Here is a 72,089-nt window from a genome sequence, read left to right on the forward strand (position 1 = left end):
TTCTCTTGGGAAGAATGCATTGATGCAAGAAGGCCAAGAAACAACACTGACCACTAAAAGCATTGCATCCAAAAGATACCTTCTATGGACTAAATTTATGTGCTTCTACACACCAATTAGTATGTTGAAATCTTGACTTGAAATGTTAGGATAGTATTAGGAGGTGGGACCTTTGGAAGTAATTAAGTCATGAGGGTGAAGACCTAATGAATGGGATGTATGTTTTTATAAGAGGGACTGCAAAGAGGTCTCTCACCCTCTTTCTGCCATATGAAGATACAATGAGAAGAGGGTCTGCACCAGAACCCAACCTTATCCTGAATTTCAACCTTCCAGAGCTGTGAAAGATAAATTTGTAGTTTATAAGCCACTCAGTCCGTGGTACTTTGTTATATAAGACAGAATAGATTAAGACAGTACCCATTTATATGTGTTTTGTACCAGTCTTCAAGTTTATCTGATTTGTAGGTACTCAGAGGTGACTATGACCCTGATTTCCTTTCTGCAATTTCATCTTGATTCTTTGACCTTTTCTATTATGTTCCACTCATTATTGGTATTTATTTCTGGCCCCCCAACCAGCCCTCTATTATTTTTCTCAATGATGCTGAGGTTTAAAATTCTTTTTTGGCCTCACTCAGTGTCCCATGGTAACTACCATTCACTGAGTTGTTCACTTAAAATATAGTAATTGAATTATGTGTGCTTCTAGGTAAAAGAATAAGCAAGAAAAAAAAGGCATATTTTGTGGACTCTTGACATCGAGTGTTTTTTCATCTATTATTTCTGTTAGTTTAGTCATTTTTTCTTTTTTAACTTTTTAAATTGTTACTTCTCTTACCTATTATTTCCATTCTGCTATTTCTTTTTTTTAAATTTTCTAATTTATTGGTAGCAGATACTTATTCAGCTCTAAATTTGATAAGAAAGAATTATATTCTTGTTTATACTACCAATAAGCTAGTTTATTCCTCCAGGAAGCAAACTCTTGATTTTCTAGTTTCACAGTGCAGGAACATAGAATTGACTTTTCTTTGAGGCAGATGTCAAATATGTTGTCCATCCCAACAAATCAGTCATCAGCATGGAAACTGATAGAAACTCTAATGTTTCAGTATATTTTCTTAATACACACATTTATTTAAAGAGTAGAATTTTCTTTTCAAGATGTTTTTTCTTGCCTCCCCTTAAATTAGAATGAATATCTTTGCCTTAATATTATATATGTAAATAGTTTGCCATCCTCTTCCAATTTTGCACCCCCCCCTCCATCTCCCAACAGTTCACATCCTAAAACAACCATGAATGGAGACCTGAGAAGAAGAGACTGAGGATGCAATCTAAATCCTCAGTTTGGCCTCAGAGGTCTCATTTTATCTTCCTCTTTTAAACACTCAGTGCATAAGGACACATGATGCTTTCCTGCAGTGTTGAGAAATTTTCATATGTATTCAAATTGTATGCGTCAGCTTTTAGTTAACTGTGTCGTGCTCTGTGCATGCATAGGATCAAACAGCAGAAATAAACCAATAATATATATGTTTTGAAGAATGACCATGGAAATCTCAACTGGAGGGGACCTGGAAAAGGAATCCATGGGCAAATAAGTTTTGGAAATTTGATATCCTAAAATCTTCATATTCATAATGCACATGAAAGGTATTTAAAAGCATAACTTGTTGTACAGATGTATATGGATGTGTGTGTCACTGTAAAATATTCATTAACATCCTGCTGATCTGGTGTTTTATAGAACATAGTTTAGAAAATACTGATTTCAGTGGTTTATACTAATACAAGTAAAGTGATGGCAAATTCAGAAGGAGAAAATTTTCAGAGTGTGATTAGGCATTGTTTATCAAATAAAAATGTTTTTAAATGAGGGCTACATTATTGCATGATTGCAGGATGAAATCTGTGTCTAAACTTGGAATATATAAGAAAATGTCCAAAAGAGATATCTATTTATTCAATAAATATATACTGCTCACCTACTATGTGTCTGGACTTGTTCAAGGCATTTGGTATAAATCAGAAAACAATGCTGAGAAATTCAGAGATAATGCTGGGATCAGAAATAAACTTCCTGATCTTAGGCAGTTTATTTTCTAAAAGAGAGGAGATAGACATCACTCTATAACCAACATGCAAATAGAATAGTATGTTACCAGATGACAATTATGATGGGAAGAAAAGTAAGGAATGTAAAAGATGCTGAAAAGAGGAAAGAGTTAACAGTTTTATGGTGGTCAGTATAAATTTCAGTGAAAAAGGGATATTTGAAGAAACATTAAAGGAGACAATGGAAAGGCAAATGGAACAACCCGTGGAAACATTTTACTGTAGGAAAGTACCTGGCATGTCAAAGGAAGAACAAGGAGTCCAGTGTCAGAGAGAGTAAGGAGAGCGTAGAAGAGAACATTAGAGATGTAAAGGGGCTCTGGTCATGAAACGTTTTGTAGTCCAAGGTAAAACTTTTATCTTATTGAAATAAATAAGCTATGAAAGTTTTTGAATAACACAATTTCAAAGGGTCACCCTGGCAAAGGTGCTCATACATCCTGGGTTTGTCTAGTCTGTTGTACACCTATTGTCCCAGGTAAACCATTAATTGTGTTTCCTTTAACTCTCAAAAGTGTCCTGGTTTGTTCGGATGATAAATTATATGGTCCTCTAACTTTTCCTATTGTGTCATAAATTAACTTTAAGGGGAAACAAGATTTAATGCAGATCTGCAGCATTTAAAAAGGTTATACAGAAAGAACACTCATAATTACAGTACATACTGGTCTCTCAGTGACTGACTTGGCTTTAAAACTGAATGTTCCATGTCTCAGAAATCCCTTCATTCCCTGACAAAGCAAAACAATTAGTCCTCCTAAAAATGTTGACAAAGAAAAATGTTATTAATAAAGCAAAGTAGATATGAGATCAGAAAATATAAAGTTACTTTTCTTTTTGCTTCTAAGACTTTTAGAAAGTGCTCTATTAATATTATTTCATTGCAAGGATGAATGTTTCCACCAATTAAGAAAACACTTATCAAAATGGGCAGTTAAGGTGACTTTGAAGTTCCATTACAATAATAGAATATAATGGTTTGATTTTTTTTTTTTTTTAAGACGGTCTTGTTCTGTCACCCAGGTTGGAGTGCAATGGTGCATCTCAGCTCACTGCAGCCTCCACTCTGGGTTCAGGCCATTCTCCCACCTCAGCCTCCTGAGTAGGTGGTATTACAGGCATCTGCCACCATGACTGGCTATATTTTTGTACTTATAGTAGACGCAGGGTTTCACCATGTTGGTTAGGCTAGTCTTGAACTCCTGACCTCAAGTGATCCACCCACCTCGGCCTCTCAAAGTGCTGGGATTACACCGTGCCCAGCCTTAATAGGTTGTTAAAGTTAAGATTATAGCTTTTGTTTCTTTACATGCATATCATGACTAGTAATAAATGATAATAGGTCATTTTGTATTGATAGAAAATAAAGGTATTGTGAGAATAGTACTAACTTCTAATATGGACAGAAAGACCACTTGCAAACAAGCATACTTTACCATAAAATAACATTTGCAAACAAGATTTTCAAAGAATTACCGTATTTCTAGATAACTTTTCTAATGTTTTCATGAGCAACATTTAGGATGTATAAAGGCAAATATTTAGTAAATTTCTTATCTCTCTCACTTTTTGTAGGGCAATCAACATATTAGAAGAAATATTCTTTGTCACAAAGACACCCTTAGAAAAGATTATACAACCTTAGGAAAGTCTTGTGAAAATTTACTGAGATGAATTCACTTAATTTAAGTGAAGAAGTTGTCTAATACAGTCTTGGTCTCAATATCTAAGAGACATATTCTGCAGATTTCTGACATTTTATTAAAATACATGGCAAAAAACGTAATTACTTTTGTATCCACCTAATAATTTAAAACCATTTTCAATAGAATTGTTTTAAGCCTAGATAAACTCTGGATGAGGGTTTATCCACTATTCTAATCAAATACAAATTTTACTCAGTGGTATAAGCCGTATTCCAACTACCATAAATCAATTTTAAAATGTTATTACTTAAGCGAAAATTAGAAGTTTATTGAGAAAAAAAAGCAATATTTTTCCACACTAAAGCATAACAAATACATCTTTGTTTCCTAAAATTGCATCATTTTCTCAATTGACATTTTTCTAATGGATACAGATTAAACCATGCTGCCAGGCTTTAGCCTTTGACTCACTCATAAATCTTCCTAAATGACTTTAGGATTCATTATCTTACCCCATTTCTACCATTAATTGATTTAAATGAAATATTTGCCATTTAAGGCACAGATGTCACTGTAAGCACAGGTTTCCCTGCTTCTAGGTCTCCATGCACTTTATATCACATTGAATGGTAAACCTAATCTTTCTAATGCACTTTCAGCTTATCATGTAATATCTGGCAAACTTGTTTATTATTTACTTCTTTCTTTACAAATTGGGACCCTTCCTAAACTTCATCTTCAGTCTCATTACTCTTCAACATGAGATTTCCAATCTAGTCTGATTAGTCTCCATATTCTTCTTCCTAATTCCTTTTGTTTAATTCACTCTACTGTCAAACCTTTTTAGTTTAATCCTGTCTAGAAAATATAAATATTTTAGTGTACTGCTCAAGCTCTAAGATTTTCTCCTTGTCTATGTTTACCATTATAGACTTCTCCTTTCACTTAAAATTTATAATTGGACTCAGAGACACCCAATCATTATTCTCTTTTTGTTTAATATGTGTAACTAGTCCCCCAAATAAGTATCTTTATGTCTTAAATGCAAAAAAAGCTAGGTCTTATATTTTTCTTGTCATAGTTTGCATATCTAGAACACAGCTGCACATATAATCAAGTCAGTCATATACTTACTGATTTATTGGCTAATATTCGAAATTGTTTCCAAACCATAAATAAGAGTATGAAGTTTAGAGAAAACATAACTCTTCTGTTGGACCCACTGAACTGAAGGACAAGATTTAGAGCTAAGACAAGATGCTAAATTCTCACACATATGTATCAGTCACCACTTGATAACTTTAGGATAAATTTTGTTTTTCCCTGGATTTTTATGTGTTGCATTTGTTTCTGTGACTTCAGAAAGTGTCACTCTATAGATCTGTCTTCTAAGTTTAGGAATGACAAGTAACAGTTTTTACATATAAAGCTATATTGAGTATTAGAAATCAAACAGTGAATGGATCACCTGGCATGTAATTGGAACTCCGAAATAGAAAAGAAGATAAAATTGTGTATGTAATAATTTTTAAAACTCAACAACAAATTTAAAAATAATTTAAAAATTAAAAAGTGAACTTGAAATTGAGAAAAATAACATTTATAACACATATAAAATATTTCAAATGCTCTAATCATATAATAATAGAGAATTAGTCAAAAGAAGTATATGATAAAACTAAATATACTTAGTTAATAAACATTTGAAAATGTACAAAACCCCACCTATGACTAAAACAATGAAATTATACCTTTTGTCTAAAAAGTAAAGATTTAAAAGTTTGATAATACAACTGCTATCAGAGTTTTGGGAAAGTGCTTTCTCCCACATCACTGGTAGTAGTAGTAATAGACATCACTGGTGGATTGTTCATAAGCCAATTTAGAAATAGCTTTCAAATTGTGTGTGTATATATATATATAAATAATATTTTTATAGGGGAATAATGAAATCTAATATGAAAATAAATTATGAAAACAGTATAGTATACCTATTTGTGCTGATGTGGAATTATATATCTCCATTTCTTTAAAATATATGTGTATATAAATCTGTGTTGGTGTATATGCATGCCCATGGGTATAAATAGAGGCTTTCTGAAAGAATATGTCAGACACTATTATCCTTAGTCTACTCTGGAAATTGGAACCAGATGCCTGGTATAGCAGGAAAATTAACTTTTCACCATAGAATCATTTGTAATCTTTGCAGTTTTAATCATATGAGTGTATTATTTATAATTATAAACGAACTTATTACCTTATATTTATATCATCCATTATGTTTTATATATTATATGTTAAACATGTACACATGTGTGAATATGTGTTTATATGTGTACCTATGTGTATGTGTGTAAGTATATGTATACATATGCACAGCCACTGCACAAGTATATGCTTTTTTTTTTTTTTTTTTTTTGAGACGGAGTTTCGCTCTCGTTACTCAGGCCGGAGTGCAATGGCACTATCTCGGCTCACTGCAACCTCCGCCTCCTGTGTTCAGGCAATTCTCCTGCCTCAGCCTCCTAAGTAGCTGAGATTACAGGCACGCGCCACCATGCCCAGCTAATTTTTTGTATTTTTAGTAGATACGGGTTTTCACCATGTTGAGCAGGATGGTCTCGATCTCTTGACCTCATGATCCACCCGCCTCGGCCTCCCAAAGTGCTGGGATTACAAGCGTGAGTCACTGCGCCCGGCCACAAGTATACGTTTATATGTACATTTTGTATTACGAAGATTACAAAGGACAAAATGAAGCAAATTATTCAAAAGCGGAAAAATCTAGTCTATAAAATCCCATATCTAATTCAATTTAACAAATAAAAGAGAACCAAAGAGATTTTGGTTAGTCCACGTTCACTTAGAGAATAAATTAAAACTGGTATTGAGACCAAACTGTGCAGTTCACATATTAGTCTAGGGCTATTTCCATATTTTTCTCTATTAATAAATTTATATTTTTATTTACAAGGTAAACAACCTTTCATGTTTTTAACATAAGGTAATTTTATATTTTAATTCTTATGTAACTCTTTGTTAGCTTTGCTGTTTCATCAAGGATTTTTCATTTGCTGTTTTTCTTAAATATTTCCAATTGATTGCAGTGCATTTTTAATTAAATTTAGTTTTTTTTTGTTGTTGTTCTTATCAAATTTTTATCTTTATTTTCCACAAGAATGAAGTTTTAAGACATTTTTCCTTCAGTCTTATTTTGCTTTGTTAAAGTTCTAACGTTAACAAGATAACTAACTTTGCATTGTTATTACTTTTAACATTTTTTTCCCACGTGTTTTCACTGTTTGGTTTTTATTGGCCTGAATATGAATTATGACATTGAAAATTTGCTTGGGAAACCTCAAGACTACTATTTTCTACATTCCCTCTGGAAAAATGTTAGTTGGCATACCTGATTTTATAATATCAATTTACTTAAATTGAAATTGCATGAGAAGTTTCATTGACTTAAAGTCTAAGAATTTATCAAGGGAAGCAAAAATAAGTTTTATGTAAATAAAAGAGTATATGTTATAATATTTGTAAGAACGCATTGGAATACCAGACCTAAATTGTAAACATTTTAGTACTCCTGATGTAATTGTTTTTCAGCTTTCAGGACTGTATTTACAGAGGTAACAGAATAAAATTGCTACAAATTATTTGCTTTTCCTCTCATTAAGAAGTGGGAATTCTCTTTCTTATATATCTGGAATAGCCCTAGTCACTTATCTGACAAGTAGAAGACTGTGATCTTCCAACATTTGGGGATTTCCAAGGTTAAGTCATTAGAGCCTTGCACAGTCACCCTAACTTCTTGGCATGTTTGCTTGGAGTGGGCAGCCAGGGAAAGATAGATACCAAGTAAGAAGCCTGACTAACTTGAGATCACTTGGTCTCAAGTTAGTCTATCTTGGTATGTGCATACTTTGAAGAAACTCAGGCTAGATATGTGAAGGGGCTCCATATAAACAGTATATGGCCAGCCCAGATATTCTATCCACATAGTTAGTCATCAGACACGTGACTGTGGAAACCATACTTAAGATTTCATCCCGAGAAGAAAATGGGATGTTAAGAAATAAGACAGCTGACTGTCGCTAGAACTGAGGTTTTATATAAACATCCATGAAAAAGTAATAACTACAGTTTGAATGTTTCTGCCCAGCCCCAAATTTGTGTGTTAAAATTAAATCTCAATGCAATAATATAAAAAGGCAGACCTTTAGGAGGTAATTAGGTCATGAGAGTGAAACCCTGATGAATGGGATTGGTGCCCTTATAAAAGAAGCTCAAGGGAGGTTGTTCATGTTGAAGGTAGAGTAAGAAGCATCATATATGGGGAACGGGACCATCATCAGACACCAAATTCCTTGGTGCCATAATTTTAAACTTCCCAGTATCCAGGACTGTGAGCAATACATATATTATCAGTCCAAGGTATTTTGTCCTAGCAGCACTAACAGACAAAGTCGATAGTCAATAGTCCATAGTCCAGATCAAAAACTGAATGGTTTTATTCAGAATGCATACAGAAATGTGAGAGACTCAAAGGGAATTTTCTCCACCGATACACTGGTACAAGTGACTACATGGGTAAAAATTTCACAAATGTAATTGAAAAGGAAACAGGGAAAATGAATGAATATGTAATTATTAGCTATTTAGGCTGGAAGCCAATAGTTATTCATCCTGTTGTCAAATATAATTTATATGATCTTTAAGAAGTCATTAAAATTCTGTCATTTTCTATATGTGACTTCTGGTAAGTCATCTGAGTTTTTTCTAGTATGTATTCAAAATGAGGTTTATCATTAAAAAGATTCATTTTTATTTCTAAGTAATATCACTACACTATTGAGGTGGGAGAATAGCAAAATTTAAACAGAATTTAAAGAGTAATTACTTGTTTTAAAAATTCATTCATGGCAAGAACAGGTATTATGTCCCAGATTGCTGAGAAGCTAATTAAACCAATAGTTCAGGACCAATATTCTTAGAAACAAAGCAAGAATCTGGCATTAGCAAAAATTGTCTATCCAGTATCCCTGGTAGTTATTTCATAATACTAATAGCATTTAATTTGAAAAAATAGTTTCATTTAAAATGAGATTAGAAATATTACATTTTATATCGTTGAATTAAATTACCATTAGGCAGAAGATGACTTGATTTTCCATATATGCACATATGTGATGGAGAGTATCAAACATTTTATTACTGTCTACAACACTGGAAAACAGGATACAAGAAAATGTCATTGTTTTAAGTTATCAACTTATGAGTTGTGGAATAGGTCGGCCAAGGCTCATCCAGATGAGAGTGCAGATTGGGTACTTGTGGAGTATCTTCATTTAACTTAATAAGCCTAGTATTCTTTTTAAAAATGTATTTATATTTGAATACAACTCTATACAATACCCTATTTTCTTGGAACTGATGGCAATTAATATATGTATGACTATTTGTTCAGTAGGGATTAAAGCTCTAAATTCTGAAATAACCAATTCTTAGACACTATGTCTTTTCAGTGAAGAAATATGCAGTGACTAAAGTTTAATGACTTTTAAGGGAAAAGATTGTCCTATAATTTCTGGGGGGAAAATGATTAAAAAAAATAATGAATATATGTATAATTTCATTTCATATATTTCATTTCAGATCAACTGGCACACCAGTGGATCTCACAGTCTATTTGGGATCATAAAGAGCCTGAACTTACTTTTTCAGAGCAAACTATTAAATTTTGTCTTGTTACTATTATCAAAAAGTCGAAAGATAAAAAATGCAAGAATACAGAGAAAGGGAAACGCTCATATATTGTTGGTGGGAATGCAAATTAGTACAACCACGGAAAACAGCATGGAGATTCCTCAAAAAATTAAATATAAAACTACTGTAGGATCCAGCAATCCTACTATTGGGCATATAGCCAAAAAAAAAAAAAAAATGAAATCAGTATTTATTTGGTATGTCAAAAAGATATGTGTACTTCCATGTTGATTGCAGCAGTGTTCACAATGGTCAAGATACGGAATCAACCAAAGTGTCCATTAATGGATGCATAGAGAAAGAAAACGTGGTATGTATACACAATGTAATACTATGTAGCCATAAAAAGGAATGAAATTCTATCATTTGCAGCAACATGGATAAACCAGGAGGACTTTATGTTAAGTGAAGTGAGCCAGGCATGGAAAGACAACTACCACAAGATACAACTCAGTGGAATCTAAAAAAGCTGATCTCACAGAAGTAGTGAGTAGAATAGTGGTTACCAGAGGCCGGGAAGGGAGGGGAACAAGGGGTAAGAACAGATTGTTTACAGGCACAGAGTCATAATTAGGAGGAATAAGTTCTGGGGTGCTATTGTACAGAAGAGTGATATAGTTAACAATTTTATGTGGTATATTTCAAAACAGCTAGAAGAGAGGATTTTAATGTTCTCACCATGAAGAATGAGATCTGTGATAATGGAATTGTTAATGTATTAGTCCATTTTCATGCTGCTGATAAAGACATACCCAAGACTAGACAATATGCAAAAGAAAGAGGCTTAATGAACTCACAGTTCCACGTGTCTGGGGAGGCCTCACACGCATAGTGAAAGGTGAAAAGTTCATCTCGCATGGTGGCAGACAAGAGAAGAGAACTTCTGTAGGGAAATTCCCCCGAATAAAACCATCAGATTTTGTGAGACTTATTCACTATCCTAAGAATAGCACAGAAAAAACCCACCCCCATGACTCAGTTACCTCCCTCCAGGTCCCTCCCACAACACCTGAATATTGTAGGAGCTACAGTTCAAGATGAGATTTGGGTGGGACACAGCCAAACCATATAATTCTGCCCCTGACCCCCTCTCAAATTTAATGTCCTCACATTTCAAAACCAATCAAACCTTCCCAACAGTCCCCAAAGTCTTAACTCATTTTGGCATTAACTCAGAAGTCCACAGTCTAAAGTCTCATCTGAGACAAGGCATGTCTCTTCCCACCTATGAGCCTGTAAAATCGAAAGTAACTTAATTACTTTCTAGATACAATGGGGGTAGAAGCATTGAGTAAATAGAGGCTTTCCACATGGAAGAAACGGGCAAAAACAAAGGGGCTAACGGCACCTTGCAAGTCCAAAATCCAGTGGGGAAGTCCAATCTTAAAGCTCCTAAATGATCTCCTTGGACTCCATGTCTCACATCCAGGTCACACTAATGCACTGTGGTTTTGCAGGTTATAGCCCCCTTACCAGCTGGTCTCATGGGCTGGCATTGAGTATCTGCTGCTTTTCCAGGTGCATGGTGCAAGCCGTTGGTGGATCTCCCATTCTGGGATCTGCAAGACAGTGACTTTCTTTTCACAGATCCACTAAGCAGTGCCCCAGTAGGGATTCTGTGTGGGGGCTCACACTCCTTAGTTCTCTTTATCACTGCACTAGCAGAGGTTCTCCATGGGGCCCCACCATTGCAGTAAACTTCTGCCTGCTCATCCAAGAGATTTCATGCAACCTCTGAAATCTAGGTAGAGGTTCCTCAAGCTCAGTTCTTGATTTCTATGCACCCACAGGCTCAACACCACATGGAAGTTGCCAAGGCTTGGAGCTTGCAACTTCTGAAGCCATGGACTGAGCTGTACTTTGCCTCCTTTTAGTTATGCCTGGGATGTGGAGCGCAAGTACTTAAATGGCACACAGCTGAGGGACCCTGGGCCAAGCACACAGAACCTTTTTTCCCTCATAGGCCTCTGAATCTGTGATGGGAAGGGCTGTGACAAAGGTCTCTGATATACCCTTATCAGAAAGGTATATCAAGACAAGAGACATTTTCCCCATTGTCTTGAGGATTAACATTGGGCTCCTCATTACCTATGCAAATTTCTGCAGCTGGCTTGACTTTCTCCTCAGAAAATGAGATTTCCTTTTTTATCACATTATCAGGCACAAATTTTTCATACTGTTATGCTCTGTTTCCCTTTCAAAACTGAATACCTTTAACAGCATCCAAGTCATATCTTGCATGCTTTGCTGATTGAAAATTTCTTCCACCACATACCCTTAATCATCTCTTTCAAGCTCAAAGTTCCACAAATCTCTAGGGCAATGGTAAAATGCCACCACCAGTCACTTTGCTAGAACATAAGAAGAGTCACCTTTGCTTCAGTTCCCAACAAGTTCCTCATCTCCATCTGAGACCACTTCAACCTGAATTTCATTGTCCAGATAATTATCAGCATTTTGGTCAAAGACATTCAACAAGTCTCCAGGGAGTCCCAAACGCCCATATTTTCCTGTTGTCTTCTGAGCCCAGCAAACTGTTCCAACCTCTGCCTGTTACCCCGTTCCAAAGTCAGTTCCAAATTTTCAGATATCTTTTCAGCAGTGCCCCACTCTTCTGGTACCAATTTACTATAGTAGTCTGTGTTCATGCTGCTGATAAAGACATACCTGAGACTGGGCAATATTCAAAAGAAAAAGATTTAAGGGACTCACAGTTCCACATGTCTGGGGAGTCCTCACAATCATGGCAGAAGGTGAAAGCCATGTCTCACCTGGTGGCAGACAAGAGAGCTTGAGTGGGGAATCTCCCCTTTTTAAAACCATCAGATCTTGTGAGACTTATTCACCATCACATGTGATTAATAACATGGGAAAGGCCCGTTCCCATGATTCAATCACCTCCAATGACATGTGAAAATTGACGGAGCTACAATTCAAGGTGAGATTTGAGTGGATACACAGCCAAACCACATAAATTAAAGATCCTGATTTGATCATTACATAATTTAATGATAAAAATGCTCTCACTACAACCTATAAATATTTACAATTATATAATTAAAATTTGCCTTGTTAAATATTTTAAAACATTGACTTTTAATACACTCTTTTTAAGACTGCAATCCATTTGCATATAACACCATCTTTTTGAATACATATTATAAAGTTTCTAAAAAGCAAATAAAATAGTTTTGTGATTGACATTTGTCTTATCACATAATCATTTTATTTGTTCTTCAGAAACCTTATTATACATGTTTAAAAATCACATTTAAATTACATACACACACAAAAATCCTTTCCAGCTCCAATTTGCACTTATTGTAGTGTGGCTGTCAAAGTAGTTTCTATTTTCTTCAGCAGGAAATCATTAAATCATGGTGTTACTTTTACTCTTAAAAAAAAAACTCATAATACTCAGAGCTACCAAATGTTTAGGTTGAATCACTGTGAATTAGAATTTTCCAACTTAATAGAAGAAATATAAGAAACAAACCTATTAAGTGTAGAGATTTACCTATGGTTATTTTCCATCAAGCTCAGTATAGGAATTATGATGAATTATGAAACACAATTTTAACCTGTCATTTATATGAAACTACTTTTATTATTACCATTACTAGGGACTACTATCAATTTTATTATACTTTATTACTTAACATATAAAGATTTATGCTCCTAAAGTTTGTGTTTTATATGAATGCCAAGTGCTCATTAAATGTCCAGTGGACTTCAAAATTTGGAGAAATACTCATCTGCAAGACTGATACCATTATGAATGGACCCCAGACTCAGAGTGCTTTCTAGACGATTCTCTCTAATAGCCATATTTTGCTTAAACATGAAAAGTCCACTCAAACGCCCCTTCACTCTTTATTCTTTCTTGACCACATTTACCAAAGCTTTTAAGACTGTGTAGACTGTATAGAACATTGATGTGTATACCCCTTTCAGGTTTTTAGGTCAGTTTAATAAAACAAGTGCTTATTAGGTACAAGTAATTTCCTAAAGATTCTCCTTCAATTACATCTATACACAAAAAAAGAGGGCTAGCTGGCATACCAGGGAATTGTCAAAGAGGAGGAGGATGGTTTAAAAGCTGAATCCCTAGACGCAATCTGTATTGTACTTTATATGAGAGTGTTTTTTTTGCTTCTGGAGCCTGACCCGAAGTCCACAAGGCAGTCACTTGGAAAGAAAAGATGAACGTGAAGCAGGGGAGAGGCAGAGTTAAGCAGAGCCTGTATGAGCAGGAATCTTTATTGGCCTCTCATTTTCATGATGAAGGAATTGCCTTGCAGGAGAAGCAGGGACCCTTCATTATGTTGTTAAATACACAATGGCCTAGGAGTCAGGCAAGCTGAAAAACAGGCAAGAGTTGAAAGGGCTGCTGATCTGCTGCTGCTTCATGTCAACAAGGTAGGCTATGAGGTCTTAAGACAATGTCGATGAATTTCAACGTGTTCTGACCCTACATTAAACTTTGGAGAATAAACGTGGCTTTACTTCTTCCTTCCAAAAACTTATGGAATAATCTAATGCAGCCACTCATACCCAAGAACTATGGGGAAAAGGGATTCTGGGAAACCTAGTTCCAACTTGGTTAAGTTGGTAGAGTACGAAACCACCACAGAAAGAACCACTGCAGAATCGGAGCTCGTGAAATTTTCTGAGCTACTACTGAAAGTCTCTCTGGAGAGGAACCTTGTCTGGGAAGGTGCAATTGTATCCACTTTAATTCTGGTTGGTACTTAAATACTGGATGCACTGTGGTAATTGAATAGTCAGGGACCTCTTGAGCTGTTTCACAAGATGTTTCCTTAGAACCAGGGCATGGTAAATATGATAGAACTGCATGGGACGTAATGGTTCATGAGGCAGAGGAACCTCAAAAGTCATTGGATAAGGATCTTTCATTGAAAGTTGTTTGGTTTAAAAGTTAGAGGCATATATTTAGGTGTCAGGAGGTTTCTCTTCCACATACTAGCTCTATGATCCTGGGCAAAACATTGAACCACTCACTCATTTGTTCAATATCTGGATTTATCATGTGTAAAATGGGAATAAGGATGGCTTGATAAAGTTGCTGTGAGCACAGATAAATGCTCTTTTTAAAGCACTTAGAACAGTTTTTGACACACACTAAGAATCCAATACATAGCAGGCATTTTTCATTGAGTTCCTATTAAGAGGAAACTAGTTTGCATAAAAAGGGATTAAAAAATGAGAACATGCAGAGCATGACAAATTTCAAAATTAGGTAGTATATGTTTTCTCTGGGTTTAGTACAAGGGCACCAGATCTCAGGCATGGTGGGAATGACGGAAATTTAATTGTGTTTCAGTGGTTGAATCTAAAGTTAAAAGCATGTGATTTCCTCAGTATCTTTTTTGGCTAAGTTTGCAGGATGCTAACCAGGCCAAATTCTCAATTCTACATTTTGTTTATTCGTTTCTTTGTTTGTCTGTTTTTCTTCACAACCATTAGATTAAGATGGATTATTATATTCTATACATAGTGGATATTTTTTATTGTATGGATTATTATATTTATAACTTTCAACGAGAAACAGTGACATCCCCTCTCTTGAGGTAACTACATTGGGCCTACAGTCATTCACATATTAAGAACAAAAGTCACAAATTAACTCCCCTACCCACTCCACTCCATGTATTTGTATGATAGATAAATACATCAAAAATATAATTAGATTACACAAAATGCCATTATGTCTATATACTGAGATTCACAGTTTCTGGATTTATTTTTCCACCACTTAAACTGTGGATCATTGCTATTGTGTGTGGGATTTGTTCAATTCCTCTCGCTGATGTGTCACCAAGGACTCTTTCTCTTCTAATTTCGCCTTTTGAGCCTCTAGGGAGGAAGGCTTAATGCTCAATTCTTTTCTTATCTGTTCTGTTCTGCTTAATTCTTTTCTAAGGATATCAATGGTTTCTTCCTTCCCTTCCCTTCCCTTTTGTAAAGTTTTCATCTTTTCTTCTTGTACTTTTGTTTTTTGATGTAAATTTGCTAGCTTATATTCTCTGTCTGCTAGCTATTCCGTACTTCTTTTCTCTGTTCTTCTTTCTCTATTAATTGGGCAATACTCTTTTCATTTTGTTCCTTGAGTGACTTACTCAACTTTTTCACTGTCTCTATTTGTTTGTTCAGAGAATCATATGTGATCTGTAAGTCTTTATTCTTCTTTTCAGTACTTTCATTTCTCTGAAGAAGTTCCATGTAGGATTTTGTCAGTATTTCATGCTCTTCAGCCACAGACTCTAACTTCCTATTATGATGCTCTTTCTGATTCAAATGGTTGCGCCTTCAACAACACACTAAGCTCTTCATTTTTTCTCTCAGCTTCTCTCAACATACTAGCAAGTGCCTGTGCCTCTGTTTCAGCTTGAGTTAAAGGAACAGTAATAATGTCTGAATATGAGTTTTATACAACCTGAATTCTATAGGCAGAGGACTACTAAAAAAATATGCCAGCTAATTAAGTAGTACGTTTTCCATGTATCTAGCCTATGTGGTGTGTAACTTTTATGCATAACTTTTATAATAAAATTTTAAATATGAAACAAATTGTTAATGCTATTTAAATATAGATGAGAATTTAGTTTAATGAATAATTATGCAAATAACACAAGGACAGGAAGCATCATAAAAATTTTAGGACTAAATGAACCTGATTTTCTCAATTTGGGTTTCAGTTCTTTTCAGTCTTATTTTTCTTATCTATAAAATGGGTATAATAATGTGTGATTCTTTGTATTGTTTAAGAAACTAGACAACAAAATACATCTTTATCCCAGCTCAGATATTTCTCTATTTGTGGCTATAGATCATGAAATAATACTTTGATATGACAAACACTCAAGTTCAATTTTTAAAATAGTTTCTCCTACTTGAATGCAGGAAGTTGACTTAAATGGCTTATGGATCATATGATTTTACTTTAAAATATTTTGTAAAATAGTTACGTTACCATGTATGACACCCGTTTTATTTTCTTAACACTTTTGGGCCCCAGGATATCTCCAAAGACTATTTTTCAAATACAATGATAATTCAAGGAAATATTAGCAAAATTATAAAGTTGTTTTTCTATATTTGAAAGAGTAAGAAGAAATAATAGCCTTTCAACATTTTTTTTTAATTCTAGAATTTTAGTCTTATGAAAATGGCTCTCCAGAAATTGTGCTATCACCTAAAGAGTAAAATTTATTTCTGTAGTCTGTCTATAGAAAAGAAAATTAACATCTAATAGATTTATTTAGAATAATAACCACGCATTTCTCAAGCTATAACTGTGAACAAGGAACCATGCTTGTTTCTACTAGGATAGAGAATGAAACGGAAATATTCTCTGTATTACAAATGGTCATCTAAGTGTCTACATTTGTATTAAAAAAAGATTTTTCAAATCCATCAACTAATGGGTTCAAACTCATCAATTTACTTCATGTTACAGTAATAAATTTGAGTATTCAGTAATTGATAAATCATTTAAGTGTCTAAAATATAGGGAATCTAATTATTTGTAAAGACACATCGATTGAAATCTTAATTTTCTTCACTTGAATTTATTAAAATATGTATTTACTGAAGGCACAATTGGCTTTCTCCTGTTAATAATTGTTAATAAACTGATAAATGGCTGATTTTATATGTATCTTCAAAAGGCAATTGTCTTAGCTTAAAGTGGCACAATAATTACTTTAAAAATTATGACAAATATTCTGGTTATGACTGAATTTTATACAGTGTAGCATCCTAACTTTGTTATAAATATACTAATTTTATATTAAAAATTATAGTCTTAACAGTGATTTTCTTCTCCACATATTACTGTTAAGTCAATAATATTGTCATTAAACTCTTGATATTAATGAATAAATGTAATCATCTTCATAAGAAGAAAAAATAGTGTGAGTTATGCAATCCTGAGTGTTGGACTCTAGAGAGAAAGCTTTGTTTTCTTTTTAATTTTTATCTGAAGTATTACACTCCCTAAAACTAGTCTCCACACAGCTAATAACATCAGACATTCTCCTGCTTCATACTTTCATGCCTTTCCATCACACTTAGAATGAAATCTATAGTTTTTATCATGGACTCCAAAGCCGAGTATAATTTCCCTCTGACTCCCTTCAACCTCACCTCTTCCTTTCTCTGTCTTACTAAGTTCCAGCCATGCTGACTTCTTTTTTCTTTCCTGATCATCCCAAACTTCTCCCCTCTTTCAACTTTTGCACTGGACATTTCTTTTCCCAAGGTGTCTCCCCCAGAATTGTTTTTGTCTGGGTCTTATTATTTAGGTCCAATTGAAATATCCCCTCAACCCAAGCCCAGTGTAAAGCAGACCCCTCACCTCACAGTCACTCAAATGTTGTCTGATTTTATTTTTGCTTTGTGCTTGCCTTTACCTGAAACTATCTAATTCATTTACTTGTGTACTTGGTTCTCATAAGGATATACCTTTTATGAGAACAAGCACCATTTCTCTCATTACCACTCTATTCTCAATATCTAGGAAGGGCAGATAGTAAGTTTTCAATTAATATGAATTAGTAACTGCAAAGCCATTGAGATATCTTAGTTCTCTGTAATCTGGAGCTTAAGAAAAGATATATAACGAGAGTGAACATGTGGACTGGGGATCAATGAGTTAAATAAAACCACTAGCTCCATTCCCGTTTAATGTGATTCTCACTAGGCTCCTTTGGTCAATGCAATCAAAATTGTTAAATAGTTGCATGTGTTTTCTCATGATTTTATGGTAATATAAGGACAAATTAAACCAAAACGGTAATGGCTAGTCTAGGTTTCCGAATCCACATTCAAAGAAAAGTGGTCTTTCAGTCATGTTGCCCATAGAAATGAACACATTCTTCTGGGTACCCTAATGAGTTATTTTCCCTCTGTGGTGTTGGGGCTCCTGAACTGTGTTGTTTTTCAAGCAGCTCTGCAACTCCTATTTGTACAGAGGCTTCTGTCACTGCTCCTGCCAAGTCACTGACTCCCAGCATGGCAAGCACAAACTGATCTGTGCTGTCACAGTTGTGCATGTCTAAAGAATCACCACCACATTCTGTAGCCCTCTATATGGGCCAGAGCATGGAGAACAGGAGAAAGCCTTCACCCCTCCCTTGGGGAAGGTAACTTCTGTTGCCAAGTTCCCAGAAAGAGCTGCTTAGGCTCTCAGCATCTTGTGGGATTTTCTTTCATTATGGGGCTTGTTTTCAATATTACAATGATGTGCATTTTAAAATTTGTTAGCTCTTTTAGTTTTTGGTTATAGTCAGTGTCTCTGAATGATTCAGACATAAACCCGTGAAGGCTGTGCCAGATGTTAACAATAACTTGAGGGCGATATCATGTTATTCTCGGAATCCTGTTTCCCCTCTGTCTCTAAGCTAAATTTGGTGGTGGTTTATTTTCCTTCCTTTGACTTTCATCCAACTAGACCCCAGGCAGTCATACCCATCCTAGAACTCTGACATTATCAATTTCGTAAGCACAAGACAAGGAGGAATCCTGAGCTAATGACTGCTTGGTTTCAAGTTAAGATTCCTGCTGTATAAAACTGTCTGATTTGGTCAAAACAGAAAGAGAATGTATTCATGATTCACTGAAATCCACTTAAATGCCCTTGTACAATTTATTATTATTTTCCATCTTGATAAGACCTTGCCGTTAGGGCTGTTTTGAGACAAACAACCAATCATTAAACATATTAATAAAATTTTTAAGATATAGTTAATATCATAAATAAAATATACAGAATATATCACAGTTTTAGTCTTCCTTAAATTGGATCTTATTCTGAGAGTGGAAGTAGAGAGGTTCTTTTCCAAAGTGAAGATACTGTAGGCTGACTTTGTAACTTTCTAGTCACAAGAACTTGAACAAACTCCCTTGACTGCACTCATAACTAATATAAGATTTTCTGCTTAAATATCACAAAGTTGTATTGAAATTTAAATAAAAAGATTTTTAAACATTTTTTGATTTTTAAAGAACAGTGCAAATATTTGTCACCCATTCTTATCTTTTGACATAAAATTACTAAGACTATTTATCTTATAGGTGGGTTACATACATTTCTCAGAGAGCTCTGGTGAGGATTCTGCGGCAGAGAAGGGATCAAGAGGAAACAGTGGCATTATTGATTAGAGCTATCTAACACACAGCAGCAGCCAAGAAGGGCGAAGAAAGGTCCTGTCAATCCGAATAGCATGATGAGAGTGGCATATGCTACCATCAGGGTCCTGTGTTACTCTGGGGAATATCTTAGTAACTAGCAAGGATAATGTAATGGCAAGGAAGAAGGAAGAAAGGTCCTGGCAATCCTAATAGCATGATGAGAGTGACATATGCTACCAACACTGTCCTGGATTACTCTGGGGAATATCTTAGTAACTAGCAAGGATATGGGAATAAACCAGGCTGTTACCAAAGAAAATCTTTCAAGGACTTTATTGTCTCTAAATCATAAGCTCCTTTCCATGTAATTCAGAACAAGTCATGGCCCAATTCAAATTCAGTTTCCCAAGGCTTATTCATTGAAATATCACAACTATCCTCTCTCAGGAAATTCTTCCTATCTTTCGTATTTATTTATTTATATTTATTTATTATACTTCAAGTTCTGGGGTACAGGTACAGATGGTGTAGGTTTGTTACATAGGTATACACCATGGTAGTGGTTTGCTGCATCCATCATCCCATCATCTACATTAGGTATTTCTCCTAATGCTATCCCTTTCCATCCCCAACCCCTGCTATTTCTCCCCTAGCCCCCCACCCGCCATGTCCCAATGTGTGATGTTCCCCTCCCTGTGTCCGTGTGTTTTCATTGTTCAACACCCACTTATAAATGGGAACATGTGGTGATTTTTTTATACTTTAAGTTCTGGGATACGTGTGCAGAATGTGCAGGCTTGTCACATACGTATACATGAGCCATGGTGGTTTGCTGCATGAAATAATCTCTGGATTTACTTTGTATTAGATTTCATTGTGTGGAATATCAGACCTTTCCATAAATATGACAGCTTCAATAAATGCAAAGCACATGGCAAATACAATGGTAGGCTATTTTCCTTCCATAATATCTATGAATGGTCATGACTCTTAATTCCAGTGTAATATTAGATGATAGAAAACTTAAATATATTTTAACTTATAACAGCCTGACTCTTGCTTTTGTTCAAATTATTCTATAGTTATTTGCAAGTCAACCTTAGTGACTTCTCATTACTGCATAGTTAAAAATAAAAACTGCTACAAGCATTTATGAATATCTTTTCATTCTAATTCCATGTGATAATTAAAATGTATGAAAAACATTTATGTTTTCTCAAATCACTTTGACATCTTAGTTCAAGAAAATGATTTTATAGCATCTCTTTCTCTAAGTAAGGCTAATAGCCTAACAGCCTTTTCACCAGGAACCAAAATAAATGTGACAATATTAGAGTATTCAAGTTTATTTTCAATTAAAATATACAAGTGTATAAATGTAAAAAATATTAAACATGAGATATTTATTTTGTGATTTACCTTTTTCATTGTTTCATTTTTTTGAAATCAGGTAAAAAATAAAATGTGCTTATTGTCCTCTTTACTTTTTTTTTTCTTTTCTACACAGTTACAGCTCACTTTTATTATATAGAGTTACTGCATGATTCTTTACATATATCACGATGAAAATAGTGACAGGCTCAATGTTTTTCATTTGTCCCTGATTATTCTTTGTCTTTTTCACTAAATAATGTCTGTAGTAAATATTGAGTTGTTTTTATAAGTCAGAATCTAATATGTTTTTATGGGATATTTACTATTTAAATACTTGTATATTGAAGCCTTCCATGGATTTTCTTTTTTCTTTCTTTATTTCTTCTAAAAAGAAAAAAATGGAATACATGTGCAGAATGTACAGGTTTGTTACATAGGTATACATGTGTCATGGTGGTTTGCTGCACCCATTGACCCGTCCTCTAAGTTCCCTTTCCTCACTGCCACCCCTCAATAGGCCCTAGTATGTGTCATTTCCCTCTCTGTGTCCATGTGTTCTCATCATTCAACACCTACTTATGAGCCAGAACATGCAGTGTTTAGTTTTCTGTTCCTGTGTTAATTTGCTGAGGATGATTGCTTCCAGCTTTATCCTTCCCTGCAAAGACATGATCTCATTCCTTTTTATGGCTGCATAGTATTCCATGGTGTATATGTACCAAATTTCCTTTATCCAGTTTGTTATTAATGGGCATTTGGTCTTTGCTATTGTAAATAGTGCCACAATAAACATATGTGTGCATGTGTCTTTATAACAGAATGATTTCTATTCCTTTGGATATATATCCAGTAATGGAATTGCTGGGTCAAATGGTATTTCTGGTTCCAGATCCTTGAGGAATTGCCCATACTGTATTCCACGATGGTTGAACTAATTTACATTCCCACCAACAGTGTAAAAGCCTTCCTATTTCTCTATAGCCTTGCAAGTATCTATTGTTTCCTGACTTTTTAATAATGGCCATTCTGACTGGCATGAGATAGATCTCAAAGTGGTTTTGTTTACATTTTCTGATGCTCAGTGATGTTGAACTCCTTTTCATGTGTTTGTTGGCCATATAAATGTTTTATTTTGAATTGTATCTGTTTATATCCTTTGCCCACTTTTTGATGCAGTTGTTTTTTTCTTGTAAATATGTTTAAGTTCCTTGTAAATCCTGGGTGTTAGACCTTTGTCATATGGATAGATTGCAAAAAATTCTCTCCCATTCTGTACATTGCCTATTCATTCTTATGATAGTTTTTTTCAACAGTTTTGTTTGTTTGCTTGGTTGGGTTTTTTTTGTATTGTTTTGTGTTTTTTTGCTGTGCAGAATTAGTTTAATTAGATCTCATTTGTCAGTTTTGGCTTTTGATGCAATTGCTTTTGGTGATTTTGTCATGAAGTCTTTGCCCATGCCTATGTCCTGAATGGTGTTTTGAAAGTTTTCTTCCAGGGTTTTTATGGTTTTGGGTTTTACATTTAAGTTTTTAATCCATCTTGAGTTAATTTTTGTGTAAGGTATAAGGAAGGGGTTCAGTTTCAGTTTTCTGCATATGGCTAGCCAATTTTCCTAGCACCATTTACTAAATAGGAGATTCTTTCCCCATTGCTTGTTTTTATCAAGTTCGTCGAAGACCAGATGGTTATAAATGTACAATGTCATTTCTGAGGTCTCTGTTCTGCCCCATTGGTCTGTATGTCTGTTTTGATACCAGTACCATGCTGTTTCAGTTATCATAGCCTTGTAGTTTAGTTTGAAGTCAGATAGCATGATGCCTCTAGCTTTGTTCTTTTTGCTTAGGATTGTCTTGGCTATACAGGGTCTTCTTTGATTCCATTAAAAAATACACCTTAATAAATGCAGAAAAGGACTTTGATAAAATTCAATGTCCCTTCATGTTAAAAACTCTCAATAAACTAGGAATTGATGGAACATATCTCAAAATAATAAGAGCCATTTATGAGTAACCCACAGCCAATATCATATTGAGTGGGAAAAGCCAGAAGCATTCCCTTTGAAAATCAGTACAAACAACAATGCCCACTGTCAGCAGTCCTATTCAACATAGTATTGGAAGTTCTGGCCAGGACATTCAGGCAAGAGAAAGAAATGAAGTGTATTCAAATAGGAAGCGAGGAAGTCAAATTGTCTCTGTTTGCAGATGACATGATTTTATATTTATAAACCCCCATTGTCTCAGCCCAAAAACTCTTTAGCTGATAAACAACTTCAGCAAAGTCTCAGGACACAAAAGCAATGAGCAAAAATCACAAGCATTTTTTTTACACCAGCAATAGGCAAGCAGGGAGCCAAATCATGAATCAACTCCCATTCACAATCAATTGCTACAAAGAGAATAGCATACCTAGGAATACAGCTAACAAGGGATGTGAAGGACCTCTTCAAAGAGAACTACAAACCACTGTTCAAGGAAATAAGAGAGGACGCAAACAAATGGAATTCCTCTAACCTTTTCCCAAGGTTCTTAGCTTCTCTGCATCGGAATAGAACATGCTCCATAGCTCATCGTAGTTTTTTATTACCTTCTGAAGCCTGCTGCTGTGATTTCATCCATCTGATGCTCCGTTCAGTTCTGCACCCTTGATGGAGAGATGCTGTGCTTATTTAGAGGAGGTGCTCTGGCCTTTTGGGTTTTCATCATTTTTTGTCATTGATTCTTTCTCATTTTCATGAGTTTTTCCAGTTTTAGTCTTTGAAGCTACTGACCCTTTAATAGGGCTTTTGTGAGGGCCTCTTTGTTGTTGTTATTGATGCTGTTGTTGTTGCTTTCTGCTTGTTTTTCTTTCAATATTCAGGCCCCTCTTTTTGTAGGCTTGCAGTTTGCTGGGAGTTCACTTCAGCCCTATTTAACTGATTTGTCCTTGTGCCTGGAGTGTCACTCAAGGAGACGGGAGAGAAGCAGAGATGGGTGCCTGCTTCTTCTGGAACCTTTGACTGCAAGGGGCACCAACCTGATGCCAGTAGGACACTCCTGTATAGGGTATCTGACAACCCCTATTGGAGGGTCTCACTCAGTTCGGTGGTACAGGGAGCAGGACTCATGGAACAAAGCACACTTTGTCCCTGGATGGAGAGGGTGTGTTTTGCTTTGGCGAAACCCTCTCACCTGGGCTGCCCAGATTCCTCAGAACTACCAGGAGGAGAGGCTAAGTCTGTTGGTCTGCAGAGACTGTGGCCATCACTCCCGCTATGGGCTCAGATCCAGAGCAATTCAAATTCTGTCCCTGAGCCTCTAGTGGGAGTGACTAGAGTTTTCTGTGGGGAAGCCCCACCCACTGAGGAAAGATGGGTCAGAGTTAGGCCTGATGAGGCACTCTGGCTCCAGATTGTCACAGCTGGTGTGTTGGGCTCCAGGGCTAAGTCTTGGGACAAAGCTGTCCAGCCTCCCTGGCTCCTGCAGGGAAAAAGCACCACCTGGAGCTATAGAAATGAGTGTCACTCTTGCCTCACCCAAGGAGCTTAGTATGTTAGGCAGTTGTCAGTCACAGGGCTGGCTGCTGCCCCTCCTTCAAGGAGCTCAAACAGCCTAGACAGCAGGTAGCCCCGGCCAATGCTCCTTCAACTAATTTTGCGTAACATACCTACAACCATTTAAAAAATGTGTTCAGTGAAAAAATTGTTTCGTTTGATGATTGAGGAACCAAGAGAATTCCAAGAACATTTCAGGGATTCACTAATTCAAACTTATATATTGGTAAGAAATCCATTAAAGGACAAAATAGTCCATAGATTTTAATAGCTTTATAATAACCTTAAGCTAGATCACATGGTTATGTACACTCTCTACCTTCTACATGATTATAAATGACAGTCCTGCTAAACTTTCAGCCACTGTTTAGTAATTATACCTTACCTCTAGTTTCCAGTAAGACTTTCTTCACTTCCCTTTAAGTCTTTATTGATAGTTGCCTCAAAGTCCAAATTTCATGAATAATTTGTTCAAGCCTCTTTAAGTGTTTACTAATATTACCATCAAAGTCCACTGCCCTGTTCCAAAACAATTTCTTCATTTTAAGCTTTTGATATGGTAGCATCCTCTTTTGTTATCAAAATCTGCATTCATTCTTTTTTGTTGTGTAACAAATCACCCCAAAAATTAGTGGCTTTAAATGACAAATACTATTTCATGTTTTTCATGGGTGAGGATTTTCGGAATACTTTAGTTGGATGTCTCTTATGAAGTTGCTATCAAGATACTGCTTGGCTGAAGTCATCTGAAAGTTGCGTGGTGCTGATGACCTTTGTCCAAATTGGCTCAGCTACATTGCTGTTGGCAGGTGGGCTCAGATCCTATTATAGGCCCAATAGGCTGCTCAAGTTTCCTCATGGCATGGCAGCTGACTACCCATAGAGCGAGTGATCCAAGTGAGAGAATCTAGGAAATGACATAGCATCACTTGTGCTATGCCCTGTGAGTCATAGACAAACCCTGAAAAATGTGAGATAGGATTACATAAAAGTGTAAATACATGAAACAGGAATTTTTGTAGGCAAAATTGGAGGCTGCCTACCACATACACTTTTGCAATCCATGTGCTCCTCTGCCCCTGACTGCATGGAACCACCGATTTGCTTTTTATTACTATAAACTACTTTGGACTTTTTAGCATTTTCAATGAATGAATATGTATCCTTTTGTGTCTGGCTTCTGTCACTCAGCATAATTTTGAAATTTATCTATATTGAAGAGTCTATTAGTCATTTTTTTCTTTTCTATTGCTGTAAGAGTTTCACTGTGCAAATCTTACACATTGTATTTATCTATTTACTTGTTCTTTGATATTTGAGTTTTTACCAGGTTTTTATATTATAAGGAAAGTTTCTATAAATATCTGTGTCTATCACACATTTTTTTTCTTTTTCTTTTTCTTTTAATTGCATTTTAGGTTTTGGGGTACATGTGAAGAACATGCAAGATTGTTGCATAGGTACACACCTGGCAGTGTGATTTGCTGCCTTCCTCTCTATCACCTATATCTGGCATTTTTCCCTATGCTATCTCTCCCCAATTCCACAACCCCTGCTGTCCCTTCCGTATTTCTCCCCAACTATCACATATTTTATGTGAACATATGACTTTATTTCTTTTGGAAAAAGACCTAGGAATGGAATGACTGGGTCCTGTGGTAAGTAGGTGGTTAATTTTTTAAGAAACTGCCAAACTTTTCCAAAGTGCTGTACCATGTTACAGAGTGCCAATTGTTTTACACCCTTGACGTCATGTAGTATTTGTAGTTTTCTTAAATCAAACCATTCTAATATCTATATAATGGTGTCATATTATAGTGTAAGGTTGCATTTCTCTCATTTTGTACCTTAACATTGCTACATTTACTTATTAATTATAATAATTTTTAAGACCCTGAGGATTTTTTTTGTATGAAAACAATCATTTCATATATAAATAAAAGCAATTTTATTTCTTCCATTTTGATTCTTAGTACTGTTATTTCTTATCTTGCCTTGTTACAATGGCTAAACATTTTATACCCTGTAAATTAGAAGTTATTTTAGATCTTCTGTGTGTGAGAGAGAGGAAGATGGCATTAGTATTGAGCATTGCTCTACTATATATTATATTAACTGTCGAATTTTTATTGATGTCTTTTACAAGACAGAGATAGTTCCCTTCTATTCATAGTTTGCTGGTAACTTTCACCTTGAATTGGTGATGAATTTTGTCAAATAATTTTTTCTGCCTCTGTTGAATTGATTATGTGATTGTTCGCTTTTATTTTGTTATTTTGTGAATTACATTGATTGAATTCTTTGGAAGACTACTAGTTGATTATGATGCATTATGTATTGGTAGATTTCATTTGCTATAAATTTTAAAGATTGTTACATTTATGCTCACAAAGGCTATTATTCCATAATTTTTCATGATTTTATCTTTTTTTTTACAGCTTTCAAGATTTTATTTGATCTTTCATTTTCGTCACTTAGACTATATTTCTAAGTGAGATTTGTTCTTCCTATTTCTCTTATTTGAAGTTGGCTAAGTTATTTAAACTATAAATTGATTTTTTCACCAAATTTAAGATTTTTGTCATTAAAAAAATATTTCCTTCTGAGACTCCACTTTTACAAATGTTCACATTTTTATATTTTCCCATAGATTCCTCTGATTCTGTTCATTCACTATGAATGTATTTTTCTTTATTTCATTGAGCATACTTGTGATAGCTGCTCTAAAGTTCTAGTTTAATAATTCCCATATCTGGGTCATCTTGGAGTTGGCCTGTGTAAATTATAGTTTCCCTTAAGAAAAGTGACATGCATTGGTTGTTTCAAGATGTTTTAGATTTATCATGGAAATGTTGAATATCAAATGTGGATTCTGTCACATTGCTTCAAAGAGCAGTAGTTTTTTTTTTAATAGTCAGTTGGTTAGATTCACAATACAAATGCTCTCACACCTGCTTTATCACATTTGAGTCTTATTCACAAACTGCTTTGAGACATGTCTGCATATTCATTGTTCGGGGCTGTAGTATACCATGAGACATACTGTACATCTAAGGTTAATGATAGACGTAACGCCCACTCAAACATCTTGCAGAATAGATACAACATGTTACTTTGTAGCGTGATGGAAGCTGGCCCAGAATTTTTCAACTCTGATCTGAGGGTTTCCAAGAGAGAAAAACACGTTGCAACTTTCATGAACCTAAAAGCAAAGCTTATCCTTACAGAAATAGCTTAAACTCCCTTTATGAATCACCTGGTAATTGATTCAGATTGAATACAGGTATAAAAAAAGAGAGAAGAATCCCCCAGACTCTAAGAGTAGTCTCCAGACAGAGACCTATTGGTTAGGCAGTCATATGGCCCCCTATATTTGATCCAAGTCACTGGCCTGCACCTGCTATTTATCTTTTAATAGCACTGCTAGAATAAACCGCTGGAACATCATATGGTGTCTAAAGTTCATCTTTGATGTGAGTCGAGCTGAAAGGAAAAACTTGTCCCTTGGGCAAGCTAGTTAACTTGGACCACCCAGAGAGCTTCAAACATGACAAAGAGTCAACCAGCAACTTCAGCAGAGTTTATACATATAAGCTAGGGCACTCTTTCTTTGGTTTATGCCCTTCCAGGATCCCTAGCCCCCTCAATTACCAGCAGACGTGGTCACTTCAGACTCTGTTACCTGGTTAATAATGCTAGAAATAGAGAGGATTTTATAATAAAGTTTCATCCACCTTGTATCATGCCATAATTATGGCACATCTTCAAGGGAGTCCAAAAAAAAAAAAAAAAACAAAAAAAATAGAAACCCAATTATTCTGATGTTTTCCATCATGTTTGGACCTGTATCCAAAATGAGTTTTAATATTTTTTACTCTCTGGATCCTTGGCCAGTTTTTGTGTGTGTGTTCAAATCTTATATTTGTTCTCTGTAGCAGAGTTTTCTTAGAGACCTACTTTGCCTTAGAGACCTGCTTCTATAGGAAGCAGAAGCGTTAGTGTTATTTAGCATTTGAGTTTTCTAACTAATAATAAATTTCTGGATGATAACAAATAAAATATGAGATTGGAAAACAGTGTCTACTTCTCTGTATTGAAAATGTGGAGGGCACCATATTAAATATAACTGAAAATCATATATGAGCTCTATGATCTTCCAAAATGTTTCTAAGATGAGTAGTTAAATGGATTTAAAGGTAGTCTTGGGAGTTCTAATTCAATGGTGTGTCATGATGTGTATGGAATGTGTTTGTTATGTATGTGTTGGTTCAGATACTTTAAGAAGAAGAAGGAAAGGCACAGAGGCAATTTATTAGGAGAAAGATGTATGCCATTACTGACTAAAGTTCCAAGGCTATAAACAATTAGGCATGGATTTCAATTATGTAAAATGATAGTGATGATAGGAAAATAGCCATAATAATTTAGCCATTAATAATATTTATTAATCTTGTGTGTGTAAAACATCATGTTAATCGGTTTGCACAGTTTTTTAGATAAACTCTCATGACAATTCTATGAGAAGGGGAGCTATTATCTCAGTTTTACAAATGAGAAGATCTGGGTGTAGAGAAATTTGCTAATTTTCCAAAGATCTTAAATTAGTAGAGAGCAGGAATTTGAATCCACTTTTGAGCTTTTTCATATGCTATAGACCAGATGTTTGACTCAATATCTCCTTGTAGTATTTACCCCAATAATCATTTTCAAGTATTCCTATTACTAGGTTTCATCTGGGATTACATGCTATCATTCACTATTAGCCCACATTAATAGTCAAATACTACATTTTTATAGACAAGTTTAAAACAAAATGTTAGTCATTTAGGCATGTACACATAACTTTTCCAAGTTATTTTCTATGTAAGTCTCTGAAAACCCTGTCAATATAAATAGCTTTTTTGTGTTAGCTCAAGTGCAAAATCTATGTGCCAGGTGTTGCCCTTGTTAAATTACCAGTGAAAACATGTTTTTGTCAGCTGCTGGAGGAAACTTCTGAGGTGGTGCCTCTGGTTTAACAATTATTTTTAATATATAAATTGATGTGTGGCAGGAAAAGAGCAGCAGGCACAAGCAAGCTAACTTTTAAAAATACTGGATTTAAAATAACTGAGTACCAGGGTTTATGAAAACAAAGGATGAGCAAATGCTGTAGATTAATTGATGTAATCCACTTTGAAAATTCAAATTAGATAAGATAAACACAATGTAATCCAAAGAAACATTGTTAGTGAATGAAGATTTTTGAATACATTTAGCTCTTCTCTGCTTTGAGAAGTTTGTCAACTTTACCTGAAGGTGACCTCTGAGACCATTTGTGTGTGAAATTTCTCTTCTGCCCTTTTCTCAATTGTACATTCACCTTGTTAGTTCTGGCCTGAAACGTGTATGCAATTGTCAAAAAGATTATTTTGAATAATTTAAAAATCATATTTCTTTTTCAGAAGATATAAGAAAATGTTATAGTACAACTGTATACTTTTTACTGTTGCTGGCTTTTACATGATTGGGCCATGTTTATCATTATTTTCATTGCACTGAAAATAATTTTTCATTACACTGAAAAATTTTCATTACACAATAAAAAAAAATTCATTTTTTTTCTTTCTTTTGGTAGAGGTGAATGACTACATGATGTAACTCAAGAAACCAAATAATTGGTCACAGAATGTAGTTAAAATTTATCAAACAAATTTAAAGCCTCTTTCAGGAGAAAACAGAATCATAATATTATAGGAATTTGCAGGCATTTCAATAGAGTTGGATGTTATCAACACTGTCTCTAAGTGTCCATCTACAGCATGATGAAATAATACATAAGGGTCTACATAAGCTTTTAAATGAAGAAATAGCATGCTTGCCCCAGTGAGATTGTTAAAATATTTTATCTGATAAAATAGGAAAGAGCTGAACAAAGAGGTAGGCTTTCAGGCTAGAACAGATCCATATTCTGAACTCTTTTATATGCCTGTCAGTAGAATCACTGTGTGATGAGTTGGAAGAAAGGGAAGCAAAGTTACTTAAAGTTTTTGTTCCCACAGAGAAGTATAAACATATCCTTGTATTTGTCCAAGAGACAAGACAAATACTCTCTAAGGGATAACCTCACTCTTTGTTTCTTCATGAACGACTCACTTCAAGTGTAATGCCGAAAAATAAATTCATATGAAATATTCCAGAAAAGAAAAGACTGCAGATACGGTACTTTGATAGCCTAGGAAATCAACACTGTTTTTGAATCTAGGGTTCACTGCTAACTTTGTGACTTCTTTGTGTCTCAACATTCCCATCGGTAAAGTGGGCCTAATAATAATAATAATTTTGTAGGATAGCTGTGGGAATTAAGGAAGATAATTCATGCAAAACATTTACAATAATGCCTAGCACTTAGTGAGCAGTTAGTAAATACTAACTGTTACAAATTCAATACTACTATGTTCCAAAATGAAAATTCTTAGATGAACTTCCCAAATATGTGCAATATATTTTCTCTCTTCCCCTAGTTTCCACTCATTGGACATAGGATTCTCCTCAGGGGTACTGTCTCCTATTAGAGGATGAGTGTGACAATTAGGTGCATTGGAGGAGCTAAGTCAAGAGCGTGTCAGGATGAGGCGAGGAACTGGAACTTTAAAGTGCTAGCAAAAGATTACTAAGTTGAGTGACTGAAATTTCCATAACAGCAATAAGAAACAACAAAGAAAGCACGGAAAGGAGGAAAGGAAAGGACAGGAAAGAGAAGGGAAGGGATGGGGAAAAAAAAGACTTTCTAGCAATACCGTGATTCCTGGAGCATTCCTGGAGAGATGACGCTCTAGAGCTAGCATCTGTATGTTTAGGCCTCTACACAAATGGTTAAATCAGCATACGTTGTGGAAAATAAAATACTTGTGTTGCTGTTGGAATAAAGAATCCAATATTAAACTTTTGGTAGATAAAATTGGCTCGTAATTATCTTCTCCTAAAAAATGCCTTTTCTCTAAATGTATATTACTAACATTAGCACCAGATTTGTAATAGAATAGTCATCTCTTATTGTTAGCATTTTTAAGAAGCTTTCATTGGAAGAAATCTGGAAGGGGACTATATTATTTATATACAAACTTACAGATGCTAATGTTTTCCTTGTTTAATAATTTAAACAACAGTAGAAAGAAGATGGTAGTGTCAAAGCAAAAATTGCACCAGGCGATATTAAACAGGTAAGAAAGACTGTGTAGAAGGATCTTGCAATGAAAGAGAGAGACCAAGATGCAGTTTGAACTCAAGAGGTAAAGACATGTTAAGAACTGGGATTGGGAAGAACATAGGCCATTTGTGTTTGCTAACTGACTTAACCCAAAGTAAATTCCTGGTGTCATCCTGACAGGAGGTAGTTTTACAACTTGAAGAAGTATCACTGAAGATAGGCTTCTACATTCACACAAAGACTGATTTATATTTCAAAGAACGTCTCCAAGGTCTTTGAGAAAGACAGTCCTGAGTTATAAAAATGGGAAGAGGGTTGTCTCTTCATTTTGTTGATTGGTTCCTTTGCTGTACAAAAGCTTTTTGGCTTGATGTGATCCTATTTTCCATTTTTGTATTTGGATGGCCGTGCTTTTGAGGTCTTAAGAAATCTTTGCCCAGACCAGTGTTCTGGAGTGTTTCTCCAATGTTTTCTTCTAGTAGTTTTATAGTTTCAGGTCTTATATTTAAGTCTTTTATCCATTTGGATTGGATTTTTGTATATAGTGAAAGATAGTGGTCTAATTTCATTCTTTTGAATATAGATATTCAGTTTTCCCAACACAATTTATTGAAGAGATTGTCCTTTTTCCAATGTATGCTTTTGGCACCTTTGTCAAGATGAGTTGACTGTAAGTGTATGGATTTATATATGGGTTCTATGTTTAGTTCATTGGTCCACATGTCTGTTCTTGTGCCAGTACCATGCTGTATTGGTTACTATAACTCTGTAGTATAACTTGAAGTCAGGTAATACTTCCTCTGCTTTTGTTCTTTTTGCTTAGGATGGATTTATTTAGCAATTTTGGTTCTTTTGTAATTTTGTATAAATTTTAGGATTTTTTTTCTCAATCTGTGAAGAGTATCATTGGTATTTTGATAGAAACTGCATTGAATCTGTAGATTGCTTTGGGTGGGATAGAAATTTTAACAGTATTGAGTTTTTCAATTCATTAGTACAGAATATGTTTCCATTTTTTGTGTGTCCCCTTCGATTTCTTTCTTTTATAGTGTTTTATAGTTTTTATTGTAGATATCTTTCACTTTTTTGGTTAAATTTATTTTGATGTATTTTATATTACTTGTATCTGTTGTAAAATAGGATTACTTTCTTGGTTTCTTTTTCAGATTGTTGCTGTTGGCATATGAAAATACTGCTGATTTTTGTATGTTGTTCTAGAATCCTGTAAGAATTCATCAGTTTTAACAGTATTTGGTGGAATGTTTAGGTTTTTCTAAATGAAGTAAAAGTGAATTAACAACCCACAGACTGGAAGAAAATATTTACAATCTACTTATCTGACAAAGGATTAATAACCAGAATCTATAAGGAACTCGAACAACTCAATTAAAAATAATAATAATTCATTTTAAAATAAGCAAAATATTTGAACAGACATTTCTCAAAAGAATAGAAATAGCCAAGAGGTGTATGAAAGAAGTGCTTAATATCACTAGTTATCAGAGAAAAGCAAACCAAAACTACAATGAGATATTATCTCTTCCCAGTTAAAATCGCTTTTATAAAAAAAAAAAAAAAAGCAATAACAAATGCTAGAGAGACTATGGAGAAAATGAAACCCTGGTACACCATTGGTGGGAAGGTAAATTAGTATAACCACTTTGGAGAACAGTTTGGAATGTCCTCAAAAAGCCATATGAAGGAATATCTGCACTTGCATATCTGGGAATATCAGCAACAGTATTTAAAATAGCCAAGATATCAACCCAAGGGCCCATCACTGGATGAATGTATAAAGAAAATGTGGTACATATGCACACTGAAATATTAGACATAAAATGAATAAAATCCTTTCATTTGTAAAAACAAGGATGAAACTGGAGGATATTTTGTTGAGTGAAATAAGCCAGGCATGGAAAGACAAATATCACAGGTTCTCACTTAAATATGGAGCTAAAAGAAAAATTGAACCCAGAGAACAGAGTAGAATGATGATTACCAGAGGCTGGGAAGATAGTGGGGACAGAGACATAAAGTGGGCATGGTTAAAGGGTACAAAAATACAATTAGAGAAAATTAGAACTAGTATAATGGATCTAATATTGTAATACAATAGGATAACTATAGTTAAAAAATAATGCATTATACATGTTAAAAAGCTAAAAGGGTAGAATTAAAATGTTCTCAACACAAAATGATAAATTCTTAAGATGACAGATACTCTGATTACTCCGATCATTACACATTGTATACCTGTATCAAAGCATAACATGCAACTTTTAAATATAGACAACTATTACTCATAGTAATTAAGTAACTTAGTAATACAGACAACTATTACTCATAGTAATTAAAAATAAAAAAATTGGAATACGTTTTTTAAAGAAATTTACATTTCAAAGGGTCACAAAAATTATCTACAGTTACAAATTTTCTGAAGTAAATGCACTGAGAAAACTGAGGAGAGAGAACTCTGTGCTTAGGCCATCTGGATTCTGCAAGGATTGGTGTGAGAGGGAGGTCCGAGGCCAGGAGACAAGAAGAAGACTGAAGTTTAGTGAAGTTGAAGGCAACATTAATGCCATCTTCATCAGCAGAGAAAAAATATCTGGTGCCAGTAAATGTGATGAAAAAAAAAAGACTTAGCAGGATTTTTGTAAAATTCAGAATGTTAGGTCTTTGGCATTTAAATAATTTTTTACCGTTTCTTCATTTAAGTGACCTAAAAATATTTAGTCAAACATACTTTTAAAATTTTTAGACTTTTGAAAAAACATGAAATTTAAATTGATAAAAAAGTGAATAGAAAGAGTTCTAGAGCTTTTGGTAGAATGAAAATATAAATGTTGACATAATTGCTATATGGAAAAAAATTCTCCACTAACAGAAAATTAAAATGGATTAATGTTTAATAGTGCTTGTGAATTTAATTAAATATAAGGCATACTTCTGTGTTAAATACAATTAAATATTAGAGCTATGCTTGGAACAACTGCCTTACACACATATCACATTGAATTTCACCTTCACCAATTGTTAGAGAGTCCCTTTTTGATATCTTGGCTAGATTCAATGACTTTCCAGTTCCTCTCCGCTATCAGAACAGTTTCACTTTGCTGTAGAGATAAAGTCCTGTTTGTTACAAAACTTGAATCCCCATCTCTTTTCATTGTCTCTGCCTATGCTGACTAGGTCTCAGTGGCTTTAAAGACGTAGAGTATAAAGGGAAGGCATGGTCTACTCTTTTGGCATTCCTCTTCAGTCAAAGGTGTGTTTTCGGGGTAGTGGTGGAGTGGCAAGAAGAATGAAATGTGTAAAAATATCCAACCGGAAAGGTTGTACTTGTCTTTTTATTAGACTTAAGCACCTTCTGGTTATCCTTTTGTCTATAAACTAAAAGGAGACAAATTACTTTTCCAACAGGCTTCACTATGTCTATTAGAGAGTCACTTCTTCCCTGCACCTCCCTGAGGCCTGTGGTATCTGTCCATCTACATCCCCCTGCTGGTCTTCACCTGTGACATTCACAGTTTCTCCCTCTGACATGTGATCTTTGTTCCAATCCTTTGAGCGCCCCAATAAAGCTGGAGCCTCAAATTTATCTAGCCTCTCTGGCCACCAATCCAGATTGCACTGGAACTCTTTATCTAGCTTCTGCACCTTTTAGAAAACAAAACCCGAACAGAGAAGATTCTTGCTTTCTCTCTGCTTGGCAGTTCCCCCAGAAACCATTTATTACTGTCTGTTCTCTCTTTTGCCTTGCCTGGTTAGCACAGGAACAGCTCATCAAGTTGAGACTCTCAAAAGATATCCAAAAAGGGGAAAAACTGCTACTCTGTGTTGTTAGGGATCTTTTATCTCTAAAAGTGTGTCTCTTGGAGCTCATTTCCTTGGCTGAAGGAAGCAAGGTTATAGTTCAGAATGATTAAACTTCTCAGTAAGCCAATAACATCCTTAATTTTTTGCCCTCTTCTTATATTGACTACAATTGGGCTAGGTCGAATAGGCTAGAATTCTAAATGGCTATTTTGAAAAGTCCTGCTGGACTGTGGTTTATTCTGATTTATGATAATTTTGTATACTTATTGTGAAAAGAAGGTAGTGCCTTTGACCTCAGTCCAGGGTTTATGATACATATTTGAGCAGGAAAAATTCCCATAGGACACGTGGTTGCATATGAAATATTTTCTCATAGGATTGTTAAAGGCAATACATGAAATACCGTGTGTTAACATCAGTGCTTAGAATATTCTGGACACACAGTGAAAGTTACCATAATAATGTTTCTCCTTTCCATCTTGAAATTCTTTCTTACACTGGCCTTAGTCACAGTATCCTATTCAGATTATCCTGTCTCAGTTTTACCACTTACTGGTTCCTCTAGCTGTCAACAACTGGGATGAAAGCACCAAAATTTCACCATTATTGTAATATAATATATACATATACATATATATTCATATTTTAGAGGCCATTTCTTTCAAGTTTCCAGGCTCATGTGGCAAAGTATCTCAAGAGTATTGATATGCAGTTATTTCAGCCTGATCTCTATTTTTAAAGCCAATTTTTTATCTAACCAAAAGTATTTTTCCTCACTGTAAGTTCTGTAATTTTTGTCTTTGTTTTTCCTCTATAACTTAAGACAAAAAACCTGAAATTTTATGTGAAATGTTCTTTTCTGTAATGCAAGAAAATTAGCCAAATAATACATTTTGTCAGCTTTTATTTTTTTAAAAATCAAATTTTTCTTTAGTTTTTCTTCCACTGCAAGCAAAGGCAAACTCTTAGAACCTCATGTGTGGCACTTGTGATAAGCCATTAACTGGTTACCCTTTGGATGCTCTTTTCTAATCTCCAAATCACACTGCCCAGTGCTTTTCCAAACTGATCCGCATTATTCACCGCTTTCATAAAGGCACTCTCCTGCCGAAAAGGAAACTTCATTACTTCCATTTTGTCTTCAAAATAAAGTTAAAACTCCTTTATACAGCATTCATAGAATTAAATCTTTCTAAATCAGCCCCCAACTTTTGCCCCTGAAAATCTCTGCTTCAGCTGAAGTGGTCTCTTCGCCATTTCCAAGATATAACTTGCTTGTCTATACATAGAATATATTACTTTTACTTACTTGCTTAACTAAAGCCTACCCTTTCAACAACTACCTTGAGTTTTACATTTCCAATGAAGCATTATAGGCAGCACCCTCCATATCCTTGGAGTAACTTTTACCAAATACATTTCTTTTTATGTAACATTGAGATTTTTGAAAGTTTAGTATGTATATTTTAGAAACCTGTTATTTGTATTGTATCCGTGATTTCATTCAATAACTTGAAAAAAAAACTTGGAAAATAGGTATTTCATCTACATCTTTCAGACAGAAACCTAAGCATAAAGATGTTTCAAAATAAGCCAAGTTCCTTTATATGGCAAGACTAGGATTCAAATGATGGGGGTGAACTAATTGTGAAATTTTTTATTTTTATTCCTTTGCTAAGGTATTTGAGAGATCAAAATTAATGGAGACGAGGAAAAGACCTTTTGATTTCATAGAATATTGGGAACTTAAGGCAGACTGAAAATATTAAGAAACTAACAGGTGCTAAAAAATAAGGTAATAGATCTACTTAGTATTTGGATTCATTATATATGTGTGTGTGTGTGTAAAATTATATACATAATTTTTAAAAATCTAGATGGTGTCCATGCAGCAACATAAAGATTTAAAATAAAAATAAAATGAAAGGATGGGGAAGAAAAATAAATAGAAGGGCTTTCCAAAGAAAAGTATGCTAAGAAAACTTTCCTGTGGATAGTCACTTTTATGAATGACATTATGTTGTTAAGATATATTCTCGGTGAGGTAACATCAAATAGCAGAGTGCCACAGATAATAATTCCATATTAGCACAGAAATGTAAAAGGTGTATATGTGCTCCATTCCAGTGACCTTTGCTGTACATTGTCTCATGTTTACCATAAACTCACTAATAAGTATGGTTAAAAGGGAATGGAAACTCATGCAACTGTGACTAAATTATTTCTAGAAAAGTAAGTAGTGCCACAGTTGTTCATGTTTAAAATTAATGTGTGCATTTTCCCTATTAATAATTATATCCATTTAAAACAACCATTACTCCTATAATGTGAATTTAATGAGGAAAATATCTGAGAATATTATTAATTTTCTTTCTGTTAAATTAACAAGCCCCTTTGCTGACATGTAATGTAAGTATCATTAATAGAAGAAAAATCAATTAAAGTCAAATACAAAGTTGATGAGGATTCAAAAATAGCTTCAACTCACATATAGCATACCACCATTAAAATCTTAGAAAATAATTGTACAGGTTTCTACACTAATGTAAGCATGCATAAATAATTAATGTGGTGACTGATATGACATTCATGAACTCTTGCATCTATTTTCATATCATTTCCCATAAAGTCAACATAACATTGTGAAAGTAGTGTTGAGCAATATTTTAAAAAATTTTTTATTTTAAAATAATGCAAGAACAGAAAATCTATAAAAATAGTACAAATAATTCATGTACACCCTTCATCCAGATTCCCCAAGCATTAACATTTTAATACATTTGCTTTATTATTAACATTCTGTCTCCCTATTTTCCTATCTCTTTGTCTCTCTCTATACACAAACAGGTGAACACACACACACACACACACACACACACACACACACACAGGTTTCCTAAATGCATTAGCAACTCATACAGTTACTTTATGTTCTTTACCTCTAAATAACCTGCTAATAACAAGATTCTTATACACAAGCAGAGAACAAGGATCAAAATCAGATTATTAACATTTTATATTCTTATTTGATATACATAATTTATGCAAAATTTTCTTAGCAGTATTTTAAAGCAACGCTTTACAAGCATACCTTGTAATATCACACATTGCTTTATTGCACTTCATAGACACTGCGTGTTTTACAGTTGAGTGTTTTGGCTACCTGTGTAGAGCAAGTCTATTCATGCCATTTTCTTCAGTATCATATGCTCACTATGTCATCTTTTGGTAATTCTCATGGTATTTTAAGCTTATTCATTATTATTGTATCTGTTATGGTGAACTGTATCAGTGATCTTTGATATTACTCTTATAATTGTTTTAGGGTACCATAAGATGGTTAACTTAATAGATACAAGTGTGTGTTTGGACTGCTTCACCAACTAGCTGTTCTTGGTTCACTCTGTGTCCTCTGGCCTCCCTATTCCATGAGATACAACCTATTGAATAGTCCAGTTAATGGGCTAAAATGGCCTCTACGTGTTCAAGGGAAAGAAAGAGTCAAACAAACGTCTCTCAGTTTAACTCAAAAGCAGGAAAAGCTTAGTGAAGAAGGCATGTTGAAAGTCAAAACAGGCCAAAAGCTAGGCCTTGTATGCCAAACAGCCAATTCATGAATGCAAAGGAAAAGTTCTTGAAGGAAATGAAATGTGCTACTCCAGTGAATACATGAATGGCAAGAAAATGAACAGGCTTATTGTGATGTGGAGAAAGGTTTAGTGGTCTGGATAGAAGATCAAACTAGCCACAACATTCCCTTAAGCCAGAGCCTAATCCAGAGCCAGACCCTAACTATGTTCAATTCTTTGAGAGCTCAGAGAGGTGACAAACTTGCAGAAGAAAAGTTTGAAGCTAATACATGTTGGTTCATGAGGATTAAGGTGAGAAGCCATTTCTATAACAAGATAAAGCAGCAGGTGCTAATGTAGAAGCTGCAGTAAGTTATCCAGAAAATCTAGCTGAGATCATTGGTGAAGGTAGCTACACTAAACAGTTAGATTTCAATGTAGACAAAACAGCCTTCTGTTGGAAGAAGATGCCATCTAGGACTTTCATAGCTAGAGAGAAGAATTCAATGCTTAACCTCAAACTTCAAAAAGCAAGATGTCTTATTAGGGGCTAATGCTGATGACTTTAAGTTGAAGCCAATGCTCATGTACCATTCAAAAATCCTAGGGCCCTTAAGAATTATGTTAAAGCTACTCTGCTGTGATCTACAAATGGAACAATAAAGGCTAGATAGATGATAGCACATCTGCTCACAGTATAATTTACTGAATAGTTTAAGCCATCTTTGAAACTTACTTCTCAGAGAAAAAAGATACTTTCAAAATAGTATTGACAATGTACTTAGTCACCAAGTACCCTGATGGAAATTTAAAAAAGTGAATACTTTTATGCTGGCAAACACAACATCCATTCTGCAGCCCATTAATCAAAAAGTAATTTTGACTTTCTTTTTTTTTTTCTTGTTTTAAGAGACAGGATCTTGGTCTGTTACCCAGGCTGGAGTATGGTACTGTCAACAAAGCTTGCTGTTGCCTCAAACTCCTGGGCTTAAGTGATCCTCTTGCCTCAGACACCCATGTAGCTGGGACTCCACTAATTTCTATAACAATTTTTAAATTATTTTTATAGAAATGGGGTCTCACTATTTTGCCCAGGCTGGTCTCAAACTTCTGAGCTCGAGTGATCCTTTGATACTCACTGCTCATTTCCCTAAGTGCTGGTATTACAGGTGTGAACCATTGTATCTGGCATAATTTTGACTTTCAAGTCTTATTATTTAAGAAATAAATTTCATAAGGTTGTAGCTGCCATAGATAGTGATTCCTCTGATGATCTAAGCAAAGTCCACTCAACTGAAAACCTTCTGAAAAGTATTTAGCATCCTAGATGTCATTAAGAACATTTGTGATTTATGAGAAGAGTTGAAAATATCAACATTTAAAAAAGAGTTTGGAAAAATTTGATTTCAATCCCATGAATGAATTTGAGGGGTTAAAGACTTCAGTGGAGAAAATAATAGCGAATGAGGTGGAAAGAGAAAGAAAACTAACATTAAAAGTGAAGCCTGAAGATGTGAGTGAATGACCACAGTCTGATGATAAAACTTGAATGGATAAAGACTTATTTATTTGGTTTTATATTTGATGAGGATTTAGAATATTACACAGACTTATTTGATAAAGTAGCAGCAGGGTTTCAGAGCATTGATTCAAATTTGAAAGAAATTCTACTGTGGGTTAAATTCTGTCAAACAACATCACATGCTACATAAATATCTTATATTAAAGGAAGAGTCAATTGATGCAGCAAACTTCATTATTGTCTTAGTTTAGGAAATTGCCACAGCCCCCTAAGCTTCAGTAATCACTAACCTGATCAGTCAGCAGCTATTGGCACTGAAGCAAGACCCTCAGTCATCCAAATCATGGTGTGAATTCACTGAAGGCTCAGATGATAGTTTGCATTTTTTTTTTTTTTAGCAGTAAAGTGTTTTAATTAAGGGGTATGCATGTTTTAGACAATGCTAAAGATGTAAGTATACTTTTATATGCACTGGGAAGCCAAAAAATGTGTGTGGCTTGCTTTATTGTGATATTCACTTTATCGCAGTGGTCTAGAACCTAACCTGCAGTATCTCTGAGGCCTGTTTGTATATAACCATAAACATTCATTTGTTTCTGGGTAACTTTAAGACTTCCAGAAATGCTATTCCTGTACTAGATGTTCACTCTATTAACTTAGTGATGGAATACACTCCTCTCTTTCCACCCCAAATAAAACTCATCTAGTCTTCAAATGTTATTAAAAGAAATTTGAACTGACTGGCTCAAAATAAGTTGACTAAATCTAAATAAATTTTAAGGTTCAGATATCAATGAAAAATAAAAAGCTTACATCAATGGTTTCAAATGGCAACTGGATCTGCTCTAGGACCTACCACTTAGAATGTGGTAGAATACCAGACATTTAGATAATTATTTTTATATGTCATCTCAATTAATCCTCTCAACAATATTAAGGTCAATATTATTAAGTAACTTCACTGATAAAAAATCTGAAACTGAGTTTTAATAACTGGTTCAAGGTCATAGACAACAAAAATATGTAGAGTTTAGAACTGATCCTAAGTATGTGTCACAAAGCAGAATCCAAGCATTTCATCATGTCTGCCTTTGTGTCTGCTATGAAATTCACATTACCATGGCTTCTTATCTTACTGTCAGACTTTGCATAAAAGCTATTCCTATGTTTCTTTGCTTATCTTAGGAATCTCTGACTATAGCATTCCGTTTGCCTTCTCAGACTTATCATTTAAGGTCTGTATTATACCTACATACTTGTCCCCACACATCTGCCACGTGACTCCTGTTAAAGACATCTGCCAAACTATTCACAAATAGCTTATTATGCATATGGTACGTAGTAAAGTATTTGGTCCAGAGGCTGGACATGGACAAAGATTACATAGCTAGTACTTTCTGTTACTTTCTAAGCTGTTAACCTGCTCTTCCTTTTTGCCTTTAAAAATAAGTTTGGTTTGTATACAACATAACCTCGTATGAAATCACAAAAAACTATGGCTCAGAATGCTGGCACCTCACTTAGGAAAATCTATTGACTGCCCCTTCTGTTACTGTTGCTTGTTTTTCTGGAGCTTAACACTTTTGGAAACGCACATTAAAAAGAGTTCTAGAATAATTTACCCTAGAATACAGATACAAACAATAGTTTCATATCTAATTTCCTTCAGACCTGAAGAGAGAAAATTCAACAAAATAAGGATTGTCATATTTGTTGCAAAAAATCTTTGTAGGTAAGTGGAATTACCTGTTAAATACTGATATTTTCTTTTCTTGTTTTTCCTGAGAAACTCTTGGAGTAGGCCCTTAGGGTAACTTTAATTTTCTCTTTGCCCTGACTTGGTGGCTTGATTTACATAATTCATAATCCTGCTTCATATATAAGTCATTCATTTGCCTTCTCCTCTGAAATCCAGAGAACTTCCAAATGCAGAGATGGTACCAGTGAATGTGCGCATGCTGACACCTAAAAGCAAACAGGAATTAATAATGTATACACACAAAGCATGTTTAATTTATGAAGTCAGACCTGCGTTTGTAAGGTTGTGTGCCTACTGACATCCCTCTACTAATTTTTAATGAGATGGTGAGAAATCTGGAAAATGTATGAGATTCCTGAGAGTAGGAGTGCAAAAATAATATGGGTTATGTTCAATTTAGAGCATTCCGTAGTCTCAGAAGGCTTGCCCTGAAGTACATTAGAGATAGAATACAGGGTACATTTAAAAGAAGAAAACTGCATAGCAAAAGTGTTTCACAAGATAATACTGAGACCAGGCAGTCACTAGAGCTTAATGTTTTAAAATACAGGTAAATGTAGAGGCTTGCATGAAGAAAAAACTATGATTATAGTGTTCTTGAATAGTATTTTTGTGGCTTCCTCAAAAAGCTCCAGTGTGAAGAGCTGCTTAAAATAGATCTCTAAAATTAGTAAGTAATAAAATAAAAATAAAATATGTAGCTTTTTGTATATTGTACCTTGAAAAATCATCTGCATTTTATCATCTGGGAGAAACATTTTATAGAAATATTTGTGTTTTCTTTAATATGTACTACAAAAATATGTTTACCTGTTAAAAATGCACATAAAGTAAAAAGTGAAGTATATACAATTTTATTTTAACACTAAGCTATATAGAAATTATACAAATAAGTTATAAATTATATATTTTTACAACTGCATTGGATGCTTTTTGTATTAATTTAGTGAATTAGGCTAATAATTAACCAAAATAATATTTTTTAAATGTTAAAACAATATATCTCAAGTATTTTCTAGACCTACTGTTACGAAAGCAATTAGAAGTTTATTTTTTTCCAGTCAAAATCTGTAGGTTATCTTATAACATTCTCAATTTAGAACACTTTTCCTATCCAAAAAGTGTTTTCTACCTCCTCAGAAGAAATCCACTCTTGTATGTCTTTGCTGCCTTTGAACTCTTTAATGACCTATTAAGTACAAGAGATACTTTTGTGCGGAGATTTGGAGAGTGGAAATAAAGCTGTAGTTATTGGTTTTATGCTTAGAAGGTTGAAACAGGTACTTTGGCAACTCTTACATGTGGCACTTATCTGCTGGATAATTTGGTCTGAGGCAGAAGCCAGGCCTGCAATTACTCCATCTTGACCTGGTGGATATTTGCTGACTGGGGTTTGAAATGTGCTTAACACTGTGATGAAATGTGACAGCTTTCCTTGCAGGACACCTAAAGGTTCTAGTTCATCTTTATGACTTCCCACCAGCTTATACTCACAGATTCCAGATCATGGTTGTGTGTTTAAATTTATTCTTGCTCTATGCACTTTACATTCGTCTTTCTTTCTCAATGGCCACCATGTGGACTGCAAGCTCTAGTAACAGAAGCAACGATAGCAGTCGTATAGTGTTCAGCCAACACCTGTGATGGCTAGTGTCTTTGTTTTTCTGGTTGAACCCTGACATAGTCATTACTATCATCAAATAATTTGTAAATCAGGAAAGCAACACAAAAATCTTTTAAAATGATTTACATTTGTAGCAATCTTTATTTCTTGGCATCCTTATTTAAAGATTTCAGACAACTAAAAGATACCAATAATTAAGCTTGTTTCTTAGCTTCAAATCCAGCCTTCTTTGTGATTCTGGAGTTAAGAGTTCTACCAATTCTCCCCTTATTGGCTAGAATCCTATTGGGTTCAACAAATTAGGAGCATAAAGGGAAACTACTGCATGAATAAGAGAGAGGATTTGCTTTTTCCCATTTGTTTGCTATTCTTGTTAGAGCCTCCCTAGGGATGGCTCTGCTCTGGCAGGAACAGTTGGTTATATGGTTATAGTAGCCAGCTTTAGTTAATTCTAAAGCCTGTTTACCAAACCCCGAATGAAGGCCAGTCAGCCAGCCCTGGCCTCCCCAGAAGTCTGAGTGCTTGTTCTATGGGCCTCTCCTTTTATCAGCTAAGGCACGAAAAAAACAAAATGAAACAAAAAAATTCCTCCTTAGAATGCCAAGTACCTGTCCTGTGGAGTCCTTCATCTGTGTTTCTATCTGCTGCCCCTCACACTGTCATATTATTTCACCCAGTCTTAGAGGTGGCCTGTTTCTTGTGTGTTTTATTTTTGATTTTTTGATATTCGAACACCTCTTTGACTAGTTCCCTGTATTAAATATCAGTTAAAAATTCAGAGTTCTTTCTGAATTCCTCGCTACATCCTAAAAGATATAAGACGATCACAAATTCTTTTCACTAAAGTATTTTAAATACTAACTTCATTTATCACTTTATGAAATTCTAAATGACAAGCTAAAACCGATTATGTAGATTTTATATATGAAAACTCAGACTGTGTGACCTTTAGTTAGTTAACAAAAAGATGCAATACTGAGTAGAAGCAAAACAGATTATATTTGCCCTGTTGTATATGACCACATAATGTGCAGCTGAAGATTTTAATAATGATATTTCTTTCCAAATTCCATTGTCAGTATTCATATATGTGTCAACTTTTGGTTTAGTATATGATTCATTTTTAATGTCTCAGTTTCCCTTTTTCCATTAGCATTAATATATGTTTTTATATTTTTTTGTTTTACATTTTCTGCACAATAATTGAGTAATTATTCAGTTGAAAAGTTTTCTTTTAGCTTTTCTTATGCCTAGAGAAATAAATGATCACATACAATATATGAAGTAGGCATTACATTAAAATAGCTTTACAAAATAACTTTCTGCTGAAAACATCCTAAAAGGCACAGATAATTTTCATGGCTTTAAATTTTATACTGGAAGAATATTTACCTTGTCTGAGCCAGTTGCCCTATTTGGACTTGTTGTTTATAACAGTTTTTTTTTCACATGAACAATTCACATTTTAACACTTTATCAAAGTGTTATTTTATAGATAGTTGCACCTGAACTTTATTAAGTAACCTATTGGAATATCTAGGTGTTACTTGCAATCTCTGGAATGTTTTAGAATCAGAGAGTAGCTGAAATAAATACCTTATCTTCTGAACTGTATATATATTTACTGACTATTAACATTGCTTTAAAGAAATCTGAGTCCCTTCAGGGAGTGTGTGTGTGTGTGTGTGTGTGTGTATGTGTTTATGTGTGTCTGTGTGTTAGTGTCAGAAAGAACAAAACCAAACACAATAAAGTAGACTGGAGAGTAAAACTGTGGCATTCATTCAGATAGGAAGGGAAAATATCAGTTTACCTCAGTCCCTGAAAAATATATTTGACAAGTTCAGACATGCCCATATTAAAAAGTGATGATTTGGTGATTTTTTTCTTTCTTTCTTTTTCAATTACTTTTAGTTTAATCATTACCTTGCTGGGTGTAGTGGCTCATGCCTTAATCCCAGTGGTGATTTTTTTTTCTTGAGATGGAGTTTCGCTCTTCTTGTCCAGGCTGGAGTGCAATGGCGCACTCTCGGTTCACAGCAATCCGTGCCTCCTCCATGCAAGCGATTCTGTCTCAGCCTCCCTAGTAGCTGGGATTACAGGTGGATGGCACCACACCTGGCTAATTTTTGTATTTTTCAGTAGAGAGGGGGTTTTGTAAAGTGGGAGTGCCAACGGCCCCAGCTCCCCATTCCAAAGGGATTCTTGGCCTTTCTTACCCAAATAATGGGGAAAGAGGCCAGGGAGGTGTGGTGAGCTTACTGTTCGAATAAATATTGTGGACCCAAAGAGTTTTGTGGAAAAGCAATTTATTAGAGAGAGAGAAAGACAGCTCCCATGCTGTCATAGGAGGGGACCCAGAGAAGGAATCCTATAGATAGGAGCAGCTGGACTTTTAACCCATATTTCCCCATTCATGTTCTCCGCCAATAAAAGGAGTTCTTTTAAACTTCCCCTGGAGTGATTGATCTTTGACTCTGATACCGTATTGGCTGCTTGGTCCACAACTCTGAGTTTACAGAGCCCCATCTTCCCAGAGCTTTCGTCTGTTTTTTTTTTTTTTTTTTTTGGACAAAGGAATCTTACCTGGCATTCTCTGCCGGGGATACCCAAAGAACTTTATATCTGAAACCCCTCTGGTTCCCAGATGGAGATGTAGAGCCAGGAAACTCTTGCCTTTGAAACCACACCCCTCATAGACCGGGAAGAAAAATTTGTCAGTTTCACCATGCTGTTCAGGCTGGTCTTAAACTCCTGGCCTTGTGATCCGCCCACCCCGACCTCCCAAAATGCTGCTATTACAGTCTTCAGCCACCACACCCAGCCTACTTCTTAACATTAATAATTTTATCATTAATTATGTGGAGTCAAATTTAGTAGCCTGCTTTATATTGTAAACTTTGAAAAAAGAAAAAGGTAGGGAAGGGAAAGGAGGGAAGGGGAGAAGGAAGGAAGGAAAGAAGAAACAAAGAAAGAAAACAACAATAAAAGAATGTGTGTGTTTGTTAAGCCCTGGCCATGGTAGGGTCTAAAGTATGTGGTCTAATGCTGCTGATTTCTGCTGGCCTTTCAGGCCCTTTATGTGGATATGTTGCCACAGAGCTACAAGCATAATTCAGTGTCCTGACCCTGGTCTACTCCATGATGAGATGTCATCTGTTAGTCCCTGGATATGTTCAGGAAAGTTGCTGTATTTTTTCCATAGGAAATTATTATAATTCCAAAGACAGTCCACAGCTTATCTTAATATTGGTCATTAATAGAGAAGAATAATTACAAAAGCACTTATTTTTGGAAGATGTCACAAAGATGGTCTTGAATAATATAGTTCACTAAACAGACAATGATTCCTTAGGCAGAACACTTTGGAGTTCATCCTTAATATTATGGAATATTCATTTAATAATCGTAATATCTTTTACCAGACTTTCCCTCTTCATATTTAAGAATGGCTAAACATCATATTCCTTAGGTACCAAGTACTTGTTGGAAAAATTGTGGGAGGAGACCTGTGTCTAAAATGCAATGATAATTATCGTGTTTGTTAACATTTTTCAAGAATTTCATGTTCTAATGCAGAACTGTATAAGTAGATTTGCATTCTAAATTTCTCTGCAAAATTTTAAATGCCATAGTTCAGAGAGTTCACAGTTACAAAGTACAATAATAACAGTCATTGTGAAATTGGACTTTGTAAAAGTTTTAATGAAATCTGTGTCACATTTTGTTGTATATGTAAGGAAAATTGAAACTTTTCCTCACAAAAGATGTATTTTCCTTATGATGTTTATTTTGGAGTGAAATTTTATATACATACCTACAAAAATGCATTTATAAATTTTTAACCCATGATATTTAAATTCATAATACAAAGTACTCAATGTATTTTGTATTGTAATGATTTAAATAAATTTTAATATGTAATTTTTTAAAATCCTATCCTAATTTGGTACTTCTACAAATTTGTTAACTTTCAAGAAATGTTCCTCTATGTTTCACGTAATATTAGATTTAGGAAAGATAAATAACACGTAACATTTAATCAAATGCCTGAATAATCAGAATACAATCAGCTACTAGAAAATTGGTTATGTTCCTTTCCGCATTGCAAGTAAAACACTCCCAAATCTGACCCTTGGTAATGCTGCCAGAGATCTACTTAAAATCAGTGTGTAACAAAAGGATTTCTCTTTGCAAATGTAAAATCCTAACTCATTTCCTTCTGAATCCACCAGACCCACAGCTTTTCCTTTCTCTCAATATCAATGGCAGAGTTGTGAAAGCAAACAGCTGTCCCTCTATTATTTTTTTTTCATTACATGCTACAGACTGTCACTAGCTCTTATAAATTCATATTGAACTGAACAGTCTGAAGAAGTTCAGTTCAGGGTCACCCTCCCTGAAATAGAATGAAATTGTGCATTGCTGGAAACAAAGGGTTTAATCTTTGTGCCAAGGGTCGTAAAACAGAATCATCCGGTCTTTCAACCATTACTCTTCTACTGTAGGTAGTTCCTGGACTATTTGTAACTTTCACTGATTGAAAGAAGAAACTGTCAGTTGCTTAAGAGACGAGAAAAATGCTGTAACCTATCTGTGACTTGGACTTGATTTACTGAAGTTCTGCTTCACTGACATATTCAATAAATTGCAATTAGTTTTCGCAGACTGAATATTCAAAAATCCATGGTTACTGGAGTGTGCTTTGGAAGATTCAGTCATGTAAACCAGGGCAATATATTGATGCACATGTGCTACATATTTTAGTGACATTACTTCTGTTTGATTTGATGTTCTCTTTGCACAGCAATATTTCAGCTATTCTAAAAATGTCCTTCACAATTCACAACACAAAAAATTATCTTTTTCCAATATCAGGTAGAAAAGAAACAGAATTCATGCTTAAAGATAACTAAGAAGATATTATGAAATAAAATTATACTACAGTTGCTTTTGTAAAGCTCTTTATTAATAGTGAGAAATAATTATTCATTAAGCATTTTTGAGTTAGTGGTTAGAACTTTATTAAAAGAAAATAATGCAAAAATAATTTTATTTTTTGACATAACTAAGAGAATAAGACATATGACAGAAGGAAAGAAGATATACAGAATGAGTCTACGTGCTGGTAACATATTTTGTTATACTATATTGTTTGACATTTTTTCTGAGTTTCCCTTATGCTAACAGCTAGAATGTTATGGTGAAAGTCATGTTGTATTTTTTTTAGTTTGAGATTACTTTAGGATATATGTTTTACAAAAATACTTATTTTAACTTATTCTTAATTTTAATAACTCAAATAACTCAGGTTATATGTGAAACACACACACACACACACACACACACACACACCCAGAATTATAGGGTTTCATATGATTAGCAACTGATGTTCTGTTTCTGGTTTGAACTGTGTCTAAATTTCTTTTTAGAAACCCATATACAATGAGTATTTATTACCTTCTATTTGCATAAAGTCATATGCTAAATGTTTTCTGTCTTATTTTTCTTCTGTAACTTATTATTTTCTCTTAATTATGAACAGAAAATAAACTTAATCAGGCATGATTTCTCACGTACATAAGAAAGGTATAATCCCTACCCTTAAAACATTTTAATTATAAATCACTTGGAACAACTCCATATTCTATTATTTATTCTCAAGTGTGAATTCAGATTCACCAAAGTTTTTACCGAAGATATAGTCAATTCTACAAACAAAAGCATGCTTTCTAACAGATTGTGACAACAGTATTTTTTTTGAAGTTACAGGTATATTAGACAAATTGGGGTATTAAAATGGCCTTTGTAGTTTGTAATTTTCTTGGGGATGCATGTGTTCACTTTTTTGAAATATTTATTTGTTGTTGAATTAAAGTCTATCCTTCAGAAGAATGTCCAGAAGCTCTGTGAGCTTATGAGAAAAAGTAGAAAAGGATAAGGTGAGAAAAAAAGCAAGAGAGTCTAAGAAAATTGCATACTTGAAAATGAAAAATCTCAGTCAAAAGTAAAAGTAAATTGAGTGTATTTTATTTAGACTGTTGCTTTTTTTAAAGTATTTTATATTATTAAATTTACTTTAAATTGCTTTTATTTTATGTAACTATTTTGTCTACACATTTTTTGTTTCGTGTACAAAACAGAATTGCAAATTTCTTGTATATCTAGATTGAACCTTAAGATTAAAATCTTTAAATATTTATCCTTCTTAACTATCACTAAACTATATTTTTCTGAAGATACAAGTGCTACCCAATCTTTGAAAGTATGAAAAGCTATAAAAATTATGTATGTTTTCTTCACAGTATTTAAATCACACCAACTTCACTTTTGATAAACTGCTTTTTTCCTTGATGATTTAGTATTTCTTACTTTTGCTAAATAGAAACAGTTTAAAATATATATTTAGTCTCACAAATACTTAAAAAATATAGTTGATTGAATGACATAACAAAATTTAATCATAGTAGTTGTTTTAAATACCTTATAATTTTTTTCCAGGGGCAGTTAATAATGGAAACTCTTTACTTACTCAGATATATCCAAACGCACAGGCTAAAAGTTTTTATTAATGATGAGTAATAATATAACATGTATTGAAAATGACTACCATTATTTTACCTGACAGTCTTTGGTATGAAATGTAAGGAGAAAAAAGAAAATTTTTTATACTCGTGGAAACGCTAAAACAAACTTACACTGACACAAATTTTATCTATAAAAGCCTATTGATTTAACTTTTTAAATAATCATGTTCAAATAGTATTCACTCACTTCACGAGTGGCTTTTGCATTTATAATAATTTCTAATTTCTTCTTTTTTCCTTGGGAAATATACCTTTCTAAGATCTCATTTCAGGAATTATAGGTTAGAATATTCATTGCTGGACTTTTTGCCACACAATCTAATAAGATAATTTTATTTGATTCTTTTTTCAACTCTGTTAGATGGCAACTGTAACACTATTATGACACACTTCTCTAAAAGTAAACGCTAAAACAAACTTACACTGACACAAATTTTATCAAAATGCTAGGGTAATTCGAAGTGTCGCTGTCTTAAATATGTGAAAATTCAATTTTATTTTCTTAAGCTGCCTCTAAGCATTTCTTTATATTTACTTCAGTAGTGCAGATATTTCAAATGTTGATAATTTAATAGTGCTATTGATTTTGTGAAAATTCAGAAAGGATATACCTTTTAATGAATCATAAAATTGCATGCAGGTAGGTTTCAGTCATATCAAGTTCACTAGATACTTTTTGCCTGGCATCAGTCAAAGTATAAATATTCAAAATAGCTTTTTGTTTTGTTTCTTTTAGTTCTAGTTTTTTTCTTTTTTTTAATTGCATTTAAGGTTTTGGGGTACATGTGCAGAACATGCAAGATAGTTACATAGGTACACACATGGCAGTGTGATTTGCTGTCTTCCTCCCCTTCACCCACATCTGGCATTTCTCCCCATGCTATCCCTCCCCAGCTCCCCCCCCCACTGTCCCTCTCCTATTCCCCGCAATAGACCCTAGTGTGTAGTGCTCCCCTCCCTGTGTCCATGTGTTCTCATTGTTCATCACCCACCTATGAGTGAGAGCATGCAGTATTTCATTTTCTGTTCTTGTGTCAGTTTGCTGAGAATGATGTTCTCCAGATTCATCCATGTCCCTACAAAGGACATGAACTCATCGTTTTTGATTGCTGCATAATATTCCATGGTGTATATGTGCCACCTTTTCCCAGTCCAGTCTATCATCGATGGGCGTTTGGGTTGGTTCCAGGTCTTTGCTATTGTAAACAGTGCTACAATGAACATTCGTGTGCCTGCGTCCTTATAGTAGAACGATTTATAGTCCTTTGGATATATACCCAATAAGGGGATTGCTGGGTCAAATGGAATTTCTATTTCTAGGTCCTTGAGGAATTGCCACACTGTCTTCCACAATGGTTGACTAATTTACACTCCCACCAACAGTGTAAAAGTGTTACTATTTCTCCACATCCTCTCCAGCATCTGTTGTCTCCAGTTTTTTTAATGATTGCCATTCTAACTGGCGTGAGATGGTATCTCAATGTAGTTTTGATTTGCATTTCTCTAATGACCAGTAATGATGAGCATTTTTTCATATGTTTGTTGGCCTCATGTATGTTTTCTTTTGTAAAGTGTCTGTTCATAGCCTTTGCCCATTTTTGAATGGGCTTGTTTGTTTTTTTCTTGTAAATCTGTTTTAGTTGTTTGTAAATTCTGGATATCAGCCCTTTGTCAGATGGGTAAACTGCAAAAATTTTTTCCCATTCTGTTGGTTGCCGATTCACTCTAATGACTGTTTCTTTTGCTGTGCAGAAGCTGAGGAGTTTGATTAGGTCCCATTTGTCTATTTTGGCTTTTGTTGCCAATGCTTTTGGTGTTTTGTTCATGAAGTCCTTGCCTACTCCTATGTCCTGAATGGTTTTGCCTAGATTTTCTTTTAGGGTTTTTATGGTGTTAGGTCTTATGTTTAAGTCTTTAATCCATCTGGAGTTAATTTTAGTGTAAGGGGTCAGGAAGGGGTCCAGTTTCTGCTTTCTGCACATGGCTAGCCAGTTTTCCCAACACCATTTATTAAACAGGGAATCCTTTCCCCATTGCTTGTTTTTGTCAGGTTTATCAAAGATTGTATGTAGATATGTTGTGTTGCCTCTGATGCCTCTGTTCTGTTCCATTGGCCTACATCTCTGTTTTGGTACCAGTACCATGCTGTTTTGATTACTGTGGCCTTGTAGTATAGTTTTAAGTCCGGTAGTATGATGCCTTCTGCTGTGTTCTTTTTGCTTAGAATTGACTTGGCTATGCAGACTCTCTTTTGGTTCCATATGAAGTTTAAGGTAGTTTTTTCCAGTTCTGTGAAGAAAGTCATTGGTAGCTTGGTGGGGATAGCATTGAGTCTGTAAATTACTTTGGGCAGTATGGCCATTTTCATGATATTGATTCTTCCTAACCATGAACATGGAATGTTTCTCCATCTGTTTATGTCCTCTCTTATTTCATTGAGCAGTGGTTTGTGGTCTCCTTGAAGAGGTCTTTTATGTTCCTTGTTAGTTGTATTCCTAGGTATTTTATTCTCTTTGTAACAATTGTGAATGGCAGTTCATTCTTGATTTGGCTCTCTTTCAGTCTGTTATTGGTGTATAGGAATGCTTATGATTTTTGCATATTGATTTTGTATCCTGAGACTTTGCTGAAGTTGGTTACCAGTTTCAGGAGTTTTTGGGCTGAGATGATGGGGTCTTCTAGATATACTATCATGTTATCTGCAAATAGAGACAATTTGGATTCCTCCTTTCCTATTTGAATACCCTTTATTTCTTTTTCTTGCCTGATTGCTCTGTCTAGAACTTCCAGTACTATATTGATTAGGAGTGGTAAGAGAGGGCATCCTTGTCTAGTGCCCGATTTCTAAGGGGATGCTTCCAATTTTTGCCCATTCAGTATGATATTGGCTGTTGGTTTGTCATAAATAGCTTTTATTATTTTGAGATACGTTCCATCAATACTGAGTTTATTGATGAAGTCTCGCTCTGTTGCCAGGCTGGAGTGCAGTGGCATGATCTCGGATCATTGCGACCTCTGCCTCCCCGGTTGAAGTGATTCTCCTGCCTCAGCCTCCCAAGTAGCTGTGACTACAGGAGTGCGCCACCCCACCCAGCTAATTTTTGTATTTTTAGTAGAGATGAGGTTTCACCATGTTGACCAGGATGGTCTCAATCTTGATCCACCCACCTTGGCCTCCCAAAGTGCTGGGATTACAGGCATTAGCCACTGCACCCAACTAATTTTTATTTTTTTTATTTTTGTGGAAGTCTTTGTAGTAAAAATAAGGATATGCTTACAATTTTTGTATGTTTTTATTCTTTAGCATTTCTGTTATTTTCCTTAACTGTGTTCTTTTTCACATTCTGCTCTTATTCATTTCTCATCAATTCATCTTTAAGAAAAAACATTTTTATAAAAATCATGATGAAAAAGTAAGGATAATTGAATTTAAAGCCAAGGAGTTTAGAAAACATGTCCAGTCTTAAGGTATCTAGTTATAACATATACTTCTTTTTTTCTTTTTAAGACTAGTACAAGCAGTAGTGAGAATGGAGTATTTCTCCAGGATGTTTATTGTAACTGAAACATTATTTTAAATAAAATTGTTTTGTTACAGCAGTCTTTAAATAGATTCGCTGAAGAATGAGTTATACTGTTAAATGCATATGTGTAGTGCATACAAATTTATAGTATGAATCTAATGTAAAAATATATTTTAAAAAATCATTGCTTTAATAAAAATGTGGAAATAATTAGATGACAGAGGAATTACTATATCAGAATGAAAAATAAGTTATCAGGTTACAGAATTTAAATTTACATAATATTTGCTTTTTTTATTTTGTAGTAAGAACTATGTTGTTAGTTTGCTTTTTAAGGAAAGAATAGAATTCCTTTTTAAAATTTCTTTGCTTTAATTTTTAAAAATTATTATACTTTAAGTTTTGGGGTACATGTGTACCATATGCAGGTTTGTTACATAGGTATACACATGCCATGGATTTGCTGCTTCCATTACCCCATCATCTACATTAGGAATTTCTCCCAATACTATCCCTTCCCTATTCCTCCATACCCTGCTATCCATCCTAGCCCCCCACCCCTCAATAGGCCCTGGTGTGTGATGCTCCCCTCCCTGTGTCCATGTGTTCTCGTTTTTCGACATCCACTTGTGAGTGAGAACATGCGGTATTTGGTTTTCTGTTCTTGTGTCAGTTTGCTGAGAGTGATGGTTTCCAGCTTCATCCATGTCCCTGCAAAAGACATGAACTCAACCTTTTTTATGGCTACATAGTATTCCATAGTGTATATGTGCCACATTTTCTTTATCCTGTCTATCATTGATGGGTGTTTGGGTTGGTTCCCAGCCTTTGCTATGGTGAACAGTACCACAATAAACATATGTGTGCATGTGTCTTTATAACATAATGATTTGTAAACCTTTGGGTGTATCTCCAGCAATGGGATTGCTGTATCAAATGGTATTTCTAGTTCTAGATCCTTGAGGAATCATCACACTGTTTTCCACCATGGTTGAACTAATTTACACTCCCACCAACAGTGTAAAAGTATTCCTATCTCTCCACAACCTCTCTAGCATCTGTTGTCTCCTGATTTTTTAATCATCACCATTGTAACGGGTGTGAGATGGTGTCTCAATGTGGTTTTGATTTACATTTCTCCAGTGACCAGTGATGATGAGGTTTTTGTCATGCATTTGTTGGCTGCCTAAATGTGTTCTTTTGAGAAGTATCTGTTCATATCCTTTGGCTACTTTTTGATGGGGTTGTTTTTCCTTGTACCTTTATGTTCTTTGTAGATTCTGGATATTATCCCTTTGTCAGATGGGTAGATTGCAAAAATTTTTCCCATTTTGTTGGTTGCTGGTTCACTCTGATGAAAGTTTCTTTTGCTGTGCAGAGGCTCTTAAGTTTAATTAGATCCCATTTGTCAATTTTGGCTTCTCTTGCCATTGCTCTTGGTGTTTAAGTCATGAAGTCCTTGCCCATGCCTATGTTGTGAATGATACTGCCTAGGTTTTCTTTTAGGGTTTTTATGAATGAGGTCTTACATTTAAATCTTTATTCCATCTTGAGTTAGTATTTGTATAAAGTACAAGGAAAGGATTCAGTTTCCACTTTCTGCTTATGGCTAGCCAGTTTTCCCAACAGCATTTATTAAATAGTGAATCCTTTCCTCATTGCTTGTTTTTATCAGGTTTATCAAAGATCAGGTGTTTGTAGATGTGTGGTGTTATTTCTGAGGCCTCTTTTCTGTTCCATTGGTCTATATCTCTGTTTTGGTATCAGTGTCATGCTGTTTTGATTACTATAGCCTTGTAATGTAGTTTGAATTCAGATAGCATGATGCTGCCAGTTTTGTTTTTGTTTGGTTTGTTTTTTTGCTTGGGATGGTCTTGGCTATGCAAATTTACATAGTATTTTCTAAATGTTGCTTTTTTTGATATTGCTTTAACATTAGTAAGTTTGCAAATCTAGTGCCCTTCTCAAAAAATGCATCATTGAAAACTTATTTTGAATTAATATAATTGTTGAATTCATTCCATTTATTCTTTATTAGGTGATATACTGGTACAGGGGCTCTGAAAAGGAGTAAGTCATCTGGCCTTCAAGATTATTATCATTAACAATAGATTTAAAGGAATAAGGACCCCTTTTTAGAAAACTTTGATTACCACTGATTCACTGGAAATACTATTTTCCTGATGAAGTGACTATCTATAAATTAAAATTTTATATGTTCTATTCATGATACTTGTATGTGTTTATACAGTTATGGCTTCTTATTACATAAGAGCTCATTATGACTATGAAATGGGAATATAAAACTTTTTGATAAGGAGATCTTCTACAATATTTGAGCTTCTAATCAGTGAATTTTTCCTTTCTGTAGTTTCTGTAGAATTGCTGACACTTATTCTGTACAGAGAATTTATGAAAACAAACTCTTACCTAGTTTCAATAGGACAAAAAATCTATTTTATAAGCTGCTTGCTCAGTATGAAAGAAAATTTCTTTTTTGCTAGGATACTACATGCAATTATATGCATTAATTTTGCTTTTTGAATCTTAGGTGTTTTTTTTTAGCAATTAAAATATTTAGACCTAACCTGTAAATATATTCAATTTAAATAAGTTGAAGGGTTTAACAATTAAATTGGAAGGTTCTATTTCCTGTTCTACAGGAACAAGTTATTTCTTTACAATTCTTTGAAAACTCAAATGGAAGAATGCTGTCTTTTCTTGGATCCTCAGTCCAAAGCATAGCTGCTTTGGGTGTCAAGTTATAATTTTCACTTCTTCTGGGTTCTCCCTGATTCCACATGGATAAATCTTGGAGGTTCTTCTCCTGTGTCCTGTGCTTATTTTTTAGTACTTCTTATGTTTTATTTTATGCTCTATCATGACACAGAACATACACATAATGTTTGTAGCTGGATCTCTTGCACTTTTTAGTACAAAAATGATAATCATTACAACAGTATTATGCTTTTATTTCTTAGTTTATAAGCTATAATAACTAGTACATTAAATTGTGAGATTCTTCTGATTATTTTTGATAAAATAGTTTAATTTAGAAATGAATGTAAGTTTAAAATATTGTATGCTAGTTAAGTTGAGCTTAATTATAAAACAATATTTGCATACTTTAAGTCAACATAAACATCAATAAAAATGATGAGGATGCTGAAATAAAAGAAGTATTCTGCAAATGTAGCAGTATTTAGTTTTTCGTCTTTTATGTGTTACTCATATATAAAACATAGACATTGATAGATTAATATTTAAGACATAGAAATTTACTTTGGGAGCCTGAGGCAGGTAGATCCCCTGAGATCAAGACTTTGCGATCAGCCTGACCAACATGGTGAAAGCCCATCTCTACTAAAAATACAAAAATTTGCCAGGTGTGGTCCCAGGTACCTGTAATCTTAGCTACTTTGGAAACTGAGGCAGGAGGCAGAGTTTGCTGTGAGCCGAGATCATGCCGTTGCACTCCAGCAAGCTTCATCTCAAAAACAATAATAATTATTATAAAATTAAAAAATAAAACATAGAAATTTGATGACCCCTAAGTTCAAGAGTAGCAAATGGTCCTAAGGTATGCACATCCAAAGACCAAATCCAATGTGGAAAACTATTCATAATGATAAGTATGTAAACCTATATTAAAAAGTCTGAATCTTCAATAAAATAAAGCTCTGTGAAGAGATGCTAGAGATCTCAGATCTGACATTAAAGGTTTACAGCAGTAAGTGAACAAGTTGACTGGCTCAAGACAAGCATGGAATGAAGGATATGTATGTTTCTGATGTAATGTTAGGGATTAAAAGGTCACCCATCACCATAAGTCTTTTGTTAGAAGAGCAAAGAATATTGCACATATCAAAGAGACATCAAGCAAGTTAGTAGGTAATAGGAATATCTTTAACAGTTGGGACAATCACTATGGAGTATTATTACTGTGTTGATTGTTATTATTTTCCAGTTCTGCATTTAGATAAATTTAAAATGTAAGGCTTATATATGTGGAACAGTTTTTGGAAATGTAATTGCCAAAATCTTTCCCTTACAACCCCTGAATCTCTCTCAAATCTACCTGCCTCTTCCTAATGTTGATCTGCAGCTAGATTGTCTGGGTTTGTAGTCAGATTTCAACACTTATTATGCAACATTAAGCTCTCTACCCTCAATTTCATTCTCTATAAAATAATGATGATAATAATGGTATCAATATCATAGGTTAGTGGTAAATATTAAGTTAATTTATTTAAGTAAAGCTCTTAGAAGTGCACCTGGCAGGTAGAAAATGGATTGTAAGAGTTCATTATTATTTTTCTCATTTGCAGCGCTTTGGTTTAAGCTTGTAGATTTTATATAGATTGTTTCAGATGACAAGTACTTTGGACATGCATGGTGTCCATATGCACAAAAGGTTAGCCATTGCAATTTTGAGTCTGGTATTGCATGTGTATCATCTTTCTACTAGTAATAAGGGATTTTTAAAGCTTATTAATGGATTAATTTCTTGTTCAAATATATAGTGAAGAGCATATTAACAAAATCGATAAACTCAATTTGTTGGTACTTTAAACATGACTTTATATCAAGTTTGGGATACACATCAAATTTTCTTGAATGCCTAAAGTTTATTCATTAAGTGCTGCTTACTTGCCAGCAAAATAGGTACAATTTTGTCACATGTTAAGACTGATTAATTGATTGTGTTATCAATACCACAAATGACAACCTTCTTGTTCTACTGAAATAATGAAACAAACCATGACCCCTTCCAGAAAACACATACAATAGAGTCAGCAGTAATAAATCTATACAATCTCCATGCCAGAACCACATATATTTTTCTTATATATCAGAGAATATAAAAACTTGATCTTTTATAACTATATAGCTACTGTGGAAAGATAGCAGTATAAAGTGAAATGACAGGCTAATAGAGTCACCTTGAGCTGGGACTCGTCTGCTGGGGACACACTTATTTAGTTGTAAGAAGTATCTTTTAGTTCAAAGGTAATATATCTCCTCTTAAGTAACTTTTGCTTTCAGCTAACCATAAGAGTAAAAACTAATCCAAAGGATTTGGAATCCAGAATATGTCAAACTGAATCCTGGAGTTAATTCCTGTGTATCCAGCTCAAAGAAAGATGCCATTGTTTAATATCTGGATCAGCAGAATTATATACTCTATTCTTGAACACATTTAACACATGGACATCTTATTCTTTTATTTTTTCTTCCTTTTTTTCCTTTAGAACTTTTTTATCTTTTGAAATTTTTCAAACATACAGAAAAACTTAAAAAATAATACAATAGACATCTACATTCTCTTCTAGATCCACTGATTGTTACTATTTAGTACATTCTCTCTTTCTCTCTTCTGAGTTACTTAGAATTTAGTTGCAGACTTAATGACAATTCTTCCCTAAGTAGTTCATCATTTGTTTTTAAGAGCTAGAGCATTTTCTTATATAACATAATACAGTTATTATTTAATGAAAACTTATTACTGATAGAATGTTATCTAGTACACAGTTCATATTCAAATTTTGCTAGTTGTGTCAATTTTTATAGCTTTATTTTTTCTTCTTCTGGATTTAATCAAGGAAAACGCTTTACATTGGTTTTAATATTTTCAAGTTCATTTTCTCTTATGGCAATCGATGTCATCTTTTTGAAAGCATAAAGAAATTATATCATCTCCTTTAATCTTTAATTTACCCTTAAAATGAAATACAAATCTCTCCTTAGCACCTCAATGCCATGTCATTTATGATCAACTTCAAATTCTTTTTTGGTTATATGAAATTAACTTATATTTCCAGAAGTCACCGCACTCTCTCTTATATCTATGGCTTTGTGTGTAATGTTTCTTCATCAAAATATTCTTGAACCTTAATTCCTCTCTTCACCTGGCTAACACCCTTGTTCTAAGAGTCAAAACTAGCACATCAATGAGAATAAAATACCTTTTCTGTTGACATCAGACTGAATTTAGTGCCTCACTTCATGCTCATGGAGCATGCTACAGTAATCATCAGAAGAGAATTTAACATGTTGATTTATTCACCTGTTTTTTACTAGAATTCTCATTTAGTTTGTGAAGTTTCTTAAAGACAGAAACTATCTATCTTGCTTACCAGTTTATTCCTCTTGCTCACTATTTTTCACTTGATTGTTTCAGTGAATGTTGAGCAATAAGACACATAAAATTATAACTGCCACTTTGAATCCTTAAGCTGAGTCTGAATAAAATTAAAACTGAGTGGTCTTGGTGGGTTTTTAGGTGATTTCCATGTCAGAAACAGGCAGAAAAATGCAGTTATTACTGTTAGCTGATCTCTGATAATATTTACACAATTTATGTTTTTTAAATGATTATTTGTGTGATGTAATTGTTGTAACACAAAACTGTAAAAATAAAGACTAATGATCAGGATTTGAAGCCTTTCCCAAATCTCCCACCTTTAAGAAATCCAAGTTCATATTGATTGATTAATCTTTAGATTTAAAACTTGTTACCAAAGGTAAATGATTTCCAGGAAAAGTTGCTTATCACTAATGGTAACATTAGAACATGGAAAAAGAAGGCCAAATAACTCGCTGCTTCTAATTTGTGTTTTTCTGTAAAAAAATGATTCCCTTAGAAACGTATTTTTATACTTTAATGATGACTACCGCAGAAAACCTGTAGAGCTACACTGAAAGAGAAGACATTCTTTAACTTGTACCTCTCTACTTTATGTTAATAACATTAAAATATTCACTGATTCATAAGGCTTAAAAGATACCTTAAAAATGATCTAATAACTCTTTTACATACAATAAAGACTATGTATATACCATTTCAAATACTTATTTTTCCTTTCTTATAAACAAACACAAGCTTTAGGTAGGCAATGATTTTTCACACTAATGATTCCATTATAGACCCAGAGCTATTTCTACAAAAAGGTCCCATTGTTATAGAAACTCAGAAAATTATAACAAAATTTTTTTTTACTCTAATAAGGCTGGTCTGCAGAAAAAGATGGAATTTTATCCCTTCAAGGATGATACAAATTAATTAAAGTAGGGTTGTATCTGACCCTCAGCAATGGAAATCTACACAGATAAAGAAAGAAAGACTACTACTTTAATTTTGGAAAACCAATATTGGCATCTACAAATTAAAGAATTTCAAACAGAAAAACTGCGAATTAGGTATAGTCATAAATAGATTGCCCTATAGAATTTAGAGAATCTGTGTAATTTGAAGTAGCAATGAACATCACTGGAATAAACTGCCATTCCCAAAATAGCTCTGTTTTTCCATGTAATGACTATAACCACTACACAATCACGTCTCCTCTAAATTAACACAACAAACAAAATAAGAGATTGCATAATTCAAAGTACTGCACCAATATTGAAAAACAGCAGCAATACATTCCAATTCATTTCATTGTTTTATTTATTCATTTGAGGAACTTATAATTTAGTGTGTAAGGGAAATAAACAGTTATCAAAAGTTCAACTAAGACTGTACAGTGTGCTTTGGATCATAGTAAGATGACAGAACAGAAAGTCTCAACCCTGATTGCCTACAAAAATATCAATTTAACAAAGCTATATGGACCAAAATACCATTATAAGATTTCTAAAACGCAGTTAAGACATTGCAGTGCCACAGGGGAAAACACAGCTGAGAACAACAACATTTTGATGAGTAAAAAGAGTCATTTTATTTTTCCCACACACCCATTTTCCCCAAACCCACAATACTCCAGCTCAATATTCCCTTGGGGAACAAAGAAAAAGAAAAGGAATGCATGCATCCAATATTTTATCTTTTCAGAGGGCTGCCCAAGAAACTTGCTATGGCTGGCACAACTCAGTGCACTCAGGAGAAAGAACGCAACACAAACCTTCTACTTTAGAGAGGAGGAGGAGGAGGAAGGCAATGTGTATCCAGTGTTCTGGGTTTTTTGGAGAGCTACGTCAGCAACTGGCATCTGTCTCGCCTTACTCAAGGCATTAAAGGGAACTGACACACTCTGAATGCATAGATGCCATTAAGAGCTAGAGAAAGAAGGAGGCTTACTGGTGTAGAACCAGAAAACTTTCACAAAGACACCAGAGAAGCAAGAGATTATAAGATGATCCTGAAAAAGAAACTAAGAAACTTTTTTTTGAGACAAGGGCTTGCCCTGTTGCCCAGGCTGGAGTGCAGTGGTGTGATCGTAGCTCACTGCAGTCTTGACTCCTGGGCTCAGGTCATCCTCTGTCCTCAGGCTCTTGACTAAGCCAGAACTACAGGTACATGTTCATACCATCACATGCAGCTGATTTTTTATTTTTTATAGAGATGGAGCCTTGCTATGTCGCCCAAGTTGGTCTTGAAGTTTTAACCTCAAACAATCCTATTGCTTCAGCCTTGACAAGTGTTGAAATTACAGTACGAGTAACAATGCATGGCCTACAAACATCTCTAATTGAAAATTAAATGCACAGGCCCTAGGGAAGTTCTATCCTTCCAAAATTTTCAGAGACCCACAGAATTTCTTGAGCTGATTGGTGACAGTCTTCCCCTATACAAAGTCAATTCATAAAGAATAGGAGATGTGGCTGTTTTTCAGTAGATCCCAACACAAAGTTCCGAGTTATACACACAAAAAAACAGAAAAATCTGACCCAAAAAGAGGAATAAAATTTCTGGAAACATATCCTAAAGAAACAGAGGTATATGTGTTACCTGACAAAGAATCAAAAAAACCGGTGATAAAAATGCTCTGTGACCTCAAGAAATGATGCCTGTACAAAATGTGAATATCAAAAAGAGGTAGAAAATTTAAAAATAGCCAAACAGAAATTTAGAGCTGAAGAATACAATAACTGAAGTTAAAACTTTAGTAGAGAAGTTCAACAACAGACTTATACAGGCAGAAAAAAGGAATTGGCAAACTCAAATATGGGTCATTTGAAATTATCTAGTCAAAGGAAAAAGGAAAAAAGAATCAAAAGGAGTGAAGAAGGCCTAAGAGACTTATAAGACACCATCAAGTGCACTAACATGCACATTATGAAAGTTCCAGAAGAAGAGAGAAAGGTGTGAAAAGTTTAAAGAAATAACGAGCTAAAACTTGCCAAATCTGCGGGTGTAAATGAACACCCAGATTCAAGAAGCCCACTGGATGTCAGCAAGTAAGAATCCAAGAGTATACACACCAAGACACATTATACGAAGACTGTCAAAAGTCTAAGATAAACAGAGACTTTTGAAAGCAACAAGAGAAAAACAACTTATCATATACAAGGGACCTCAATAACTGTATCAGTAGATGTCTATCAGTAGATGTCTTGGCAGAAATCTTGCAGGCCAGAAGAGAATGGCATGATTTGTTCAAAGTGCTCAAAAACTAAAAAAATCTGTCAGCCAAGAATGCTATCCAGGAAAACTATCCCTTAAAGATGAAAGAAAAATAAGGACCTTACTAGAAAAACAAAGCTGGGGAAATGTATCACCACTGTGCATGCCTTACAAGAAATGCTAAGTGTACTGCACACTTTAAAATTTATTTAAAAGGTAGTTCTCTACATACTTTAACTACAATAAATATAATAATGCAACCTCTTTTATAAACAAAAAAACACACATATGCAAGCATTTTCAAATCTTAGATACTATTTTAAAGCAATTTAAGGGTGGAGATAATTTTTTTAAGTAGGAAAAGGAGGTGAGTGACCCTTGAAAGTTGTCCTTATTTAAACGTCAAAAGCAGAGTCTCAGTTTCTATTAAAATTCCCTCCTGATTTTTTATCACTTTCTTCCTTTGGGGCTAGTGGGAACTTCAAATGATGCAATCTCTGGCCTGCATGTTAGGAATCTCATCCCAGCCCTATCCCCTATATCAGCTATAAAACTCAAAGCCAGTGTTCCGTCCCTGTTCTCTCAAGCCATTTTCAGACCATCCCAGGAGCCTTCCCTGCTTTTTCCAGAAAGCTTTATCATTGGAATAATAAACATTTTCATTACTTTTTGATATATGTGTGGCAATACATGTTGATATTTAAGCCAAATCTTACATGGAGATCTATCATATTTCTGGTGAGTTTAACATGTTTCATTTATTTAAAAATCAAGGGGTAAATGGAAAAAAAGCATGTTGTATTTCATTTTCCATTTCTGTTTCAGTTTTAGAATAGTCTCATGATCTGTGCATTTTCTCTCTGGACAAGTGCGGTTAGCTCTGAGCTACATCTTTTTATTCCTGGCACTTCCTTTTTCAATGTTTTGCTTGTTTTCATTAAGAAAAGTATACATTTTACAGGGAGTTCAGGATTCATGTAAACCACAAAGACCTATACAGTTGCAGCCTTATTGCTTAACTAGGATGTTTAGAAATATAATTTATTAATACCAATAAAATATATTAAAAAGATCCCAGGTCAGGCACAGTGGCTTACGCCTGTTATCCCAGCACTTTGGGAGGTGGGTGGATCATGAGGTCAGACGTCCAAGACCACCTTGGCCAACATAGTGAAACCCCATCTCTACTAGAAATACACACATAAACAAAACATTAGCCAGGCCTTGTGGGGGGCGCCTATAATCCCAGCTACTTGGGAGACTGAGGCAGGAGACTTGCTTGAATCTGGAAGGTGGAGGTTTCAGTGAGCCAAGATTGAGCTACTGCACTTTAGCCTGGGTGACATTGTGAGAGTCTGTCTGAAAAAAAAAAAAAAAGAAAGATCCCAGACATCCATATGGATTCTATACTAAGGCATGACCTGTGGAAAAGTAATCTCTTAAATAAGATACTTGGTGTGTTTTATGATTTCAGTTTATTCAATGTCAACATCCATGCCAGATAATCACACGGATCTTCTAACTTATGCTTTTCTAAAAACTAATATCGCCAATAAATCCAGTAAAATGTAGCCAAGGAATTGTTGCCACAACCTCTGGAATAACAGTGCTATGTAATTCCCTTTTTATCTCTTGCACCTACATGATTTGTGTTTATGATTGTGAAATGTCTTGAATCCCTAAGTAACTTCCTGTTAAAAACTTACTTCCATACTTGATTTAGAAAAGGTAGTGGCTCTTTGTTATTTATGTCATTTGAACAGTCAAAAAACGTGTATCAGACGAATTTTTGAGAATTATCTTTTAATTTATATGTTTTATTATTAATCATTCTATTATGTCATTAATCTCCTACCTAATAATTTACCTATTATTTGTTATGTGAAAAAGAATATGTAATTGAACACTGTAAGTTTCTCAAAGCAATCAAAATAATGTGAGAGATAGAAAAAAAGATTGACAATTATACAGTGGTATAGATACACCTTTTACATCATTTTAACTTTTATGAATCATTCCAGATAATTTCAAGATAGTCATTCTATATTCTTCTTTTCTAGAATTATGAAGCCTGTCTATAATGCGAGGCAATGTTACCATTAGTATGTACTAAAATATATAACTTGACTTAATGAAAATAATGTATGCAAATATGTTAAATATATAGACTGTATATAAACACATTTTTTGTAATGAATTGACACCATTGGGTAACCCCATCTGGGATTTATTAACCGTTATTTCTATATGTGCCTATACAGCCACAGTGGAGTTTGATACAGCCATTTATTCATACATTTCAACTCTGCCTCTGTTGAACTTTTATCCTTTCTCTTTCCCAGCACTGTTCAACCTTATTCCTAATTGGACTGTTATCTTCATGTTTTACCATCCAGTAGATATGGTCATCCCCCAATGTATAGCCTCACCAAAATTTTCTCGGCGTCTTTAGAAGAAGACTTGTCTATAATTTATGAAAACAAAAGGAGAAGTATAAAATGTTGTGAAAAACCAGTATTTTGAATACCAAGAAATAATCCTAATATCACAGTAAAACTGTGAGGGTAAGAATGGAATGTTAGACATTTTTAAAGACACAGCGAACATTTGTATTTGCAGAAGGGAGTGGAAAAATACAAGATCAGACAAGGGTGATCTCTGAGGTGAAATGAGAAAGCAGAAAAACCTAATAGGGATGAGAATACTGTCTTTGTGTATACCTTAATGAGTAGATTACCTGGGTTAATATAATATTTTTGTGGCTAAGCCTAGATTAATGGAACAGACATTGAGTCAATATTTAGTGGTAAATTAATACATTATTTTGTTTATTTTAAACATTTCTACCTTTACATTTGAATTGCACTCATAGATTCCCTAAAGTCAAATAATTTTGACTAAAGTGATAAAATTTTGACTAAATTTTGGCTAAACTGAGAAAATTTTGGATCTATAAAATTTAAGGCCGAGCTGCTGGATAGTGTGATCCACCCAAATATCCAGGTATCTTAGGAGACCCTTCAGGCACATCTACGAACCACTGACTGACTCTCCTCTCCTCTACTAATCTGCTTTGTATATGTTAGTTGACTTTATCTTTACAACAGCTTTGAAAGAGGATTTTCTACTCTCACTTCTCAAATGAGCAAGCCTTATAAGAGAAGGTGACTAAATACTCATATATACCAGATCAATGTTAATTCAAAGCTGGAGGACATTCAGTTGTATTATGTTATCTGTCCTACATTCAAAATTCCTAAGCCTGCACTGTTGAAGAGATATGGAAGTTCTGGAGTATCCATTGTAATCCTATCACAAAGCTGAAAATTTTGGAAAGTTAATTTTACAAAATTTTGTCTGAACATAAATATATACAAATAATTTCAAAATTCATCAAATATCCTTTTCTTAGTGACTAACGAGAACAATAAGAAACCTAAATTAAAATATTTTTTGTTTTGCTTAAACATTAATTTAAAACAGTTGTACTTTTCTTTCCTTTTTTTATATTTTATTATTTTTCAAGTGAAGTGACCCCAGGTTATGAATATAATAGAATACAGTTGAATCTTCAACAATATGCATTTTGGAGACACTGACCCCTGTGCAGCAGAAAATCTGTGTCTAACTTTTGACACCCTCAGATCTTAGCCACCATAGTAGCATGATATTGACAAGAAGCCTTGCTAATAACACAATTAACATATATTTTGTATGTTACAATGCATTCTATACAATATCCTTACAATAAATTAAGTTAGAGAAAAGAATGTTAAGAAAGCTATTAAAAAGAGAAATGCATTTAATATTCACTAAGTGAAAGGTCATCATAAAGGTCCTCTTTGCCATCTTTACATTAAGTAGACTGAGGAGGAAACTGAGAGGAGAGATTGATCTTGCTGACTTTAGGGATGATGGGGTGGAAGAAACTCCATGTGTAAGTGGATTATTGCAGTTCAAATCATGTTGTTCAAGGGTTGACTATAATATAACAATAACAAAAATTATTATTACAACAACAATGCAGGCTTCTTTTTGTTATAGTTTGTCCTGCATTTCTCATTAGCTACATGTATATGAAGAACAGAAGAAGCAGTGGCCCAAAATAGGAAAGCATTATGTTTCCACTATAAAAAGTTCTGTTACTCCTATTGATTTTTGACAAAACTCATCTCGGTAGGTAAAATCCTGTCCTAATAAGAAAACAGAGTGAGTATTAAAAATGTCAAACTTGTAAACACACCTGTGAATTCAGTTTTACTGAAAGCCACTGTTTCAAATAAATACTTACAGGAATTCTTAAAAGTTTGTCTTTAGTATCTATGTCAAACAAGATAAATATTATGCACATTGATTAAAAAGTGAGCAAACAATTTATGAGTTAATTTTTTTTTTTTTTTTGAGACGGAGTTTCGCTGTTGTTACCCAGACTGGAGTGCAATGGCAGATCTCGGCTTACCGCAACCTCTGCCTCCTGGGTTCAAGCAATTCTCCTGCCTCAGCCTCCTGAGTAGCTGGGACTACAGGTACACACCACCATGCCCAGCTAATTTTTGTATTTTTAGCAGAGACGGGGTTTCACCTTGTTGACCAGGATGGTCTCGATCTCTTGACCTCATGATCGACCCGCCTCAGCCTCCCAGAGTGCTGGGATTATAGGCGTGAGCCACTGCATCCGGCCCTCAGTTAATTTATTTTCCCTAATTTTTAATCTTTGCTTATATGCAACAGGAGAGTTATTAAAGAATATTTTCCTGATGTATCATTTATAAAAAAATCATTTTGAAGAACTCAGTAACTTCAAAAAATTACTATAATTGCTTCAGGTAAATCTGCAAATGAACACTTAGCAAAGTGTAAAAAAATCTGCTGATTTTGGAAAATTATTCAGAGTGTGGAAATACTTTCTTCTTAAATAAACATAAAAGATACATGCTACAGATTTATGTTGCCGTCTTTTGAAGTTCTAGTTAAAAACGAATTAGTGGCTCTGACAATTATCTTTTTTGCTAAAATAGTTATATTTGATCAACAGCCAAATGTTTCTTTTATTTTAAAAATATATTAGCATTAACACAAATGATGAACTAATTTTCAGTATAATTGTAAATTAATTTCATTTCATGATGATTCTGTGTATTATATTCATACCTAGTACACTAAATATCATACTATTTGAAAACCACATCAGTATTTCATTACTATGCTAAAATATAATAAATTATTCTTGCACATGTGACAAAATGTTTGCTAACTTATCCTACTTTATCTCCTCCTGCCCACCCACCACATGCTACAGTCCATTCACTAAATATTAGCACTAATTTGAAATTATAAAAATGCTTTTATGCTTACAGTTTTGATTTGGGGCATTTCTATTTGCTAGAAAATGTGTTAGTAGCTTATCTTCTGCTAACATGCCTCTTTAGATTAAATCTCAGAGAAGAATCAGGGACAGATGGGTCCCCAGATTCTACCTGAATTACAGGAATCCCTGGCTTTGCTACTGTGCTATACAGTAACTACCCAAATATAGAGTATGTCTATCATGTTCTGGTTAGATGCTTTCTAAAATACCAGTTATTATGAGACTAAAGGTAGCATGTTTGTTGGTAGAATTTCCAGAGCACAGAAATGAAACAAACTTCTTTAAAACGCAGTCCACAGGCAAGTAGTGGCAGTATTACTTGGGAACTTGTTAGAAATGAAAAGTTTCTATTTCCATTACAGATCTGTAAAATCATATACTCTGAGGTTGGGGTCCAGCAGTCTATGATTTTAGCAGACTGTCAAGTCACTCCAATGCATTGTAAAGATCCACCTTCTTACAATGAAGGTGAGTGGTCACTCTGAAATCGCTAAAACTTGGGTAAGAAGAGAGAATATGGATGAGAACAACCCAGGATTGGAGTTCTCGTTGTGTCTGCGGAGAGGTGAGTCTGAGCTGCATTTCCAGACTGATCTTTGTTGCTCACGGAACGGGGAAATTCCCAAGTGAAGAGGAGACGCGGGACGCCAGGCAGATATTCCGCCTGGCAAAGCCGGCAGCCGGGGTGGCAGCGGCCGGCCCTACCCAGCGCTCCCCACAGGGCGCACTTGTCCGGGTGCCCCGTTGAACCGGCAACTGGAGACGTGAGAGGGCTGGACTTGAGACTGAGCTAGACTTGAACAGTGGGCCAGCCCAGGGGATTGCAGGAACAGAGCGTTAGGATTGGCCCAGTGGGACGAACAAAACCGTGATTTCAAACAAGCCCCGTGCAGACAGCCCGAGACGCTCTGAAGGGGAGGGGCGGCCACCATTACCGAGGTAACCCGCCCCAACTGAGATACACGCCCATTGCTGACGCAGCCAGCCGTTGCCGAGGCAACCCGTCCCTACTGAGATACACGCCCACTGCTGACGCAGCCTGCCGTCGCCGAGGCAACCCGCTACAACAGAGAGACTCCGCTGAAGGGCGTGGCGGAGAACAGCAGAACAGCGGAGCCCGGGCGAGCCTCACAACAGCAGGGCGGAGCCTCGGCAGGCAAACAGTGGCTAGTCTGCATCCTAGCTGGGCAGGACCTCAACGGACATCCAAAAATAAAGCCCAAACCCCTCAACACAGCATTTGAGAAAAAAAAGGGTTTTTTTAATGAGCTCTGTTGCAGCAGAATCAAACATAGCAGCCTAACAGCCCTGAATGAACAACACAGCTCACAGCTCAGCAATTAAACCCCTATAAAGTACAAACTGTCTCCTCAAGCAGCTCCCTGACCCCTCTATATCCAAAAGACTGACATTAGGCAGGCACCATCCTGGGACAAAGATAGCAGAAAAAGAAACTGGTAGCATCCCTCGCTGTGCCACAGCTGCTAGAGGTGCACCCCAGACAAGCAGGGTCTGGAGCGGACCTCAGCACTCGTACAGCGAAGGGGCTAGACTGGTAGAAGGAAAACCAAGCAACAGAAATACTTCATCATCAACATTCAGGGTATCCACTCAGAGACCCAATCGAAAAGTCAGCAACTACGCAGACGACCAGAGGACAAATCCGCAAAGATGGGAAGAAACCAGCGCAAAAAGGAGGAAAACACCCGAAACCAGAACACCTCGCCTCCTAGAAAGGACCAAAACTCCTCACCAGCAAGGGAACAAAGCTGGACGGAGAATGACTGTGACGAAATGACGGAATTAGACTTCAGAAGATGGATAATGAGAAACTTTGGTGAGCTAAAAGATCATGTATTAAATCAATGCAAAGAAACTAAGAACCTTGAGAAAAGATTTGAAAAAAGATTTGAGGAAATGATAACAAGAATGGAAACTTAGAGAGGAATATGAATGAATTAAAGGAGCTGAGAAACACAATACGAGAACTTCGCGAAGCATGCACAAGTTTCAATAGCCGAATTGACCAAGCAGAAGAAAGAATATCTGAAGTCGAAGACCAACTCAATGAAATAAAACGAGAAACCAAGATTAGAGAAAAAAACGCAAAAAGGTATGAACAAAGTCTCCAAGAAATGTGGGACTATGTGAAAAGACCTAACCTACGTTTGATAGGTGTACCAGAAGGGGACGAAGAGAATGAATCCAAGCTGGAAAATACTCTTCAGAACATCATCCAGGAAAATTTCCCCCACCTAGCAAGACAGGCCAACACTCAATTGCAGGAAATTCAGAGAACACCACAAAGATATTCCGCAAGAAGAGCAACCTCAAGGCACATAATCGTCAGATTCAATAGGGTTGAAATAAAGGAGAGAATACTAAGGGCAGCCAGAGAGAAAGGTCGGGTCACCCACAAAGGGAAGCCCATCAGACTCACAGCAGATCTCTCGGCAGAAACACTACAAGCCAGAAGAGAGTGGGGGCCAATATTCAACATTCTTAAAGAAAAGAACTTTCAACCCAGAATTTCATATCCAGCCAAACTGAGCTTCAGAAGTGAAGGAAGAATAAAATCCTTTGCGAACAAGCAAGTACTCAGAGATTTTGTCACCACCAGGCCTGCTTTACAAGAGCTCCTAAAAGAGGCACTACACATAGAAAGGATCAACCAGTACCAGCCATTCCAAAATCACACTGAATGCTAAAGAGCATCAACATAATGAAGAATCTACAACAACTAACAGGCAAAACAGCCACTTAGCATCAAAATGGCAGTATCAAATTCACACATAACAATATTAACCCTAAATGTAAATGGACTAAATGCACCAATCAAAAGACACAGACTGGCAAATTGGATAAAAAGCCAAAACCCATCAGTGTGCTGTATCCAGGAAACCCATCTCACATGCAAGGATACACAAAGGCTCAAAATAAAGGGATGGAGGAAGATTTACCAAGCAAATGGAAAGCAAAAAAAAGCAGGAGTTGCAATTCTCATCTCCGATAAAATAGACTTTAAAGCAACAAAGATCAAAAGAGACAAAGAAGGCCATTACATAATGGTAAAAGGATTGATACAACAAGAAGAGCTAACGATCCTAAACATATATGGACCCAATGCAGGAGCACCCAGATACATAAGGCAAGTTCTTAAGGACTTACAAAAGGACTTAGA

At 34.9% G+C, this 72,089-nt stretch overlaps 1 pseudogene; it reads right to left on the reverse strand.

Annotated features, from left to right (window-relative positions):
* Window positions 1–15,271: 15,271 nt before the first annotated feature.
* Window positions 15,272–36,743, reverse strand: LOC100398387 (protein CIP2A pseudogene; annotated as a pseudogene).
* Window positions 36,744–72,089: the final 35,346 nt, after the last annotated feature.

This window comes from Callithrix jacchus, chromosome 8 (assembly GCF_049354715.1).
Source record: "Callithrix jacchus isolate 240 chromosome 8, calJac240_pri, whole genome shotgun sequence".
NCBI classification, from domain to species: domain Eukaryota; kingdom Metazoa; phylum Chordata; class Mammalia; order Primates; family Cebidae; genus Callithrix; species Callithrix jacchus.